Here is a 72,089-nt window from a genome sequence, read left to right on the forward strand (position 1 = left end):
GATGTAGTCCAAACGGGTCGCTTTTTGTAGGTGAATTCTGTTAAAATATCTCGCTTGGCAATGAACTTTGAGCTTTAGAATTTTACAGATATCATTTATACTCTAACAACAACATTACACACTAACAACGCTAGCATCACAGGACAAATCGGCAATAGATGGCATCACTTCATCAAAAATTGCTGAAAAAGAGTCTTTGGTAGTATGAATAATACGCAGAGAAAGGCGGCCACGAGATGAGACTATAGGTGCAGCATCAGAATATGATAGAGTAAACATAACAGACTTATGTTTGGAAAACCCATTTTCACAGACTTATAAATCAGAAATACTAAGTCTATGCAAAAGCCCTAAGTCAAGTGTATGGCCATCCTTATGAGTAAGAGCATTAACCCCAATATAAATGTCAAAGGTGTTCAGTAAATGGGTAAACGCCTTAGCTAAGTGATCATTCATGGAGCAAATATGAACATTAAAATCTCAGAGTATAAGAAGCTTGTCATATTTCAGAGTCACATCACCCAGGAACCATTAAAAAGTTTGTATTAGAATTTGGTGGTCGATAAATTACCGCTATGAAAAGAGGATCACCAAGATCTAAAACAAACAATTGAAGTTCAAAGCTGTTGTAATTACTCGCCACTGAGCAACAGGTAAAATTATCTTCATAGATAGATACAAGTCCGCCACTCCGACCAGTTATGCATGGGGAATTAAAAAAACAAACATTTAGATAGCAAAAGTTCAGAGAAAGTGCTCAAATCACCTCTCAGTACAAAATAAAAAATCCAAGTTCTGTGTAGAGAACAAGTCACTTAAAATGAAAGTTTTGTTAATCACGATCTGATGTTTATCAAAGCCATCCTTAAAATCAGAGGATTTAAGGCAGATATCTTGGATTGCTTTGCCCGGGGTAGAGGTTGAAGATGTTTCAAACCCATTCCTCCACGATTAAAACTATTTTGCCAAAACACGTCAAACATGTCAAACTACTGCCAAACATGTGTCAGTGGATCCTGCACACTGTAGTGAGAAGTCACAGAATCCAGCTTGGTTCTCCTCTGCCTCAATTCAGTGTGACCTTTCCCACCCTGGTGGGCCCTGAGCAGGCTCTGGTAATGGAACAGAAGTAGACACTCTCTGAGGATGGAGGCCATCGAGGTGGTCCATCCTCACATACTGTAACAGAGTTCGGGTCCTAGAGCCGGTACTTCACCTCTCCGAGGAAGGATGAAGGGTTGCGTCCTATTTTAGATCTGCTTCTTCTGAACTGCTCAGTCAGTGGACTGAAGTTCAGCACGCTCACACTCAACGGGATGTACCTCAGACCAAGTCTGAGGACTGGTATGTTATGGTCGATCTAAAAAAGATGCACATATCTCCATCCTTCCTCATCATAGGATGTTCCTGAGGTTTGCTTTGAGTGCAAAAGCCTACCAATACCGGTACAGTCCTGGAGTTCCTGCAGGCTCGATTCTCCACAGTGTTATCCCACTCCACCCTGAAGTTCTACGTGGTGGCCATTGTGGCCTACCACGCCCCTCTCTGTGGTCATTCAGTGGTAAGACACCCCCTAGCTGCATGTTTCCTCCGTGGTGAACTAAAGCCGAGGCCTCCGGCCAGAGAAGCTTATGCTTAGTGGTTGTTCAAGGTGCTATTCCATAGTCTCGACACCTCTGATCTCCCTTCTCCTTTGGGTGTCAAGGCTCATTCCTCCAGAAGTTGGCCTTCAGGATGACTGGCCCACCTACAGTACTCTAGCCACTCCTAGTTCCCTTTTTATCACCTTAGTTGTGCTCTTCCACACTAGGCAGGGATTTGTAAGTCTGGTGGCATGGGCATACTCATTTCCAAAGCATCCTCCGATGCAGCTCAAATTCCTGAAGAGGAACATTTCAGGTTATGCATGTGACCATGGTTCCTCGAGGAACGAAACACTCCATCTTGGGGACATACATCCTGCATCCATGTCAGCGCATGCTTCATTCCTCGAAGCTGACGCTAGTTCCACTTCATGTGCTTTTATAGATTCCCTTCCATTGGACTGATTACAGATGTGATTCAGAGTGTGGTCTTGCTAAAGGCATTCCCAAAGCATCCTCCACCCCATCGTTTTGATCCCTTGAGGAACCATGGTTACATGCTTAACCTGAGACATTTCCTGTCCTCGGACAATGGCGATGAGCGTTTTCCTCCATCGTTGGACATTCAACAGTTAAAGGGCAATAAGCAGATTACCTTGTCACTTCCCATCCCAGTTTTTCTGCCATGAGCAGTGGACCACTAGCTAGTGCTCTGGGAGATTTAAGGGGGTTAGTGAGATCTTCTTCGCCGGGCCACGCCCCATGGACCTTTCACCCCTTCCACAGCACTTGTGCTGTGTGGTTGCTGGGTGATTCTGCTGGGCTGTCTTTTGCAGCATCGGGGGATGGGCTATTGATCTCTATGGATGAAGATTCGGTGGGGCTGACCCCCTCAGGTGTTGTCGCCACTTCAGAATCAGACCCAGAGTTGATGACTGTGCTAGCCCGGGCAGTTGTAAACATCAGGTTGGAGGTGAATACACTGCCCAGCCCTGAGTGTTCATGGCTGGATGATTGGTTTCTCGATGTAGAGTGCGGCTCACAACCACGTTTTGCTCTGGTTCCAAGTGACGTTGTCCTGGATGGCCAGAAGCCAGAGCAAAATGGACAGAAGCCACTTGTTTCCTTCTTCTGTCCTCTCTACCCTCAATGGTTGGGTGGCTAGGGGGTGCATCGACATTCCCAAAGTGGAGAGAGCAATTATGGTGCACCTGTGCCCGCAAAACACGGCCACTTGGAGGAATAGTCCATGTCTCCTGTCCAAAGTCTGTAATCTGTTGGTGGCTATAGCTGCTAAAGCTTACAGTGCTGTGGGCCAAGCTGCATCTGCATGCCATGGCAATCCTGCAAATTCACCAAGCCAAGGCCTTAACAAATGCACAAGGGTAGTAACGACCCGAGGTTCATGCAGGAGCTGCGCACGGTGACTGACTCCGCCCTCCAACGATGGAAGTCACATTGGAGTCCCTCGGGAAGGCGATGTCCACTCTAGTGTTCCAGGAGTGCCATCTCTGGTTCAGCCTGGTCGAGATGAGAGATGTTGACAAAGTGCTCTTTCTTGACTCTCCCATCTCCCACGCTGTCGAGGGCTGTGTCCAGCCTTTCTCAACAGTACAACAGCAGACTGAGGCCATAGAGTGCATCTTGCCACGACAAGATCATCTAGCTGCCACTGTTCCATTGCAGGCCATTCCTTGTCACCGTGGACACCCTCCTGCATCCTCCACTCTGAATCCACCATACGCTGAAACTTTGTCGAGGCCAGCGCATCAATATCCACACAGGAGAATGGCTGCCCCTGTGTCACATCCAGCCACTAAATCCTCCAAGAAGACGACAAAGCGACCCTGACATGGGTAACCCGGAGATGTTGGAAACTGTTCTTCAGGATGTGGAGGAAACCATTCCGCACCTTCCCCCGGAGGAAGCCGGATCTCTGTGGCAGTCCTAAGTGACCTAACACCAGCAGCAGTAGACACTATAACTCAGGCTAGAGCTCCCTCTATGAGGCCTGCCTATGCTTTGAAGTGGAGTCGGTTCAGGAATTAGTGTTTCTTTCACTGAGAAAACCCCCGGAGATGCTCGATCTCTCTTTCTTCAAGAAATGTTGGAGCGTAGACTGTCACTCTCCAACTTGAAAGTGTATGTCGTTGCTATCGCAGCACATCATGATGCAGTGGATGGCCGGTCCCTGGGAAAGCATTACCTGACTGTAAGGTTCCTGAGGGATGCCAGAAGGTTGAATCCTCTTAGGTCACCCCGATACTGTTCTCCCCAATTTGTTCTGTCTGAAACTTTTTTTTTCTTTGCAATTTGAAGTGTGCTACAAACAGGTGAGTGGGCCTGTACAAACCAAGTAGACACTTTTCACACACACTGCTGTATGTACATAATCCCAAAAAAGACTATATGTGTTTGTACACAAGTTCATGCACCACAAATCATCTTGCACTGTTCCCCAGCCAGCTTTTTGACTCACAATATTTCTCTTTGTACATGTACAGTATTATGTGAAGCATTCATATTTTTTTTTAGTTTATAAACATTTCTATATAGTTTGTTTATAGTCAAAATATGTAAGTAGGTTTATTGTGTATAGGTTTATACTTTTTTACTTAATTGTTGTATGTCTGTATTTATGTAGCAGAATGGTCCTGTGAGGCACAACATTTCATTCCACTGTATGTCCACATATGTAGCGGAATGAAAAAAAAATGGATGTAGATTCAGTTCAGATAATTTTAGTACAGTGTTCTACCTTTGGCGGTAGCATAACCTTCGAGAACCTTTAACAGAACAGAAAGGTCATGAAAAAAACATTTGGTTATGGTATGAAAATAAATATTTAAATGCTCTGTTCTAAACACTGCGTGCACATCACACATTAAAGCTTTTTGCCATAATCCTTCCCTCTTGCTACAGCTGCATACCTACAGTCATTACTCTGAAACACTCCACTGATGCACTAAATTGGTGCTTTGGCAACAAAAAATATTTCTCATCACAGGGTTAGACCTTTTCAGACAGTAATTGGTGAGGTACAATATTGTGTTTTAGCTGGCCTGCATTCATCCCATCAGCCTCTGAGCTCCTGGACGCCGCTGCTGTACTCATTACATTCATTGTGATATATAATGTCAGCCTCTTTAACACGTTGTAGAGTGGAGCATGACGACAATCTCGTTGCACACAAGGGAGCAGTGTGTGTGGAAATCTTCCGAGAACAGGCAGGAAATTACTATGAATAGCTAGTTACAACATTTGAGACATTTTTGGCTGCAGAATAATAATGTTTAACCTTGTTGTGTGAACTTTTTTGCATGTCTCACTTCTTATTTTCACACGTTGGATCCAAATTACGCTCATTAGCTCAAAATTGATATCACACATGAATCATTATAAAGTTTCGGCTTCCTGTGGGTCTTTAAAATGTTTCCTACAAGTCAACAATTAAACGTCTGTTTTTATAACCCTCGCAATGCATGTGTTGGAAGTTTTTAGCGGTTCATTAAAGAATCGGTCATGGCAATGAGATTATTGACATGTTCCCTGTAGCTCTGTCACTTTGAAACCTTGTGAAAACGTTAATTTTTATTCCTCCTGAAATCAATGTCAAGGCTCCATCATGTTGCTCATTAGCGAACAAAGTCATTAGCTCTTCTTGAGAGGCTGTTGTTTTGTTTAATAGCTAAAGCTCTGTGACAGTTTTGAAATCAACTTGATGAGTCACCGCTCTATTCTGAGGAATTATGGAAAGTTGAAATGTAACTCAAAATATATTTAGTTATATATTGATGCATCCTGACAAGGCGACAATATCAGATGTGGACCAAAACACATAGAATGTTGCTAAATAGAATTGATTCTAGAATCACCATCAGTCAAGATGATTAAAAAAATAAGAACCGTCTTGTCTCCTTTACCGTGCTCTCTGCTTTTCTCTTCCTCAGACCCCCCCTTATTTATTTGCCCAGGTCTCATCCAATCGAGCGAGAGATCCCTCCATGAAAAGGGCAGGCTGCCAAGCCACAGCGACTGTGACAGAGCAATGCATTAGGACATTAAGACACCCACTCCCTTGCTAAAAATCAATCACACACTTCTGCATGCATTATGGGCAGTGAAGGGCACGCGGCAGATTGCTTGCTACCTCTACAGCTGCAGTCGGGCCCTACTTCCATGTCCTTTCTGTTCTTATCATGCACTTGTCGAAGTAAGGAGGGTTGGGACCTGAAGACACCAAAACGTCTGTTTCCCAAGTGAAGAAGAGGCTTACTGAACGCTTTGGCTTGAAGGTTGCTATCTTAAGGCTAGCAGGGCAGCATGGGTGTTTTTGGGAGATTAACCCAAAGCATTTGCAGACTGTGACACTGGGAACTATAAGGGCAGTTTTCATAAAATAAAATGGGAAAAATACAAATACTTCCCAGCCTAGCTTAGACCAGCAAACATTTCCAAACTGGTTCTTGCTGGTGGACCAGCATAGCTTAGTAAAACTTAGCTTAACAATCATGTTGTATTGTAAATTACTTTTGTTTTTATTTTTGAGGTCCCAAAGACACCAAATGATATCAATTTGAAAATATGATGGAAATTTGAATATTGTTTACTTTGCATTCAGTTTGTTTTTAATAAGATTATCCAACCTAATCAAAACATGAACACGTATTGTTGAAAGATTTTTACCACAAAGTAAAATGCCATTCATTTTTCATTTTTTTTTTTTTTTTAATTTTTGTTAATATTTTCTGTAAAGCTTTTATGTATAATAGACCTAACTTAAAGCTTTTATGTATAATGAATTATAAAAGTAGTTTTAATGTTGAAAAAAAGCAATATCATTCCTTGTAATTCATTAATACCAGTGAGAAAAATAACAGCAAATTTTCATTTAGAAAGTGAAGTGACATTCAGCCAAGTATGGTGACCCATACTCAGAATTTGTGCTCTGCATTTAACCCATCCGAAATGCACACACACAGAGCAGTGAACAAACACACACACTGTGAACACACACCCGGAGCAGTGGGCAGCCATTTATGCTGCGGCGCCCGGGGAGCAGTTGGGGGTTCGATGCCTTGCTCAAGGGCACCTAAGTCGTGGTATTGAAGGTGGAGAAAGAACTGTACATGCACTCCCCCCACCCACAATTCCTACCGGCCCGAGACTAGAACTCACAACCCTTCGATTGGGAGTCCAACCCTCTAACCATTAGGCCACGACTTCCCATTTTGGGTGAACTAGCCCATTAACAATAATTGCCACAAACCCACAAAAGAAGTGATTTCAGTATTTCAGGTTAAGCTTGGCAAAAAGTCTGTTGGCCATGTCAGAACACTAGAATCCTGTGCATTGTATTGTTAGTCTACTCTTATGAGCTGTGTTTGTGGTCTTAGTGGTCAGTTTGTCATTCTGATCATTGGTAGATCTCTGTATAGTGAAGAGTACAAACTGTAAGAGCAGTCTAGTGAGCAATTAACACATTTAGCTCAACTCAGTTAAATTCAGTCCCTCTGTTTTATTTTTTTATGTTTCAACTGTTCAGGGTGACCAGTGGCGAAAGAAGATGAGGGAAGATGATTGTATGTATGAATGTACCAGCAAGTGCATAATGTGAAGAAAGTGGATAAAATAGACAGCAAAATGACGATTTGTAGCAACACCTGATCTTGAGGCTGCTTATTTACATGTAGATTGGATCTGGGCCACCTTGCCATACATCATTTTATTTCTGCGTGGTGAGATTTATTTATATATATATATATATATATATATATATATATATATATATATATACATATATATATTTTCACTCCATTTATTCCTACTGATTTGTTAATCTCTGTCTCAACTCTTTCAGCCGGTTGAGATTTATTCTTTATGTTCCTTGTTTATGGATACAATTATGATACATTATTAATCATGTCCCTATAAAGTTACAGTACTTTCTAGTAATATCATACAGACTCAATTATGAATGGAGAGGAATTGTTCCTACTTCAGTTTATTATTCTATGTTTTAAAAACTTGAACTACTCAAAACTATTTAAAACACTATAATGGTGCACAAGTAGCATTAACATACAGAACATAATAGTCAGTGATGGCCTCGTCAATCAGTTAACATCTGGTTATGCTCAAGGAAAGAAAACAGATCTGTGAAAGAATAAATCTTCTCTAAAAAAAAAAAAAAAATATATATATATATATATATATATATATATATATATATATATATATATATATATATATATATATATATATATATATATATATATATATATATATATATAACTTAATTGACTTGCAAGATGTTTAACAAGAATAAAATTAATGCATATTGCTTATTCAAATAAAATAAAAATATGTATATTTCTCCCTTTCACACTGTAAGATATTTTCACCAAGGTTATTGACGCAATAAACAAACCATGTTGTCTGACAGCTGTTCTTGTGCATTGCAGGAGTTTTATTTTTCATGGTGTAAAGTGATTTCTCTGTGGAACTTCAGACCTTTAGTTTACTTTTCCGTAGAGGTAATTAGGCATTCTGTGTATGTGCTTTATTGTTGCTTAATTGATCAAAATGTAAATAATAATAATAATAATAATAATAATAATAATAATAATAATAATAATAATAATATTGTTACATGGATTCTAATCATGGTCAATTGTTCGTAATTTAAAGAAGCAAAGAAAGGTCATCATATCTGATTACAACATTCAGCTTCATTAACACTTAGTACCTAAAGGAAACAAGAAAATAGTCATTTAGCAGATGCTTCATTAAAATAAATTATATGCAATCATGGCCGGGCTTTATTCAGCCTTGAGTTAAAGACGTCACAAAATAATAATTTGATTTTGATTACAACTTTATCCTAGTGCATGTCAGACAAGGGATAGAAATATATATAAAAAAAAAAAAAAATGAAAATCACATGCTAATGCTAAGTCAAATGTTCATTTTTGGGTGATATATCCCTTTAAGTTCCTTTCTGTATTGCAAAATGGAAATAGTTCATGCTTTACCCATTGCTGCATTCAATCCTTAGATTATCAGCCGAGATTTACATGCCAACACAGTCTCACTCTCTACTCGTCAAATGTCTGACGCATGGTCAAGTGATCTGGCGTCACTTTTTTGACGCACTGGGTATACCTTTGGCGTTATTTTTCAACGTGCAGGTTAGTCCGATAGACTTCTATAGAACTCAGCAGCGTTTAAATTTGACGTCTTGGTTCAGCACACCGCAACTACACTGAATAAATAAAAATAAATAATAGGCTACAAAAAAAATTATATATGACAGAGATCGTTTTTATCTGGCCCTCCAACTTGTTTTTAAGGGTTTAAATATTCTCGCAATCTGATATCAAAGTGATCTCTGTGCCAAAGCTTAGCGCGTTCATCAGTGGTGAGTTTAACAACACTCAACTGCAGGTAAAACAGCACTCAGCGGTGAGTTTGACCAAAGCAACGCTCAACTGCAGGGAAAACGACATAAAAAGGTGAGTTTAACAACGCTCCAAGGCGCGTGCAAGTAAGCAGTTTAACCGTTTTCTTACAACCCATTTCGCTTATCGCTTATTGATAGTTCATCATCTCTATGAAATCACGTTCAAGAAGTCTCATTCAGCACACATCGCGATACTTGCCATCAGTTTCCATGTGCCACAGGGTCGGTGAGTAGATATAATTACCCAGACAGCAAGCCAACATTGAATAAACATTGTTTTTCCATCTGAATCATCATTATGGTTGATATTGAAATTTCAATGCAAAATAAATGTTGAATCAACATTATCATATCGATGAAAACCTGATGTTATTAATGTTGATGGCAACAATATTGGAACAACATTGATCCATAGTTATCTTTATGATTGATTAAGCATTGATATTTGGTTACCGGGTGATCCCTGAATGTGTTGAAAAGTAATTGATTTATAGTGGACAGAGAAAGGATGCGGTTGTTGAAAAGTCATCGAAATATAGTTGACCGGGAAATATGATAGAAAGTGCATCGAAATATAGTTGACCAGGAAATATGATAGAAAATGCATCGAAATATAGTTGACCGGGAAATATGATTGAAAATCCATCGATTTTTGGTTGACCGGGAGATCAACGGGTGGTATACCCAACGTACTGCACCGGACACAGCTCATTTCTGGACCCTTGGCACAAGTGTACAGGTAAGCTTGCTTAATGTTCGATATGAATCCAGACAGCACAGGCACGCGGTGTGTTTTTATACAGTCTATGGGCAGCTGAAGAGACTGGCTCATTTTCAAATAATGTTACCGTTAACTTGTTTAGACAACGGTCACGGTAAATTAATGTTAAAGCCTTGAGTTTCCAGCAGTATCTCGGAGGGAAAATGTAAAAGCGGTTTATTAAAGAGAAGTCCTGACTGCTTTTTCGTCGTGTTTTTCACTCTTTTACAGGCTGCCAGAAAGAATCCGTCTCTATAGTGAGTGATTATTGAATGAGGCTGTACATTATAAATGTAATGTTTTAACTCGAGATGTTTGTTTGTGTGAATGCTGTGTGTGCGCTGAGTTCTGCGCGAGCGGGGAGCAGAGTTGCCATGGAAACGGGGCGTCAACACAAAAACCGTTACTGGCAAGCAGTAATCTCCGTCTCTTGCTGCGGTTTACGCTGTTTTAGGTAAGTTTAGTCGCTAAAATCACACAAATATGATATACAAATGTTTCTGACAAGTTTCTTACTTGTTATTGACATGTTTCAATTAAATTTATTTTATAGAAATGGTTTAATGTCTTCGAAAAAGTCCGTTAGCGTCTTAGCAGTTTTCAGGTAACGTTAGGCTAATTTTGAGCTCTTGTTGATGAAACTCTGGGCTTTTCATCAAATCTTCGTGTGTGTATGAGATATTTTGATGGCTCTGTGAATGTTTTGCTGGTGATTTGTCAGTGTTTTTTTTTGGAAAAGGCTGATTTACTGAATCGATGACGTCACTTACACTGAGAGTGTAACGTTAATCGGCTGAAAACAAGTTCACATGAGTGTTTATATTTCATGATAAACAGATATTAATACAAATTGTTCTGTGATTTCAGGAGGACAGAAATAAACTATACAGAACAAAGTGAAACTCCAAGATTTTTGAAAAGAAAATTGGTGAAATATATTCTGAAAAAGGCATATTAATGTATTTCATGAGCTTCTTCAGTAAATCTGTATTTCTAAGTCAGTATCTCCCTTCAGAAATGTTGCTGAAGGGAGATACTGACTTAGAAATACAGGTGAACTCATGAAAATAAGCTCATGAAATACTCATGAAAGAAGCTCATGATATACATTAATATGCCTTTTTCAGAATATATTTCACCAATTTTAAGGAGTCCCTGACATCAAAACGTAAGTCACACTCAACCTAAAATTAAAAATATAGATTCTGTTATTTTAAGATTATATTATTAGTAGTAGAATTTGTATATTACATATGTTATTATTGTTGTTATATATATTATTCTGTCTTTTATCTGCATTTTACCTCTGCTTTATCTTGTTTCCTTCTAATGAACCTGGAACTGCAGAGTAAATATTGTTGTCTCTGTGTCAGATGGCTTGTTTTGTTCCTGGACTCTTCAGTGATGATGAGCAGAGTCTGAGTGAACCTGCTGTCAGACAGTGAGTACCCTGAGTACCCTGGGGTTTCAGTCAGGGCCTTCAGTAAACAACTGAATCAAACAAAATCCTTAATGGTTAATAGTTACTAGTTAATATATTATTAATCACTTATAAATCATTGAAATGTCAACATTGTACTGTTATCTCAATAAACATTATAAATAATATACAAAGCTTTCTGCACCCCCTAATCTATAAAGTGTAAACTACTCATCAGTTGTACTCATCGGCTTTCATTTGCTTTTGGATGTTTGCGTCACAAGTGATACAGCATTGTACTTGCACAACTATTGTACTTCATTTTAATACCCAAACCCAGACCTCTGACACGCCAGGCAAAAGTTCTACCACTGAAACATTTGAGCTGACAAACATATATATTGTAGCTTGATATTCACTATAGGAAGAAAGTGCAGCATAAAAAATAGCATATTTTAGCATTAAAATCCCTTTAACATGTATGGTGATCTGAGAGGCCGGGGGAGTCCAGTTAATGGGGTGTAATTCATTAGCTTTAATGAGAATTGTATATTTTATAGGCCTACATTAAAGTGTATTTCGTTTTTTATATTTTACATTTATTTCTTGAATGCTACTATTACATCAACTGTAGCTGAAAAGAATCAACCACTGTATATTTAATTTGTATATTATGTTGTTTATATTCTTTGTTTTTATATTTTTAATAACAGATTGGTTACCTGAGTACATATGTATAAAGTACAGTCACACTGTATGATTGTGAATTTTAATTGCTGTTTTTAACAGAAATTTTTGTCTTTTCTGTTCTTTTACAGATCACTATTGCACACCAAGTAAGCAAAACAATATTTTTGATTTCATTTTATTTTATTTCTGCAAACAACTTGCACCACTTGCAATTGGTTTTCCAGCCCAAAACCTCATCAAAAACTGAATGCAACGGTTTTTGTCTATGATTATTTTGTCAAAACATCTTTTGTCTATGGTAACTCTAATCTACATTAACTATTTAATTAGTATCCAGTTATTTATATTAAATTTGTGGTGTTAACAACTACTTCTGAACCAATAAAATAATAAACATAAACATTTTTGAGTCAATTGGCCTCATACATTTTCCTTATGAAAGAGGTCACTGCAAGCTAATCCTTTTTGCCTCCCTTTAATTCGAATACATCCATGAACAGGCAGTTTTGAAAAGTGCTTTGAATATAGGGGAAATATGATCTAGCCTACAACACGAGAACTTATTGCCTTATCCGATCATTGAAAAATCATAGGCCTAGGTTACTGAATTTGTTCAAATATATGTTCTGTTTAACTTAAATGCTAAATTTGTTTTGCATTGTGATTTTATCTTCTGTTTTAGATGCTCTTACTCAGCAGATGGGGACAGCTACCATCACCCAATTTTCACCCAAAAGTGGCTGCGCTATTCGCCAGACCGGGCAGGAGGGACTGGACGACAACTTATGCAGGCATCAGATGACAATGAAGTGTAAATATAGAGTAGAGGCTAATAAACAGGAATTTGATTTTAAATAGTGTGGTGTGTTCTGTGTTTTATACAAGATTTTAAATGTTCTATTAATTTTTAACATCCTGGCTGTAGATAAAGCAGGCTATTTAATTTATGGCATTACATTTAAAATTAACATTTAAAAATGATTGAAATTCCATTGAAATCACGTTGATCCTTAGTTCAGTTGAAATTTCAACATTGTTTCAATATTCCTGATAATTGAAATACCATTGAAATTCCGTTGATCTATGGACAGAATTTCAACATTGTTTCAATATTAAATCAGGGTGCAAAATGATGTTGGATCAACATCAGAGTTCGATGTTGATTCAATGACTTAATGTTGACAACGGGATGTTGATTCAGCATAGTTTCAATGACTGTTTGCTATCTGGGTACGCTCTTTTAATGCCTGTTATAAAATGTATTCTGTCTTTATTAATCAGATTAGCGCCATATTGTTTACTCGCTGTATTATATCAGTCATCCGCGGCTGTCTTTGAGTTTCATTGCGTTTAACTAAATGAACACACCTGCTAACTAGTGTGATTAAACCCTGTCGGTCACGTGACGTGCCATAGACTTTCAATATATTCATTTCATGTCAAAGATGTAAATTTGTAGTAAAATCATGGTAACCACGACACGTACAATAGCAACAAATTAAATTTGAAGTTAAAACCCAGGAACGGGACATTTACCATGTTTTTGCCACAGTAATTGTAGTTCTACTATGGTATATTAATAACCAATACAACAATACAATAATCATCAAACTAACTATGGTTGTACAACTGTAATGGTCGTTTTTGATGTGCTTTTATATGACAGATATCACACATTTACTGTACCATGCTTTTGATACCTTTTTATGTAAATCCAAAAAAAGTAAATAAATAAAAGGAAACATTTTTCCCTTCCTGCAGTTCATTCATATCAGTTTATATTTTAAATATTTTGCTCACAAAACATTATTAAAATTCTGTTTATAATTCTATTTTATTGTACCCCTCTCCCTTTCTTATTTTTATTATTATGTATTTTTTTTAGCTGAAAAGATGTAAAGGAAGCAGTCATCCCTGTGGTGTTTGTGGAGAGGTATTTTTTCAGAAATGGAGAAGGCAGAAAGCTGCGGAGGCAGACATTTGCAGCAGTAAGTCTGTGTTGTTTTTACCTTTTTATCAAACTGCTGTTATAAATTGCACAGCATTTGTTGTTTCTTAAACTTTTGCACTGTCCAAATACCCACACTTGCCATCTTTGCACTTGACCAATCGATTATTTATTTGACGTATTTCCTATGTTTAGGCCAAGTGTTCGAGTGAGCATGATGACCACAAGTGTGTGTCGAACTTTTCATGACCTGATGACAGTGGTTCCCAATCCTGATCCTGGAGAACCCCAGCACTGCACGGTTTTGGTGTCTCTCTTATCTGTCTTGGAGTCTTCACTGATGAGCTGATGAGTTGAATCAGGTGTGTTTGATCAGGGAGACATCTTAAATGTGCAGTGTTGGGCTTCTCCAGGACCAGGATTGGGAGCCACTGCCTTATGGGACACACTTAAGTGTTTACAGAGATTTTTAGTTTGATCATTCAACCTTGCATTTTAAAATAAATTAATTGAAAAATTATTTTCAATATCTAATTATTATTATTATTATTATTATTATTATTAATATTTTACATACATTGTAAAGGTTTCCGTGACCCCTTGTGAGATCTCGACAAAAGGTCTCACAATTTATTCCAAAAATTGATGCATGATGGGATACACTAAGCCTGGTATAGAGCTCCGGAGCGGTATTGGAGATAATGTGGGTTTAGTGTTCATTAAGGGCACTGCGCTTTGGCATTATTAAGACTTGCGCACTACTGATAACAGTCCTGTTAGCTTGTAATAATTTTTTTTAATATATATATGAATATAGCTGTATAATTACACACACACATACGCACAGTAATGTATAAGATGCATGTAATGTAGTAATATTTTTCTTTCTTTCTGTCTTACAGGATTGTTTGCAGATAATGCTGTTCAAGCTCAACAGCTCTTTTAAGAGCTAACCCTCACAAACCTTCCTAAAAACTAAAAGAGCTATTACTGAGTCTCAGCGAATTTTGCCATGATCAGCTCTTCCCAGGTACATTTGTTTAAAATATTTCTGAATCAACATTTACTCATCAAATGCTCTGGTCTGAATCTTATTTTAAATTAACTTAATTATATGTTTAATGAGCAATGTTAATTGCACACAGAGTAAGATTATCTTGTTTTTCAGAAGAGAAGGAAGACCAAGGAAATGATTTGCTCATGAGGAATGAAGACGGCCATCTTGAGCCCAAACAAAGACTGAAGTCCTCTGGTATGTGTGTGTTGAAGCAATGCTGTGCAATGCTGTGTTATGTGTTACAGCACTTTATGATTTTATCTCACAGGACTGTTCATCTCAGCCGTAATTTATTCTTTCTATGTTTTTATTCTTAATAAAAAAAAAATTATATACAGCTATTACAATTAAATCATGTAGGCAAAGTGTGACCCGAATATTTTTAAACTTTAAGTAAAAAAAAAAAAAAAAACACCAACTGTTTGTCTTAATAAAAGAATACAAGTTTTATGTAAGTGGTTTACATTATTTCATTGTTTCATAAATGTTGTATTATAAATTGTGGATTGATAGTTGATTGGTTTGAAGCCAGGCCTTACACTAAAACACATTTGTGAGAGAAGTCAGGAACTTTGAAGATAGATTAGAGAGGGGAAAAAAGACACATTTACTGCAACAATAGATGAATTATAGAGGCAAAAAATTCTGTCACATGCTAAGGGGTGTCTCATGAGCAAGTCCTTTGCCTTAATTCTTGCAGAATGAAATTTTTATTGCAGTATTTTAATTTGTACAGATGATCTCATCAGCCAAATGGGGGGTTTTGACCAAGTGATGCTCTTGAAAGGACTGAAAGAAGAGGATGTGGTAAATTGTCTTCAGAGAAAAAGCTTCTCAAAAGGTCTTAAAACAGCTTGAAGAATGGTAAGTGTACAGTACTACAAGGGTCATAGTTGCTCACCCTGCTAAAATCACACAGAACATAAGCTGAGCTCTCTGTCAATTAAACAACTTAATCTGTATTGTGTGTTTCACTTTGACCAGGTCTGGGATCTTAGGACTAAGAGATCCTCTGGCTGAGAAAAGGCTACACCACACCAGTGCTGGATATCAACCACAAACTGTTTCCAGACACGAGAGAAGAAGAACACGATGGGGAGATGAAACCAGTTTAGATGTGATGATGGGAATCATTATTTTCTGGAACAGTATCACATGTCTTAAATGTATCACATGATCTGTATCACAGTTGACTGGATGGATTATTTTTACTTTTAAGGACATTTCATCACTCATCTGTGTGAACTGATTAATTTATGATATTAATGAATTTTTGATCCTTTATTATTTTCCTTGAACTGTGTTTGTCTTGAAGCTACTTTATCAACTTCATAGTCTATGCTTCAATAAAATTAATATGGTGAATATTGTGTGTTGAAAATTCTTGGTAAATTCATAATTTTACTAGATACTGTAGGCTACTATGGGTTTATTCTACACTTGAAAAACTACATATTAATTACCAGGATTATTTTTTGCTTAAACATTAATGACACCTGGAACAACAATACACCAGAAAGTTAGTATTGTATATATTTAATCACAAATATACCTATATATCTATATAAAGGGATTTACTAGATGAATTATTTTGAAAAGCCATTTACTTTATAGTTACAAACACTTGAGGGATAACTGAGAATGTAGCAGGAATGATCAACATGGATCTTGTACTGCATTAAATCCAAGAGCACGCACATTACTGATGTTCAGCATCTGAGGACCCAGATAAGGGGATGAGGAGGACATTTTTACACTGATTGTTGCTAATTAGTTAATATATATAGTATTCTGAGTACTCCATGAATTATTCCTTGTGGAATAGTGAAGTATCACAATGTGTATAAATTGTCCTTGATTATTGCTTAACAGTGGGGAATAGATAATGGCATGTTGTTGCAGGTTTATCCATTATATTTATTACTGTTAACTTCAAAAATAAAATAAATAATCTATAATTTTTATTATTAAATCATTTCTTTCTAATTTTGCCATGTTTCATCAGATGGCCTCACCATGTCCTGTCAAAAGCTTTACTGCTCATGACATAAGAATAAGAAAAGGTTAGTCTGTGAAAACTGTCAGATATAAATGTGACTCAGCTCAGTTTGTTGTCCATTATGAGGAGAATACATACATGTAGGTTTTACTGCCCTTCTACCCCCAGGGGCCCAGTAGCACCCCCCGGAAGAGCCAAAAACTGTACATTTGAAATGGCTGTAAATCAGAGTCCAATTAATGAATCAAAGAGAAAACCAGAAGAATTTTTACTTATGCTATGCTGATAAAATAATGTCGGGCACAGTTTTCAGAAATAAATGGAAATGTTTCATAAAGCCATTTTAAATATTGCTCCCTCTAAAATACCAAATTTCACTCTGTCTTTCAATTATATCATAGAGGTTTACACAATGAAACTATTCATATATCCAGTTTTCCATTAAATATATTATTTCATTTCGTCAATAAAACGATTTAAACTACATTACCCACAAGCCTCCGTCGTTCTATATATGGAAAGGCGAAACTAGGGGCTGTTTTTTGTAGTTCATCGAAGTTATGATTAGGGTTAGGGTTAGGATCTCGCTAAAGAGGTAATTTTCCTCAACATAGCAACCCTTAATTGTTGACTTAATATATTACTAATGTGATAATAGTAGCAAAACGTTCTTTTGTAACACGATGCGCTGTTTAGTATGGGTTAAAGGATAGTCCAACCACAGACAACCCTGCGATGACAAGGGACATTGACAGCCAATGATATCAAAGCTGAGCAGCGGCGTCACGCTTCCTTATCCATTTATGACCGATGACTTTCGTTTTTCGGCTGAAGGGATAGATTGGTTAACAATCAATAACATTTGCTACCTATTAGATTGTGTTTTATTAACGTCTACACCTTCCTCCAACAATAATGCAAATGCGCTAATTATTGTTTTCAGCTTGACAAAAATTGGGCAATATTGATGAGCACATGGCCAGCATTCGCAGTTCTATCGAACCGATTCCTCTCATTAAATCTTTTTTTTTTTTTTCTAAGACAGGTGCATTTTCTAATCAAATGATTAGCTTGTAACATTTAAATTGCATGTTATGTTTTGTTTTAAATCTATAAAAATTATTCACTTTTGTTTTTCTGTGATTTGCCATTCTTTACCAATTGAAATCTAGCAATAAAAACAGAGTTAAAAAAACTGATTCAAAGACAAATTGCCCATATAACTGCACTGCATCCTCTGTCAATAAGTTGTTTTTGCCACTATGAAGAATAAAAATTCTTTGCAAATACTTTTATTTAAAAAAAAAAGTAAATACAGATAGTCTTTCAGAGAACACTGAAGAATTTATTTGACCAAAAAGTGATACAACACACTGTTTCAAACTCAGAAAATAAAGACCATGAAGACATGCATGTCAAGTGTGCAATATCATCTATAAACCTCCATCAGCACAGCATCAAATAAACACTGATTGTCCGAACAAAGGAAGAAAGATAACGTTCAGGAAAACAAACACCTGCTACATAAAAATGCAGAAATAAAACTGACAATAACATCATTCACTTCATGACTGGAACTAGGGGATGGCTGTGCATGAATACGTCCTTTACGAAAACTCCTGATGAGAACTGATGTTTGTTTTTTTATGATAAAAGCACCAGAAGTAAAGTTTACTGTATGAAGCTTGAAAAAGAGAACACAATGCTTTATCAATATAAAAATACTATTTTCAACCATTGTTTTGATCACTGGTTCTGTATACAATATATGGGTTGCTGGAAGGTCACAATGTATTCATTATAAGCTTAGAACTAAAACAAAACTGCACTGCAAAGTCTAAACACTAATCAAGGGAGCATTTCTGTGTGTGTTGGGAAGATAAAGAGTTAAAGAGGTGAGTCCTTGTGCATGATCGAGAAGAACATCATTATCTGCGAACAATCCTGAAAGACAGAAAGGAAGGAAATATTATTACATGCTACTTTTAGACCATAAAACCAGCCTCTGTAAAGATGCTGTATAATTATATATTAAATGCATCTATTATTAAAAGCTAGTCAATAATAGCAAGCTATATTCATATGAATTATAAAAAAATACATTACATGCTTAAAGGAATGTTATCAGTAGTGTAATTGATCTGCTCACGGAAACCTTTCCAATGTATGTGAAATATTATTAATAATAATAATAATAATAATAATAATAAGATACTGAGAATAATTTGGTAGTAAAACAAAGTGTTGCATGTTTTCTTGGTGTACAGAAAAGTATATTTATTTTGTACATCATTTGCAACTGCTTTTTTTTCACTTAATTAGAAGCCCACAAAATTAAATTGTCCTCTGTAATAGGGACTAATGAAAAGAGAATTAGAATTTATTTTAAAATGCAAAGTTGAATAATAATCAAAAAAAAAAAAAAAAAATCTCTGTAAACACTTAAGTGTGTCCCATAAGGCAGTGGCTCCCAATCCTGGTCTTGGAGAAGCCCAACACAGCACATTTGAGATGTCTCCCTGATCAAACACACCTGATTCAACTCATCAGCTCATCAGTGAAGACTCCAAGACCTCAAAAGTGTGTTTGTGAGATAAGAGAGACGCCAAAACCGTGCAGTGCTGGGGTTCTCCAGGACCAGGATTGGGAAACACAGTCATCAGGTGATGAAAAGTTCGACACACACTTGTGGTCATCATGCTCACTCGAACACTTGGCCTAAACATAGGAAATACGTCAAATAAATAATCGATTGGTCAAGTGCAAAGATGGCAAGTGTGGGTATTTGGACAGTGCAAAAGTTTAAGAAACAACAAATGCTGTGCAATTTATAACAGCAGTTTGATAAAAATGTAAAACCAACACAGACTTACTGCTGCAAATGTCTGCCTCCGCAGCTTTCTGCCTTCTCCATTTCTGAAGGAAAACCTCTCCACAAACACCACAGGGATGACTGCTTCCTTTACATCTTTTCAACAAAAAAAAAAAAATACATAAATAATAAAAATAAGAAAGGAGGAGGGGGGTAAAATAAAATAGAATTATAAACAGAATTTTAATAATGTTTTGTGAGCAAAATATTTAAAATATAAACTGATATGAATGAACTGCAGGAAGGGAAAAATGTGTCCTTTCATTTATTTACTTTTTTTGGATTTACATAAAAATGTATCAAAAGCATGGTACAGTAAATGTGTGATATCTGTCATATAAAAGCACATCAAAAACGACAATTACAGTTGTACAACCATAGTTAGTTTGATGATTATTTTATTGTTGTATTGATTATTAATATACCATAGTAGAACTACAGTTACTGAGGAAAAAACATGGTAAATGTCCCGTTCCTGGATTTTAACTTCAAATTTAATTTGTTGCTATTGTACATGCCGTGGTTACCATGATTTTACTACAAATTTACATCTTTGACATGAAATGAATATATTGAAAGTCTATGGCACGTCACGTGACCGACAGGGTTTAATCACACTAGTTAGCAGGTGTGTTCATTTAGTTAAACGCAATGAAACTCAAAGACAGCCGAGGATGACTGATATAATACAGCGAGTAAACAATATGGCGCTAATCTGATTAATAAAGACAGAATACATTTTATAACAGGCATTAAAAGAGCGTAATTATATCTACTCACCGACCCTGTGGCACATGGAAACTGATGGCAAGTATCGCGATGTGTGCTGAATGAGACTTCTTGAACGTGATTTCATAGAGATGATGAACTATGAATAAGCGATAAGCGAGAATGGTGTGTAAGAAAACGGTTAAACTGCTTACTTGCACGCGCCTTGGAGCGTTGTTAAACTCACCTTTTTATGCCGTTTTCCCTGCAGTTGAGTGTTGCTTTGGTCAAACTCACCGATGAATGCTGTTTTACCTGCAGTTGAGTGTTGTTAAACTCACCACTGATGAACGCGCTAAGCTTTGGCACAGAGATCACTTTAATATCAGATTGCGAGAATATTTAAACCTCAAAAACAAGTTGGAGGGCCAGATAAAAACGATCTCTGTCATATATATATATTTTTGTAGCCTATTAATTTATTCAGTGTAGTTGCGGTGTGCTGAACCAAGACGTCAAATTTAAACGCTGCTGAGTTCTATAGAAGTCTATCGGACTAACCTGCACGTTGAAAAATAACGCCAAAGGTATACCCAGTGCGTCAAAAAAGTGACGCCAGATCACTTGACCATGCGTCAGACATTTGACGAGTAGAGAGTGAGACTGTGTTGTACATGCACACCACACTAGTAAGCTGTTGCATGTAGCTTCAAGCAAAAGTAAAATTAATTATGATACAAAATCTAATTATAATAGCTTCCCAAACAGAACAAAGTTTGGTTATTTCCCCCTTTAAAAATGGTGACAAGGCAACACATATCATTGATACAGCTCTGTATGTACTGCCAGGATCGTGCTTGTAATGTTTGCAATAAAATTTGAAGTGGTATCTATATTCATATATTTTATATGAAATCCTGCAGAAGGAATATCGGCATGTGTTGAAAGCAGTTTAAGAAAATCCACATCATTGAAATGAATATTGCCTCCCACGGAATCTTTTTTTTTTTTTTTTTTTTTTTTTTTGTTGCTTTCTTTCCTCTGATAAAGCCTGAAACAAATAAACAGCTCGTAGTAGACTCACTTAAGTCATTCCTCTATTACTTTGGTCACTGAACTGAGACGGTTGCTTTGATTCCTGCTGCGGCAAGCAGAACCCTATTTTGGATAAAGCCATATGAAAGAAGGAGATGGTGAGAGAGAGAGACAAAATCGTATGGAGTGACGTGTTTTACCTGTCTTGGCACGTCTGCCATTACTTCATTTCTGTGGCATCAGGATGAAGAAAGCTGGGTTAGTGATAAAAGTAGGCTATATACTTTGGTGTGTGTGTGTGTGTGTGGAGAGACATTTTCTCTTGGATCACAAACCACTTACTGGCAAAGAGACAGGTTCAATCCAGAGTATATGTGACCCTATTGAGTGAATCAACCTCTGGTTGATCCAAAGCACAAATAATGTGAAAGTGTGACTTTTGTTGTGGTTGGTAAATGTTAAATCAGGTGTGTTTTTACTGCTCTCTTAATAATTCACTGGCTTTGTACAGTAAATACCATGTAATTATGCTACCTTAATATAATATTTAAATATCACTTAAATGATTATGTTAGTTAGACATGCGCATATCTTTAAGAGGAATACCTTAAAATGTTAATAATTTTAAGCAAACTTAATTTAGTTCATTTCAACCAAAATATCTGAGAATAAAGACATACGGTCAAGAACTACAATTACATTATTACTCATTACATATTAGTATTCTTATTATATTCATCAGCCGGGATCATTTAGAGCACTTTGAAGGTGCATTGAAACTCAGTTTTTAACCTTCAGTCCGTTGAGCACCATTGAAGTCCACTATATGGAGAGAAAAAAAACCTGGAATGTTTTCCTCAAAAAACATAATTTCTTTGCGATTGGAGAAAGAAAGACATTAATATTTTGGATGGTGGTGTGTAAATTATTAGGACATTTTTATTCTGAAAGTGGAGTAATCCGTAAAAAAATAAAAATAAATTATCATGTACTCTGTAGCATGCAAAATACATTTAGTTGTGTGTGTGTTGTATTCGCAGCTTGTAGGTCTCTGTCTAATCAGATAACAGCAAATATCTGTTCATTCGCAATCTTAGAAATGTGTCGATGAGTAGTGAGTGTCTGTCATGATACATTGGTGTACAAACTGCAGTGCTTTATCAATACTTTCTGTGATGGGCTATCGCATACCTTGGGTGTTTAATGTAATTGTGATGGGCGTTCTGTTTCTGACAGGCGCTGCATTCAGCAGACCAATCACAACAGACTGGGTCATCGGACCAATCACCCCAGATTAGAATCATGCGAGTGAGGGGTTTGGAAAAATGAATCGTAAGGTAAAAAACAAAAAAAAGCATAATATAAGACAATTAAAGTGTTTTTTGTCCATGCATGTTGTCGGGGACTCCCAAGACCAAAATATAACCCTTTCATAATCCATAATAAGGGCACTTAAAATGTTGCATAAAATGTATATTCATGACCCAATCCACGCCCTCCACTCACCATATGGTAGAAAGTATCCATCCTGAGAGGTTTGTGAACAATTTAGGATTGAATTGAAAGTGCCTTTTTAAATTTTGTATGAATTTGAAATTAGGGAGCAACAGGACGGAGAATTCCAATTAGACTTTTAATGTACAGACATGGTTTATGTTTACACCATTTTTACTCAATACAAGGGGTAGCTACATAATTTTTCATATTGGAAAAAAGGAAGAAACATGAATGAGCAACAGTTTGTAAACCATGGTTAATTAGCCTGAATGCGCTGAAAGTCATTTGTTTTTTTACCGACAGAAGATTTTTATTTTTATTTGACAGGAACAAACCACTGTGTGAGTTCAGAGGGGCAGCACAACCATTATGAAGTCCAGTTAGGTTACACACTAAACATCTTAAGTGTGTAATATATTAATACAGTGAACCAAAAACAGTGATTGCATTGTGAAACATCAAAATAATCTGAGTTTAAGAATGACAGACAGACAACTGAAGACACAGTGTTATTTGATTGTCTAAAAAATGGCTCCGCTTCCATAGTAAAAGCCAGTCATCACTTTAGATGATTGGTTTGTTGTTCCTCCTCCAGGAGCCAGAGCCGCAGTGCTAAGGATGATGTAGAGTATGTGGCCCAAACGGGGGAACCAGGTGCATTCTGGACTTTAATAGATAGATAAAAGCTTCCCTCGATGATGAGATTCAACTGGCACAAAAAAAGCAAAAATGGCAGCCGCCACTGGAGTATATGCCCACACGTAAAGCCGTACATTTGAATAATGGTCCTATGATATAACAGGCGTCCAGCGCTAAGTAGGTTTTGTGAGGAAAGCCTCCCTCATTTAAACGCTCTCGCCCACAATCGACCAATCAATTCTTCCCACTTAGCCTTGCAAAACTGGAAAATGATGGGCCATCCCATCACCTGTATGTGCAGCGGGAAACTCATAAAAAGAGCTGCTCCCCACTGCATGAGGTCTATGAATCATTTGCTGCACTGAGGCACAAAACTTTAGTGCTAAAAAGAGTATGTATCACATCCTCATCTGGAGGAAAATGATGTGATAGATTGATAGAAGGGCTTTTTCGGATAGAATGTTGTCTTTATCAAATTTCTTGGAAATACCTGGATAAGGCTGTTTGCTGCTGTAAAATGTAAAAAAAGTGGTTTTCAGTTGGTGGTTTGAAGGTATATTCTGGTAGAATTATCGACAGCAGTGAAAATGCATTGCTAATTTCCAAACATAAAGCAGAGCTGATCACATTAATGTGGATAATTAGCACTGAAAAATAAATAATTAGGACTGACCACTTACTCTTTTGTTATTTATGTCAAAGGCTGTATGCAGAGCTATGTGGCATTTATTCTTTTAATAATACTAAATGGTTACGAGAAAATATGATAATTAGCCCAGTGTTTATTCTATGTGTAAGCCTAGTAAATCACCCTTCTGCGTAGTAGTAAGACATACCACAGGAATAAATTTAAAATATGTCCACAGTGGTATTTATTTATTTTTTCTCTGTGAATTGTGCTCACAATTGATAAAAATTGATTGGATATTATTCTGATGTTGGCTAGAATTAACTGTGACATTGCAAAGTATTTTGTCTGCAATTTTTCTTAAAATAATAATGATAATAATAAAAACACATTTCACTTTAAAAAAATAAATAAAATAAAATAAAAACCCTGCAAAACAACAACAACTGTGAACTAGAATGAAAAGGAAAGAAACAAATATTTGATGATGATTACAAGTCACTGATGTGGGCAAAACTGTTCTGGGTGTTACTAAAGAATACCAGTTGAGAAACACTGCTTCATTATTTAGTGCTTGTTTTAATGGAATATCGAATAAAGAAAAGAAGTTGAAATTATATATTATTTTTGAAGTCATTTGAAAAAGCAATGACATTTTTATTATCGTATTCCAGCATCCCAGTTCAGAAAGTCTTGTAATTGACAGAACTAGACTTTGTTTTAAAACCTTGATGTAAACTATAATCACTTCTGTACCACAGTGCTTTGTAGTGATGTGCTTCTTGATATACAGTAGTTTTGTGTGTGTGTGTGTGTGTGTGTGTGTGTGTGTGTGTGTGTGTGTGTGTGTGTGTGTGTGTGTGTGTCTGTAGTTGCTTTTCAGAGTCCGCAGGTAAGGTGCAATAGTAAACCCTTTCCTGCGCATTCAATTCTGCGGCCAGAGACGATGACAACTATTAGGAGTGCTGGGAAGAGATCAGCTGAGCATGACTTTAATCTAATTCTTTGTCATTTCCTGTGAATGTCAGGAAGCAAAGATGATTTTCTCTGTGGACAGGGAAGAAAAGCGTGGAGGATGGGGCTGAGCTACTCAAGATGGTGGACCACCACAAACAATATAAATGATAATCATTCCCAAAGGTTATACATATACTGTACCTGTATAATGCACCATCACCACCTGTTCTCTCAGCCAGCGTAGGTGTGTATGTGTGCATGTGTGTATGAATGTGCCCTTTCAGAGTTTTATAAGATAAGACACACTGGGTTGAGTCGGCTTGCATTTTCCAAGTGAAACAAATGTGGACCCCACTATAGAAACTAATGTTACGTTTTATATGAGCATAAATATTTGTGTTAAAAAGCGAAAAGCGAAAATGTTTTTCCCTAAAAACTTTATTTCCAGGTTTAACAAAAACACACCAAAAATCCATATTTTGAACATGTTTTCAGACCTTTGCACCCTACTGTACATCCATCTTTGTTTTGGTAAAAAATACCCACTTTGATAAAAGGAATTATCACACAACAATTCATAGGTACTTCCACCATCTCTCCCAATATTCCAGTAGTTCATAACTGGGAATTTAGCCAAGGGTCTTTAATACAAAATGCTCGAGGCAACTCAAGGGAGACCTCTGAGCGGCTGAGCTGCTCTAAAATCCTTAAAGGTCACCCACACTTTAAAAGAATTTATTTGAATATCTTTTAGAGACGCTGGTGAGGAAGGAGGTCTGCAAGGGCTGGTATAATCTCTCCTTTCATCCCTCTGCTCTAAAAAACTGTCTGTAATAGGGAGCTGTGTGACTCCTATAGTAAAGACGAAGTGAAGTGGAGAAATTCTTAGGCAGTATCTTCTCATGAAAGTCATCCTGTTTATTCAGGCTATTTTTAGAATAATAATAAGAGGAAGAAGAAAGAAAGAAAGAAAGAAAGAAAGAAAGAAAGAAAGAAAGAAAGAAAGAAAGAAAGAAAGAAAGAAAGAAAGAAAAAGGGTTTTGGAAGTGAGTTGACAGAACAACAATTAGCAGTTGTTAGCACAAAAAGTTGCTTTGAAGGTGAGAAATCCTTCTGAAATGTCAAAATTCTGTTTACATACCTTATTAACTTCTCAAATCTTCATTGCAAATGTTAGACAGCAAGTGCTAGTAAAGAAACACCAGCTTCACACATTATACATTATATCCCATTAACCCCGTGAAAGCTTTTTAATAAAGGCTAAGACTGCTGGTTACACTTCTCAATGCACTGGGGGTCATTCCGGATCACTCCACCAAGCAATATTTCACTGGGAAGGCTCTATGAAGGTGTGTTTCTAGGCAATTATTTGCCTATTCATTTGTATTTTTATCCCAGCTGGTCAATAAAAAAACAAAGGTGCTTAATGAAACAAATAGGTTCCAACAAAAAAGTGATTGTTAATAAAACATTTAGGGCAAGCGTAAGGATTATCCACGCTGTGTTTTCACAGCCTCCCGAGAGCCCGCTGAATTTCGCACAACGGCACTTGTCCCCAAAAGGGGTCTCACAATCAATATGCAGGAGCATGCGGTTTGGAGAGCCCGAAGGAACATGAAGCATGTGTATAAAATCAGCTCGGAAGATCAATCCACGACTCTCCACCCTGAAGATGAAAATACAAGCAAATTAAATAAATAAACAGCCTCTGAAACCCAAATACTACCGCTCAGAAAGTTTGAATCAGTGATAAGCATCTTATCTGTGTCTTTTAAAGTTCTTCAGTTAAATGCTAATACAGTGACACATTTCTCTCTCTGCACAGAGACACTGGTTCGCAGCAGATGGCTCTTATGATTTGGATTCCTTTATTAAAAAGTGAATCGCAATTTACTTTCTTCTACTGTGTCATCAACACTGTTTGCGTTTAATCATGAGCCATAAATCGCAAGTGTGGCAAATAAAATTAACAGGAGAACTGTGAAATGTCACGCCGGCCCAGTCGTTAGGGTTAATGAGCGTCTTTTAGTGGAACCTTGTGAACGTCACACTGATCTGCGGGACACCGAGACCCTTTCCCCCCTGTCCCCTGACATTTCCATCCCTTCGAATGCAAAGCGGTGAAAACCTTGCCCAGTCTGGCTGGGGAGGCTGTTAACCTTTCCCAACGCCTTATTCGGACCATCAAGGCCAGTTCTCTTCATTATCTTTTCCTTTTAAATTGTCAGATGATGTCCTTTCAGACTGAAGCCTCTGGCTGTAATGTCACCACATGGTCAATCACTAATCACCGTGTGCCCCGGGTTGACAGCCGCATACCGTACAGCTTGGTAGATGGTTATGGATGGGGCAGAGCATTACTCTGTCATGTGAGAGACAGCAGTATTGGGATATGATGATGAAGATGGGTTTCAAAACTTTACAACGTCTGCTGACCCTGAGGTTAGCAACATGGAGGTCCATGGCCAGGTGGCTAGCATGAGTGACAGACCTCATACATATAAATGATTATGGCCAGGGTCTTTCTTTCTCTCTCTCTCTTTTAATAAGAAACACATTATTTTGCTTTGAATAGTAATGGTCACTTCCAGAAGCAAATTTAAAGCATTTTTATATTTTTGGTTCATTAGGGCTTTCAGAGGATTCAAATATTTAATGTAATTATTGAGATCATAGGTCATTTGTAGAAAGAAAAGGGCTTTTATTCATTTTTATTTATTTGCAGTATATATCGTGTGATCCTGGACCACAAAACCAGACTTAAGCCGCAAGAGTATATTTGTAGCAATAGCCGAAAATACATTATTTAGGTCAAAATTACATATTTTTTTATGCCAAAAAAAACATTAAGAAATTAAGTAAAGATGATACTCCATGTAAATATTCACCGTAAATATATTCGATTTTTTTATTTCTTTTTTTTTGCGATAAAAAATCTTTAGCTACAAGAGGCAAGTCAGCTCCATTACCTAGTTACCCTTGTTGAGTCTTGTATTTAAAATGTTGTCCATTCCCATGTTTCTTTGTCCAGTGACTTCTATACAAGTGCTATGTATGTGTTCCTGCCTGCCCTGTGTTACCCTGATTGTGGATTAATAGAGACTGTTATTTGTGAAATCTTAGTTCTCCTCTCCTACACAATAGTATTGTGACAATGACTGCGGTTCAGGTTCACATATGTATATGAAAAGTTTATTTGTAAAAACTAAACGACACTTAAATTTAAAAAATAAATTTACTTAAAGAGTGTCGTGCATTATTCTCCACATATAGCACGATCTGATGTTTTGTCAAAATAGCTGGTATTGTCCACTTTCCTTGCAACCTTGCAAAAGCAGCACGTTACAATGGTGAAGATAATTATTATTTTTTTTTATTATTTATTGTGTAAGTATTGCGTGTATTCACAACCATATGATCACAACAACAACATTTGCCAGGCATGATGAAGTTTCCTGTTTTTTTTTATAATTAAAGCTGCATTTGGGAACTTTTGACGCTCTAGCGGTTAATAAACAGAACTGCTTGCGTCTTGCGGAAGAACATTGTAGCCGGAGCTACTTCTCTCTGTTTATGTCAATGAAGAATCACAAAGGTACTGGGTTACTCCGCCGCGGTACCCCCGAAGCAATCTAAAATAGTCTGAATATAAACACTTATTATAGGTGTACCCTAGTGATTCAGGACAAGCTAAAAACACGGTTTGGAAAATGGATTCATGGTGTACTCGCTTATTACGTTCATTTTTCTACATTTTGAACACAAAAAAAGTTATGGTTCACAGATTATCCGTCTCATATTCTACTGTCAGGACATAATGACAGGTTTAATAAATATGTAAAAAATATTTTTTTACAAAAGTTCCCTACAGCACCTTTAATTAAAACAACCCAACTGCAGTTTGATTTATATTACTTAGAATATTACTTATGTAACATGATTTCTGAAAATAAATGAAAATGTAGTTATGTTTTTGCAAATAAACTCTTCGTATAGTCTTTTGACTTTTTAATCTAAAGGTTGGAAGGTGATTTAACAGATTGCATAGTTCAGTAGAGCTACATCTGTCTATATATATACACCCCTTCAACTTAAATGCACTGTAAGAACACACAAAAGAAATGACACTGTCTGTCATATTAATCAATATTTCGAGTGAAAGTGGAGTACTTCATTGGATGACAGCCATTTGAGTCTTTGTCAACATGAATTCTAATTCACCAACCAATGGAAATGATTCCATTATTTACCTCATGCCTCTCTAAACCTGTTATTTTCTTTCCTTTAGATAAAAGTAAAATTTTTAAAGAGCAGAGTATTTTTTTCTCCACAGTCAGAGTTCATGGTGACCACAGCTGTTATACTCCCAAAAAATCACCTCACAAGTGTCATAAAACGGTTTGGAATATCACAAAAGTAAATATTTCTGTATATCTGTGATGACCATAGCAGATCCCAGAAGCACATTATAAACTGTGATTTTATTTGTTAAGGAGCTAGAATTAAGGACTTTTTATTTTTATTATTTTTCATTTATTTGTTAAATTTCCAGGTAGAAACAACCTGAGTTAATAATGTAACTGATAACCAAAGTTATATAATGTAAGCATGATATCAAATTTCTCATAAAGTGATACTGTATATGATTTGAGTCATATCCTCCACTCATAGAATCATCTGAATTTGTTGCACTGCATCCCTTATGATCCATGTAAAATAGATATATGTATCATCAATACAAACGTCTTTTTGTAGAGGAACTGCACCATTTCTTTGGGATGTGTGCAATATGCGTAAACAAGCTGACTCTTCCGAATGCATTAAACCTTAAAAGAATTGAATGCGAACGGAGCAGGTTAATGAACTGCTGTTTTTTGAGAGGAACATGTCGCCTCTGAATAGGCCGTCCGTCATTGTGAGTTATGGATAGCAGTGCATCACAGCGGCACGACAAAACCCAGGCATGGGCAACTCCCCTCTTTTATTTAATGCACTTTTTATAACCTGCATAAATAAGGAACCTGTTTAAGAGTGCACTGCGGGCAGAGCATGTGGCTAAGTGCTTTCCCTACTGCTTGCACCCTCTCTAGATGCTCATCACACAAGGGCAAAGGAGCACAGCTACTATTTAGTAATGCAAAGAAATAAGCCTAAACCACATTGAAATTTAGGGCACAAACAGTCTCTTCAAGGTGTACTACTAGTGGTTATCAACTTATTAATAAGCAGCAAATTAGGAGTTTATTAAGGCAAAAGTGCACACACAAAGTGTGTGTGTGTGTGTGTACATACAATACAATATTAATGTAACTTGCCATTTCTTTGTAATTATTAGTAACATATTGTCAGGAGGAAATGGGCAGGATTCAGATGCGGGTTTACGCAAGGCTTTATTTAAAGCAGAGGAGGCAGATCAGATGAGTCACGTTCACAGGATTACTCGTAGTGACTGGGAGAATAGTCGAAGCAGATGAATCAAACCGATGAGTAACGTTCCACAGTTATTTGTACGACCACTGAGACCGGAGGGATGACACTGAAGCTTCCAAGAGCTCTGCGCTGGGGAACAGGGGGCAGAGAAAACAGCTAAACACACTGGAGCCTGAGGACAAGACACGACAAAGGTGAGTGCCAAGAATAACTAGAAGATCGGAGCTATTGTTACGAGTAACAACAGTCTGACAATAGACAGAGAAACACGGGGACTGATAAGGGGATAAAATTAGAGGAACATAGAAAACAGGTGGTGAGTAATTAGGGTTCACAACACTGAAACAAGGAGGGCGGGGAAAACTCGAACAGGTAGACGCGGTGAGCTGACAAGAGACCCAAACACACACACAAAAGGCAGGTGATTAGCCCCGAGACCCGACAGTACCCCCCTCCCAGGAGCGTCACCTGACGCTCTAGGAAGGGGCCTACCTCGATGCCGCCGGAAGTCCTCAATCAACGAGCGGTCCAGAATGTCCCGGGACGGCACCCAGCACCTCTCCTCTGGACCATACCCCTCCCAGTCCACAAGATACTGAAACCCCCTGCCGCGGCGCCGCTCATCGAGTAATCTCTTAACCGTATAGGTAGGAGATCCATCCACAAGACGAGGGGGCGGGGGGGTGGGCCGACTACAAGCAGGATTAAGGGGGGAAGAGAACACCGGCTTGACCCTGGAAACATGAAACACCGGATGAACCCGACCAAAAGTGGGAGGGAGCTTGAGCCTGATCGCCACCGGACTAACCACCTTGGTGATGCGGAATGGCCCAATGAATCTGGGTGCCAGCTTACGAGAAGGCGCCCGGAGAGGCAGATCCTTGGTAGAAAGCCAAACCCGCTGACCACACACATAGGCAGGAGGAGAGGACCGGCGACGATCAGCTGCGGTCTTGGTTCGGCCAGAGGCTTGGACCAGAATCCTCCTGACTTTCTCCCAGGTGCGACGGCAGCGCTGGACGAAAGCCAGGGCGGATGGAACCGCTGCGTCGGGTTCCTGTGACGGGAACAGAGGTGGGTTATAACCAACAGAACACTCAAAGGGGGACATACCTGACGCGGCCACCGGAAGCGTGTTATGAGCGTACTCTGCCCAGGAGAGCTGCTTGCACCAGGAACTCGGATTGTTGGACGCTAGACAGCGGAGCATTCTTCCTAGATCCTGGTTGGCCCGCTCACACTGCCCATTGGTCTGGGGATGAAACCCTGAAGACAGACTAGCAGAGGCCCCAATCTGTCTACAAAATTCCCTCCAGAACCGGGAGACAAACTGGGGACCCCTATCAGAAACCACATCCACCGGAAACCCATGGAGACGGAAGACGTGGTCCACCACCAGTTGGGCGGTCTCCCGGGCGGAGGGCAGCTTGGGCAGGGGGATGAAGTGAACCGCTTTGGAAAAGCGATCCACCACTGTGAGAACAACAGTGTTACCCTTCGACGGAGGAAGCCCTGAGACGAAATCAAGGGCAATGTGTGACCAAGGGCGGGAAGGGATAGGGAGAGGGTTTAGCAGACCATCAGGAGGGCGATTGACCGGCTTACTTTGGGCACATGTGGGGCAGGCCAACACAAACTGTCTAACATCTGCGGCCATAGTAGGCCACCAGAAACGCTGTCGGATGGCAGACAACGTCCTCCGAATCCCTGGATGGCAGACTAACCTGGATGAGTGACCCCACTCAAGGACCTCAGAGCGCAGCGCAGCCGGCACCGGCAACCTGCCCGCCGGACACTCCCCTGGCACTTGCACCCCTCGACCGGCCTCCTCAACTCGCTGCTCGATACCCCATGAAAGAGCCCCGACCACCACCCCCTCAGGAAGGATGGCCTCGGCCGCAACCTCCCCCCCGGAGCACCGAACAGACGAGAGAGGGCATCGGGTTTGGTGTTCTTAGATCCCGGCCGGTACGAGAGGGTGAAGTTGAACCTGGCAAAGAAGAGTGCCCAACGGGCCTGGCGCGAGCTCAGCCTCTTGGCTGAACGGATGTATTCCAGGTTCTTGTGATCCGTCCAGACCAAGAAGGGCTGCACTGACCCCTCCAACCAGTGACGCCACTCACCCAAAGCCAATCGTACCGCCAACAGTTCTCTATTGCCGATGTCATAGTTACGTTCTGCAGGGCTGAGACGACGAGAGAAGAATGCACAAGGGTGGAGCTTCCCATCGTGGAGGGAACGCTGAGATAGAACTGCGCCAACCCCGACGTCCGAAGCATCAACCTCAACAATGAACTGGGCCTCAGGATCTGGAACCAACAGAACAGGTGCAGAGACAAAACGGGACTTTAAAATGTCAAAGGCTACCTGCGCTTCCCGGTTCCATCTGAAGGACACCTTAGTTGAAGTTAGGGCTGTGAGCGGTGCAGCAATCTGACCAAAATTTCTGATGAATCGCCGGTAGAAGTTGGCGAAACCCAGGAATCGCTGCAGAGCCTTCCGGGAGTCAGGAACCGGCCACTGGGCAACAGCTTCAATCTTAGCGGGATCTGGCTTGATCCCCTCCGTAGAAATAATGTGGCCAAGGAACGTAACAGACTCAGCGTGGAATTCGCACTTCTCCGCCTTGACAAACAACTGATTCTCTAACAACCGCTGGAGAACCCGTCTGACATGCTGGGTGTGTAATTGGAGAGAAGAGGAGAAAATCAAGATATCATCCAAATACGCGAAGACAAATTGATTGATCATGTCACCCAACACGCTATTGACGAGTCCCTGGAAAACGGCTGGAGCATTGGTAAGACCAAACGGAAGAACCAAGTACTCGTAGTGTCCCGAAGGGGTGTTAAATGCCGTCTTCCACTCATCCCCCTCCCGAATGCGCACCAAGTGGTAGGCGTTGCGCAGGTCTAACTTGGTGAAGACCCGAGCTCCCTGTAATAATTCAAAAGCAGAAGACATTAAAGGTAGGGGGTACCTGTTCTTAATAGTAATGTCATTCAAACCTCTGTAATCAATACAGGGGCGCAGGGAGCCGTCCTTCTTCTGAACAAAGAAAAAACCTGCACCAGCGGGAGAGGAGGAATGGCGGATGAGCCCAGCTTGGAGTGACTCACGTATATACTTGTCCATGGCCTCTCTCTCAGGACCCGAAAGGGAGTATAACCGACCCTTAGGCGGAGAAGCGCCCGGGAGAAGATCAATGGCACAGTCGTAGGGGCGATGCGGGGGTAGCGAGGTGGCCCGGGCCTTACTGAAGACCGCCTGAAGATCATGGTACTCCGCGGGGACACCGGACAGGTCAGAGGGATCCTCCTGAGGAACACAAGACACAGAGACAGGAGGAAAAACAGCACCCAAACATGACACGTGACAAGACTGACTCCAGGCTAAAACGGCATTGTTGACCCAGTCAATGTGTGGGTTGTGTTTATGTAACCACGGATGCCCCAGGATTAAAGGAGCCTTAGGGGAATCAATAATAAACAGTTCAATCAGCTCGCTATGGCTATCAGCAATATGAAGGCTTATCTTGGGGGTGATGTGAGTGATGGTGGTGAGGGGACGGCCAGCTAAAGACCATGCTGATACGGGACTAACCAGAGGAATAAGCGGTATTTTCCAACGTTGAGCAGAAGCAGCATCGAGGAAGTTCCCCTCAGCCCCTGAATCCACAAGGGCGAGCCCAGTGTGAGACCGACTCTGGAAAGAGAGTTGGAACGGCAGCTGAGTCCGTGCTGCGGGAGAGCTTGAATTAAGAACCGTGCCCACCAGGACTCTCCGCCTCACTGGTGGACCCTGGCTTTTAACGGACAGTGAAGGGCGAAGTGTCCTCCCCTGCCGCAGTATAGACACGCCCCCGATGACAGACGCTCCTGCTTCTGTTGTGGTGTAAGCCGTAAACGACCCAACTGCATGGGCTCCTCCTCCGAGGGCTGTCGGCCGGCAGAACTGGCTGAACTGGCTGAAGAGGACTCTAGGTGGCGCCACGGGGCGGGCGCTTGCCGTTGTTTGCGGCGGCGGCTGAGACGGCCCTCAATACGGAGCGAGAGATTAATGAGATTATCCAATTCCCGCGGGAGCTCTATGGCCGCGAGTTCATCAGAAATTTGAAAATCCAACCCCTCAAGAAAACGAGCGCGCAGCGCGCTCTCATTCCAGCCACACGCCGCCGCTAAAGTCTGGAACTGGATGGCGTAATCCGTGACAGAGCTCCTCCCCTGAGTCAAACGCGACAACTGGGCCGCCGCCTCGTCTCCCTGAGCTGAGCGATCAAATAACTTTGCCATCTCTCGACTAAAATCAGTGAAGGTAGCACAACAGGGAGCCCGCGATCTCCATACGGCAATTCCCCATTCGCGGGCACGGCCCGAAAGAAGTGTAAGGACGTACGCTACCTTGGCTTCCTCATTTGCGTAACGCCGGGGCTGCAGAGAAAACACCAGCGAGCACTGGGAGAGAAACGCTTGACAGGCGTTAGGATCGCCATCATAGACCGGCGGATTGTTGGCATGAGGTTCGGACTCGTGGGCCATACCGGTGTGAAGAACGGACCCCCGGTTTGTTGCCTCTCGCTGAAGGTCGTCCACCCGTGTGAGGAGCTCGGAGACTCGGGCACTGAGAGCGTCCACATCCTGCGCGGTGGTGTTGAGCTGGGTGGCATGCTGTCCTAACAAAACTCCCTGCTGCACGAGAGCCGAGCGGAGTGGATCAGATCCCGCTGAATCCATGATCTGGTCAGACTGTTCTGTCAGGAGGAAATGGGCAGGATTCAGATGCGGGTTTACGCAAGGCTTTATTTAAAGCAGAGGAGGCAGATCAGATGAGTCACGTTCACAGGATTACTCGTAGTGACTGGGAGAATAGTCGAAGCAGATGAATCAAACCGATGAGTAACGTTCCACAGTTATTTGTACGACCACTGAGACCGGAGGGATGACACTGAAGCTTCCAAGAGCTCTGCGCTGGGGAACAGGGGGCAGAGAAAACAGCTAAACACACTGGAGCCTGAGGACAAGACACGACAAAGGTGAGTGCCAAGAATAACTAGAAGATCGGAGCTATTGTTACGAGTAACAACAGTCTGACAATAGACAGAGAAACACGGGGACTGATAAGGGGATAAAATTAGAGGAACATATAAAACAGGTGGTGAGTAATTAGGGTTCACAACACTGAAACAAGGAGGGCGGGGAAAACTCGAACAGGTAGACGCGGTGAGCTGACAAGAGACCCAAACACACACACAAAAGGCAGGTGATTAGCCCCGAGACCCGACACATATAGGCAATTTCTGAGTGATTGTTGTAGTGTAATTATTTATTTTATTTTATTTTTGTATATATATATATATATTTTTTATTATTATTATTTTTTACATTTTAGCATGGTTTCCCCCTCACTGCTGTCCATGAATTATATGCAGTTCATCCAACTAAAATAAATTCAAATGAGTGCAACATTTAATGCCATTTTGGTCAATTTAATGGTTTTAATTATTATTATTATTATTATTATTATTATTATTATTATTATTATTATTATTATTATTATTATTGTTGTTGTTGTTGTTGTTGTTGTTGTTGTTTTTGTGTTTGATGTTGTTGTTGTTTTTTCATTTTATGGACCAGGGTTGACGAACACTGAATTGTCCTGAATATTAAATGTTGAATTAAATTTAATTGTAATTCAGTGAACTCCACTTCATATAATTTCAGTTCAGCTGTAGGGTATTGAATTAAAAGGAAGTTAATCCTGAATTTTGCTATCCTGAACTCTGGTTGCCACCCACCAGATTGGATCTGCTACTCTCTTTTATTTTCAGCAGCAATCTGAGGTTGCTATTTGAACATATCAGCTAAATCACCTTCACAGGGTTCTAATGGGACATTGTCTTACGCTGAGCACCAGGACACACTCTTACGGCTGTCTTATTATAGCTCTGTAGGCGCATTCCTGGCCAAGACAAGGGCTAAATCAGGAGAGGACGACAGCTCAAGAGTATCAGATCTCTAAAGTGACTCATCCGACCTACGCAAAGAGTCTCAGAAGGTGGGAAAAGAAGTCAATGAGCTTTGGCACCATGCCCTTCACCCTTTCTCTCATATGTGTCTGTCTTTCTCACACACTCTGTGTCTGTCCTTTCTTTCTCTCACTCTCTCTCAGCTCTTTCCTTGCTTTGGTCACTGAGGCCCATGTCAGCCATTAATCTCACTTGGGCGGTAATGGCGTCTCCTTGTTTTACTAGCCACAGTATGAAAAAGTAATGACTCGCTTCCCATCCGTTGTTTGGTCTTGTTGGTTAGGTTTCGTGGGCGTGCGTCTACTGAGAAAGAAAGACAGAGGGGTCTATAATGTGAAACTCACTAGTTTGTTTCCTCCCGGGATCTCTAATAAAGCATTTACACTTAACAAATGTACCTGAGCGCTAAACATCCGCCACATGCTGAATCTATAATTGCTCTGTGCTGTTGATACTATTTTTTACACTTCAACTATTACACATAATTACCTTCCCCTCCTCTTCATACACAAATTCAATGAAGATACAGAATCATTATCATCCTATTAATATAGAAAACCACTTCTATGATTGTATGAGCATGAGACATTTAGTTACACAGTGCACAACATAGTTAAATATCCGTTAAAGGTCTTGTTTAATGGAATTGGTGCAATGTATGACATACTGAACAGTACATTTCCAGTGGTTAAGATGGTTAACAGACGTTTTCTTGTTGAAATATAGAAAAGGAACAAGATATGAGGCTTAAGAAAGGATTGATTCATACCCAGAGGTGGAACAAAAAGAGACCTAAGTCAACAAACCATTTGTTTTCTTATATTGAACATGCACATCGGCTTTGTTCCAAAACCTATAGAATGCCAGCTTGCTGTCTACTGCCTTCTAGGGCAGCATCCTAACTGAAATGAAACATGTAATTAGATAGATTTGGAAGCAACTCTCTGGAACACACACATACAGTAGTCTGAGACTTGAATTGCTGTTGCTGTTCCAATCAAATTGGCCATTTGCATGTTGAAATGACAAAAAAAAAAATGCACACAAAAGTTAGCAAATAGTCATTATTATAGAGAATTTGAATATATACTATTACTAATTACTATAAAGCAGTATAATAATTTTGTTACAGCCTTACATTCGTAGTGTTTAAATGTATAAATGTAAAAAAAAAGAAAAAAAAAAAAAGTAGGATTTGGACTTAGTGGTCTAGTTTCTGATTTCTGAGGCTAATGTTGTACTGTATATTCTCATAGAGGTAAAATTAAAAAGTAAGAATATTGCTTCTTTCAGCTTTGATATAGCTTTGCTTCAAACCATTTGAGTGTGAAAAGTATAAAGAATTCAACACATTTTTAATGTTGTTGTGTCAGGGCAAATTCATGGCCTGAGTAGATCCCCTTTGAGTACTTCAGCAGTCAGCTGGGAACATACCAGACTTTTCATTGTTACCTTTTAAGTTTAAAGTCATGAATTACCTTCTGCATCATTTCTCCAGTCACATAACATCTAAAATATAGAATATATATATATATATATATATATATATATATATATATATATATATATATATATATATATATATATATATATATATATATATATATATATATATATTAGTGGTGGGACATTATCGCCGTTAACGTGCTGCATTAACGCAAAACTCTTATAAGGCGATAAAAAAAAAATATCGCCGTTAATCTATTCTCAAAGTTGGGTTGGGAGCTGGGTCTAGGTTAGCTATGATGACTTTCACCTTGATATTTTATATAACCGACTGGTTGAGGACAGCCTAACGGACAGCGACACTGAACCGAGCTCTCTTCTGCGAAGTTCTCCTCAAAGTCTAATTTAGCTACTGGCTGCTGTACTGTTAATCCAAGAAAATGAAAGAAAATCACTCACTGCTCTTGACTACTTTGTAGTTTTAACAGTCAAACTAAAAATTATTCAGACACCAGATATATTTTTTGATATATATATATATATATATATATATATATATATATATATATATAGCAAAACTGTAATAATGTGAGAAATGTTGAAGGTGTCTAAATAAATGTAGGTTTCATTGTATATTTCATTTTTACATTGAAGACTATCCAGTGCTTTTTTACATTTAATTATTTAGTTTCTGTAACTTGACACCAACAAACTTGAAAAAACCTTAAACATTGTGTAAATAGCACAAATAAATAAAAATAAATGAACATACAAATTAGACAATTTCAAACAGGGCCCACTGGTACAACCTTCACCGGGTCCCCGCTTGTGCAATGTGGAATTAGTTTACAGCTTTTTCAAGCATGAAGTTTCAAGTTTGTGATGCATTTTGGAAACAGGAGATGTACATTTCTAATGCACAATCTAGCCTGATAAATCCCTTCTCAAAGACTTACTGTTTGTCAATTTTATTTGGGTAACACGCATATTCTGAATGCTGTCTGCAGAATTCGAATGAGACATTTTAATCTAGATTAATCTAGATTAATTTCAAGATCACAGTGAGATTAATCTAGATTTAAAAAATTAATATATGCCCACTTCTAATATATGTATACAGGTGCTGGTCATATAATTAGAATATCATCAAAAAAGTTGATTTATTTCACTAATTCCAATATATACGTATTAATATATATATATATATATATATATATATATATATATATATATATATATATTAGGGGTGTAACGGTTCACAAAATTCACGGTTCGGTTCGATACGATACACTGATGTCACGGTTCGGTTCGGTTCGGTTCGATACGTTTTAGATACAGCAAAATGTAAAAACATCTCAACTTTTCAGAATGCCGCAAGCGCACCGCGGGTCATGTGACAAGAACCAACCAATCAGCTTCATCCTTTCCCGTAACAAGGTTGAGAGCTCAGCCAAGATGAAGGAACAGCTGATCATAGTTGTATATGGATTGCAATTTTGAAATAAATTTAGTAGCAGAGCTACTGCAAGCGATTTTTAGAGCTGCAAATCCATTTATCCTTCGCTGAAATTTCCGCGTCTCATGGAGAGAGCACGTCATTGTTGCTTAGCAAAGACAGACGCCTCATGAGCGCTTCTGCCCGAGCGCTTTGGAAAGGAGGAGAAAGACGTGCTTAGCGTTTTCCACGCGTTTTTAGGAGCGATATGTGAACGGCCCCTAAGGCGCTCGCTCACTCAGCACGCGCTGAAGGCTCGTTGCAAAATGTCTAATGCATTTAACAGACCAGAAATATAAGATCCTAAAATAACCAACAGGTCTGGTGTTTGGGTTGGATTCCCTGTAAGCTATAGTGTCTAAATGCTGCAGGGATAGTTTGCTGCGTGCATGTTTCTCCTTTTTTTCGTCTTTTCCCAGATAGTACTGACGCATATATCCCAGATATTCCCGCTGGTGTTTTTTTTTTTTTTTTTTTTTTTTTTTGTATTCCCGCTGGTGTACCCTGTCATGTTGCAGATGCGACATACCGTTGTTTTTTTATCCACCACTCTCTTGCCATCACCATTATAGCTTAAAGGGAATCCAAAGTGCACCCAAACACCAGACCTGTTGGTTATTGGGGGATCTTCTCATTTCTAGTCTGTTAAATGCATTGGCTATTTTGCAACGAGCCTTCAGCGTGTACTGAGTGAGCGAGCGCCTGCTGAGTAGCCTAACATAAACATATAAGATGGTGTTTTTTTCTTCTTCGGGAGTGTCAGGGGCGTTGCCTGTTACGTTGTTTGGGTTATTGGGCTACCTTGTTGAACGCATATCATTATATTTCTATCTCTCTCTTTTTTTTTTTTTTTTCCAAATATAATTAATTACTCCAACGAACCGTTCGGTATACATAATGCGTACCGCGTACCGAACCGAAAGCGTCGTACCGAACGGTTCAATACGAATACGCGTATCGTTACACCCCTAATATATATATATATATATATATATATATATATATATATATATATATATATATATATATATATATATATATATATATATATATATATATATTATCAAAAGCCTCTTATGTTCAGCAAGGCTACATTTAAGTCTCTAAAGACTCTTACAGGTTTAATCTATCCTTTTTGAATAAAAAAAATACTTCATTAAAAAAGGCTTATTGACTCAAGAAGATAATAAAAAATAATAATCTTGTTTTGACATTTTGAAATTATATTATCTTCTCTACTCTTTCTCTGTATTGACAAGGCTGCTGAACATGTGTAATTATACGTGTGTCTTATAAATGACCAGTAATAATGACAAGCAGAAAAGTTTTCTTTCTGAGTCCCAGCAATCATGCATTGCAGCCCAGGGAGGCGGCCCATCTTCCCTCTCACTGTTATTCAATAAAACCCCCCTGACAGGTATGATCGAGAGCCACTCAGTGCGGGAGCGGGACCCTCAAATATAAGGCGGAGGTATAAAATACGAGCACCCTGACAGCTTGCTTGCCAATCCAAATAAAAATAAATAAATAAAAAAAGCTGGAGTGCGTCGTAGCCCGCGACGGTGTGACCGTATTTCATGCTGGCTGCAAAACCGCTCTGCACATCTTCCATCCGCCGTTGACAGGGCTGGTAAATCTGGCCTCGTTTGGCCCGGTGTGTAAACAGTTATTCATCTTGTGGCAGAAGCAAGGGACAGACCTTGACTCATCTTCTGCACTGAAGGCATATCACAGATTTGTGGTAAACCAAATATATTTGGTTGCTCACATTTCACTAAATATCGAAAAAGCAGTCAGGATATCAGAAATGCTGTCCTGATTATGAAAATGCATTTAGGAAAGTCTGGCATAATATTAAAGTTACCAACTTATGTTGTGTTTTTTGGTGGACTGATGCCTCAATTAGTTGTTGACTAAATTGGCAGCTTATTTTTTATGCTCAAACTTGATTTTTCTATTTTTATTTTATGGAAATTCATGCTGGTCTTTTCAGTCTTGTCCAAACCTTCTTGCAGATCCACCACTGAACTTTCAGAAGGGGTGACCAGGGCCGCAGCTGGCCAGATGGATGCCCTAAGCAGGATTGTATTGTATATATATATTACCCTTTTTTTCTTTATTAATCTCTAAACAATGTAATGGCATCATAAATTCAAAATTCACAAAGCTTTTTATTTCTGGTTCTCAGGAGGATAGGGGTGAAAATTGTACTATAATTAAATATAAAAGTAAATAAATAAATTGTATTATTTACAAATTACAATTGTAGCTCTAGACAGTTACCTATGGCTATGCCTTTATTAATACAGTTGTCTAACTGATTTTTTAGTGTCAAGCATTCATAAATCATACAAAAGAAAATTAAGTAGTTTTAATATGAAAAAAAAAACATGGTTTATTTTTGTAAGGGTTGTGATCTCCACATGTATTTTGTTGAGGAAATTATAGAGGCTGTGTCCTCTATAGCAAAAAAGCTGGCCAGAAATCAAGTATTAAGTCAAGTGAATATTTGAATTAAATGTTTGGCCAACAAGGATATGGTTAGTCTACATTATGTATTTTAACAGCCTTATTAACCAATCATTTTTGCCTCATTGTTTTTATATAATGCATTTTAAGTCATTTTATAGGCTATTTTTGGCTTAAGTCTGTTTTTATAACCACAAAAAATATAATATTAATAATAATAATAATAATAATGATGATGATGATGATGATGATGATGATGAATAAATAAATAAATAAATAAATAAATAAATAAATAAATAAATAAATAAATAAATAATCTTAGGCCTATCTTTGTACTTCTTTGTAAATTATTATTTAAAGTAACAAATTGGTTAATTTGCGCTTTTTTTTTCTTTTTTTTTTTTGAGCAATTGGGGTGGTGCCCCCCCTGGGAATTGGTGCCCTATGCAGACTGCGTACTCTGCGTGTAGGGAGCTGTGGTACTGATTCTGACACCCCAAACCACAATTAAACAGCGGACCGATTAGCACTAATGATCACTAACTGTGCGTGTATTGATTGGAGGGAGCTTGTAGCAGAAAATCTAACAGTGTGACTACAGCAAATAAAGACGACTTCTCCAATTTTCAGCTGTAGGTAGATTCTATAAACATCTGCTAACATCTGTTATACATTTTTGTGTGTTTGTGTGTGTTTGTAAATTCATACAAACCCAGTGTAGCATGAACCACAATCCACACCCACATGTTGTCCATAAACAACGTTCAGGGTTCAGAAATGTGTGCAGGATTTGTTAAGTAGAGCAAAGCTAAGCTCTCATTTTTAGCTAAATCTAAATGAGCCTCCCTCCTGTGACTCTCATTAAAAACGTTTTCATTTGTTCATTTGGTTGACACTTTTAAGCAAAGCAATTTACAGTGTTTTAAAGTTGTTTTGTTTATTTTACTTTTTTTTATATAAGTCATTCCTCTTATACAGTGTCTTTTTAATTCAGTATTAAAAAAATAAATAAATAATAATAATAATAATAATAATAATAATAATAATAATAATAAATACTTGTGTCCTTAAGGAAGTATTTCATTAAAAAAGGGTATTAGCAGACTTTCAGAAATATCAATGCTATCTTACGATGGCTAATACCACTTAAATGATTCAATCAGATCAATTGCCAATACATATTAATGCTTGCATTGTTGTTTTCAGACAAAAAGTATGACACTTCCTTGAGGATGATATCATAAGCAACATGCATTGATAGTTAAAAAAAACTAAAAAACTAAAGGGCTGTTCACATTAAGTATGAAATCTATAAAGTTAAGTAGCATAACATCTATAAGCGTGTGCATCATGCCATCTGCCGCTTTAAAGTCCTAAGCTCTATAAACTCAATTAGATTGGCTGTCAGTGTTTGTTTTTGTTATTGTTGTTCAAATTGATTCCATTCATATTATTGTTCTGTGATGTTATTGTTATATTTGTAGTGTGGATTCCCTATAACTTCCATATTAGATTAATAATAAATAAATAAATAAATAAATAGTTATATGCAAACAGGATTGAATATTTTGTTCATAGAAAAAAAATGCACACTTTGTTATAAACATTTTATTTATTTATTTATTTATTTAATGTTATTCCAGCACCCTAGAACAATCATTTAGTTTTTTTTATTGTGATTAATCGGAAACCTGGCTGTCTGGTCTTCATTAGAAAAAAAAAAAAAAAATCTTTATTTGAGTGTGTTCTGTGCAGAAGTGAGATGCTTAGTGTGACACTGGAGATCAGGCACAGAAATCTCATGACTATGAGAAGACACAAGGCGTGATGATAACACTCGTCAACAAGGTAACATCTACATGATTGACAGTCATGAAAATGTCACCACCACTCAAATGATTCATGTAAAATCATTTTGTGTTTGAAAGAGACAGATAGAGTTAGACGGAAAGGGAATTTAGGTAAAATATGTGGGTGGAAAATGAGGAATGAGTTTCTCACTGGGAGAGGAAAAAGAGATTAGATAATAGGGTAAGAAGGCAAGAGAAAAAATGCGGAAGATTGAGAGAAGTGAAGAGTGAGGAAAATGAGCTTGTGTGAGATAAATGAAGAATGGATGAGAATGAGAAGGAGAGAAACTATGGCACACTCAAGGACAAATGCACAGCCGGGAAACTGAGCAGCTTATACAAATGATTAGCTTTCATGAGTGTCACTTTAAACGTAGTGGCAGGACGGCAAAAAAAAAAAAAAAAAAAAAGGCATGTCATTTCCAGGAACCTAAAAAAAAAAAAATATGATATTTCAATTATGCTGCTCTTCAAAGTGCTTTTTCAGCTGTGCCTCTCCATAAAAGACCTTTTCATTGTGGCATGAAAATGAATTAACACTTTAAATTTTACTCAACTATAACAAATTAAATTTAATTAATTCTCGTTGCTTGTGTACTGGCGTGCATGTGCATTTGTGTGGTCAATTAGACATCAGTTTATTGCATATTTTATGCCAGCAATTCTGGGATTTTTTTTTTTTCTCTCTTACCTTTCATTCCTTTTAGGCAGCCCTAATGTTGTTGCCATGGCACTAAGCCTCCAGTGCCGTCGATTTTGCAGCGTTAACATGAAAGAGCATTTTTTGATAGCTGTTTTCCAAACTGGGATGGCATTTGACTCCCTCTCCTTGGGTCCGGTTCAGATCCAGCACTGTGACTAATTAAGGCTGATGCCTGTTTCTCACCTCAGAGAAGACGTGCTTTATTATAGCTACTCAAAATTTGTATATACTTTCTTTTCTCTGCATTGATATAAGATTAAAAGCCAATAGAGAAGCTGAAGCTTGTTTTGTTTCCAAAGCAGAAAGTCTCAAAGACCGGGTGATTTATGCTTGTGCCCCAAAGCTGTAATATATCGTGATGACTTTGTTGATGAAAAAGAGATGAAACAAACAAATGAATGAATAAAATATAAATCAGCTCGAGTGCAGTGAGTAATGAGCTGTGAGTAATGAACTTTTCAGCCTTCAGTTAACAGGAGATTTGCCTCTGAAGCAGACTGAGGTTTTTAAAAGAAACTAGTCTTTGCACAATAAACTTCATGTGCATTGTTGTTTATAGTATTATATGTGTATATTAATAATGTTTACATATTTTATTTGAGCTTATTCGTTGTCTTTCTGTCTTTCCTAAGATTATTTTCAATGTCTATTTGCAATGCTTTCTTTAAATGCTTGTTGATGTCAACTTGTAGAGTGTGCACACACACAAACAAGCGCAACTGTTATTTTTCTTACAAATTAATTGCAAACATTATTTTTATATACAGAGGGAAATGGTATTGATATATAGCCAATATGTCCTAACTTTTCTGTGATAGTATACTGCAAATAGTAAGTTGCCACATCCAAGCGAGTCTTTAGCTTAGTTTTTTGAGCGGCACACCAATCGTTTCTCTTTTAGTTCACTATTTCTGACATATTGTGAGGGAATAGGTTTCCTCCCTTAATGGTTCCTATATATAATAAAAAGGAAAGCCTTTTTGTTTTTTGGCAATGGTGATTTATAACCATTCAGCACAACTATAGCATTATGACAAGCAGGTCTGGTGTACATCTGGCCTGGGACTGGATGATGGAGGGGTGGGGGTGGAGAGGTACAAGCATCACTGATGCTGATTGGAGCAGGTACAGCAGCAGCAGCCGGTCACTTTCTGTATGGACATGGCAAAATTAGAATTTTATACAGTAGGGGCACTGATGAGCAATTAGGCAAATGAAGCTAATCTGGAGTTATAAAAACATGAGTTGAGAATGATAAATACAGATCTAGATCAAGTACAGCACCAAACAATATTTTTGAATTAGAATCAATAATCAGTCTGTATGGGTGTAAGTGTCCAGATTCTTTTTGGAGCCACTGTTTGCATAATGATGTTGTTGGTAATCCATCCATCCATAAATGCTGTTGTTTGTCTAGCTGTATATTCTGTGTACATTATTTAACAACAAACTAAATTTGGCAGTTTTTGTGCATGCTGGTCAAAGGCAGTGTGAGTGAGTAGTTTGTGTGTGTGCATGCATGTGTTCAAAGTAGTGAATGTGCCTGAAGGAGGCCCACGCTGGACCACTGAGCAGAGCATTGAACTCCTGTCGTTCTCATCATGTTCTGCCAAAAATCTGACAAAGTTTAGCTTACTCATACAGAACTTCACCGACAGAGCACTGAGAAATTCCACTGAGATAATAACAGTTTAAATAGTCACACACAACAATACACTCTAAGAGAGTGTTTTTTTTTTTGTTGTTGTTGTTATTGTTGTTGTTTTTTTTTTTTCTATATTCCTCTATTAAGCATAAGCTTATGTATTTTATTGAAGATCTGTTTTTTGGTTCATATGTATGTGTGTGTGTTTGTGTGTGTGTGTAAAATCCACTTAATCCAAAGTAGTAAAATAAATATAAATTTGTCCTAGTGGTTACTTAATTTGATGTAGCTACAAGAAAACTAACATTGTAAATGTAATATTTTATTCAGCATGTTAGACACATATGATGAATAATAGAAATGACTTAGGTATGATCCCCCAACCCCTCATCTTCAGTCTTTGCAAAGGAAGTCATTAAAGTGCTAAAGGTAACTCTAGAATAGTGTTTTCAGGTTATATGAGTCAGTCAGGTTTTCTAAAAAGCACGTCAAATGACTGCATCACATCCACTGTGACCTTCCTGTACATATCTTTAAGATTACTGTGACTGTCTGCTATTTAAAGACATTACATGATTTAGCTCTGAGCACCTGAACTGTTTCTCAGCACTGAAACGTTGTGCTCATCTTTTATTTCAATGAGTTTAAAGACAGATTAAAGATTTTTCATGTATTCAGGTCTCATCAATCATTTCTGAACTGAAAAGAGAGATTTTTAAGAATAGGACAGATAAAAAATAGACTGCACTACTGTTGAAATGAAGAAAACCATTATGATTTTACATGCAATAAGTGTGTTTGAAGGTTAGTCTTAAAGCAGAAAAAAAATAGCTTTTTTAATTCTAAAGAGTCACATAAAATGATTTGGGAAAGTTTTTAGATAGATATTTTAGCACAAATTTTGAGTATTTTTAGAGAAAGGTTCATCCATCAATAAGTCAATCAATCATACTGACAAGCAATTCATTGACTTTCATAGATACACAAATGCAGCTTATGTATTTAGAGTCCAGGTTTTTTTTTTTTTTTTTTTTTTTTTTTACAATATGCAAACCTCCTTACCCTGTTTATTATTCCACTCGGGCATGTCCTTGCTTTTCTTAAACAAAGCTTGCACTTGTGAATTACAAGTACATGTGGATTTTCGATTTTGAGTTACATCTCTTTTAAATCTAAGCATGTGGGCTTACTTTTGAAAGCATGTTCTTGCTTTTAGGATTCAAAAGGGAAGTAGTCATGACAAATAAAGGCTTTTTATGTATTGGCTGAACTTTGAAGACTTCTTTGGATGGTTTCATTTGTTATAGCCTGTGACTCTCAAAAGAAACCTGACCTCCCTTTTAAGCATGCTACAAAAAAAAGGAGACAAAAAACATTAGTTCCAAAATTTTAATGATGTTTATGTGAACAGGATTTCATATCTGATGTTTAATTCCAGTGAGGATGCTCCCCCTTAGAATACAGCTGTCTCTGTGAGTAGTGGACAGCAAGGCAGCTCATAGGTTTTGGGATGGAAACAGAGAATGTAATTACCTTTTTGGTAAGGAAATCATAGACACACACATTCCTGTAGTTCCATGTCAGTTTAACACTGTCTGCACACTGTTGTACAAAGGGAGAAGGTCCTCATTAAATTACCACACAGTGCTGCCGAAAGCTGGAAAGCAGGCGTTTCTAGTGATCCCATCAGTTTCAACTCTCCACTCTACCCTTGAGAGAGAAGCCTGAGGTTTGACTGAGGTGTGACAGTAGCATCACCTGGGAGCTGTCCCTTGGGTGATGCCAGAAGGATGTAATGTGTTTTTTGCCAGGGTGAAAAATGGCATTGTCTCTTTTCAATTTGGGAGCCCTATCCCTGGTAAGACGACTTATGCCGGCTGTGAGAAATGAGTCCGGCTGGTGTGTCTGGCCTTTGGAGGAACATCAAGCCAGAGAAACTAGTGAGCTGAAGACATCTGCTCCACCTCTATTATAGACTTCCTTAAATGTAAAAAATGTTCTGGATCAATCTTGCATCAGTTTTCTCTGGTTTGTTGAGAAAAGTTATAAAATCAAAGCAACATGATACATATATTTAATAAATATATGTATCATGTTGCTTTGAATCATGTTGCCTTGATTTATCACTGTTAAAAAAAGCTGAAGCTGTAGCTGCCAATCATTTACCAATTATTATTATTATTTATTTTTTTACTGTACATATATATATATATATATATATATATATATATAGAGAGAGAGAGAGAGAGAGAGAGAGAGAGAGAGAGAGAGAGAGAGAATATAATAGAATAGAATATATATTATTCTTGCTGAATAAAAGTTGTTAAATCAAAAAATATATAATAATTACACACACACACACACACACACACACACACACACACACACACACACACACACACACACACATATATATATATATATATATATATATATATATATATATATATATGCAACCATGGAAAGTCTTATATCTACATAATCTTGCAGTGTTTGCTTGTTTTCAAGCCGTTTAACACTGTACAGTTGGATATTATGACGAATGAGGGTTTTCTGTTTGCCAATATTGCAGCTCTTTGGATGACTCGGAACTCTGCATTTGTAACTTTTCTTCACAGTGTTGAAGCAAGAGATATTAGTCATAACGTTTACAGAAATGTCACTCTGGCCATCTGTTTGTCCTTAAAGTCATTCATTCTACTCCTGCTGAAGGTAGATAAATTGCACTATACAGCTGTCAGTGCCACTAGCTTCATGTTAGCATTTTTTTTTTTTTTTTTTTTTTTTTGGAAAGTAAATAATGAGCTTTTGTAATTTATTGTGCTTTGAGGCACTTTGAGGGAAAACAAGTTCCTCTCAGCATAATGACATCTCTTTGACAAACTGTCAAAAATTGCCAACTGTTATTTTTTCATGCATCATTACAGTATGCAAACAAAAACACTCATTATTATTATTATTAATAGTTTATGTCGAATTAAAGAGCTTTTGTCGCATAAATCAATAGTTATTTTGCAGTGAAGTGGCAGTCTAATTGAATGATTCACTATTTAATTAGTTAATTGACGTCAGCTATCACAAACAAGCATCTACTGTGATTAAAAGTGCATCTGGGTAATAGCGGATGTTACAGGAAAGTGACAGCATTGAAATGAAGGTAAATTGTGATGAGCCAATAACAGCACAGGTGCTCTGGACTCATTTGATACACTTGATGTCAGTCAGAATAACATGGTGACCATGCTTCAAATTTGTTTCTTATAAAAAAATAAAAAAATTAAAAAATAAATACAAATATTTTAGTTTGAGAAGTTTTAGTATTTCAACTCATCTTAATCCATTATTTATTTATTTTTCACAATAAAATATATACAGTTGAAGTCTAAAGTTAACATAGGCCTACACCTAGATTCAATATTTTTTAAATTATTTTACCAAAATAAGAGGGATTATGCAAAATGTTTTTGTATTATTATTATTATTGTTGTTGTTGTTGTTGTTGTTGTTGTAGTTGTTGTTGTTTTTATTTCATATTGACCTGGGGCCTGTACCATGAAGCTGGATTAGGTGGCTAGCCAGCTATGTTTCAGCTTAGTTTCCACCAACCCTGGGTTTTAGGTACTATGAAAGTAACTAGGCTTTAATCGGTGTTCGTTGCCATGGTTATGTTCTGGATTCAAGATCTCAGACTGACGGTGGACCAATCAGATGAGTGAAGTGACACATGTCTGACACAAATTAACTCCTTTGGCTTTAATGATAATAACGGAATCATTTTATGATTTATATGATTATTGTGATTCATATTATTAGTATAATTTATCTTTTACACACATGCAATTTTAGTTATTGTAACAGTTAACAGTTATTATAAATTCTTTTAAATGAATATCAATGTATGCAGATCATTTACTATAAATAAGCTGTAGTATCAAAATATTGCATTATTTTAAAAATTACAAATCTGACCTTACATGTTCAAGTCTCTATCACTATATATTTTCAAATGTATAAACTAAGTTAACAAGTTCCACTTGTGACTACACTGATAGAGCAAAATATATATTATTAGTCCTCCTTCATTTTTCATATGACATTTAAATTTGTCATATTCTTCAATCTCTTAACCTTTAGCAAAACCTTTAACCTTTAGTTTTGAATCTCGCTGGGTCTCTTGCGAGAAGTAAATCAAACTTGTTTTGTGTTGCAAGGGTCGTGATTGGCTGTTTGCCAGTGATGTCACACATTCATGTGCACGCGCTCCACAAACTCAGGATCAAAGCCTGAATTAAAAAGAAAGTTGATGAACAGCATCATGGTACCAACAAAGCCGGATTGGAGAGGTTTGGTTTTGTCAACTCAAAACTAATCCTGTAACTCTGAATTTGTTCAGCTACCATCATGGTACAGGCCCCTGAATAAGATATTTAACATAAAAGATGTTTACATATATAGTCCACATGAGAACATAAATGTTGAATTTATAAAAATACTTTTAAAGTTTACATCCCCTTGATTCTTTATGCTGTGTTGTTACCTGAATGATCCACAGCTGTGATTTTTATTATTAACATATATATATATATATATATATATATATATATATATATATATATATATATATATATATATATATATATATATATATATATATATATATATAGTTCCATTGAGTCCATTGTTTGTCATGAACAGTTTAACTGCCTGCTGTTCTTCAGAAAAAAAATTATTTGGTTTGCAAAAGCATCAGAAAAATTCTGATTTCCATTCAAAAAAAATATATTTTCCATTCAAATGTCTTTGTCTGAATATATATATTCTGAGTAAATACAAGTAATTTGTACAAGTTTGTGTAAGCAACATTGCTAAACATTTAATTTAGCAATTTAGCATTGCTAAACATTGCTTATAACAATATAATTTAGATGTTGTTTTGGAGGCTCTTGAAAAGTATGACATTGATTGATATTCATAAAAACCATTAGTCAAACACTTTACATTTACACAACGCGTTGCTGTCAGTGAAGTGTGATCACATTTACAACAAATAACAATGATTGGATCATGGCAGATTTTTAGGATAAATATTTAACCTGAAGCTGCAGTTTTGGGAATTATTGTAGAAGGCCTTGAAGAAATTATGCTTGGCAGGTTGAGAGTACCATCTAAGTTCTGATCATTCATTCATGTTTAGAAAGATCTTGTTTTGTCATCTGTCTACCAGTCTGCTTCAGTGACAACAGAATATCGTCATGCACGCTCCATAGTGTCAGAAACCATATCATCTGGCACATAGTACATAGCGTCAGATGCATCTAAGTTTTCTGTCTGTTCTGCTATCATCCAAGAACTGAAATGGACATGAAAACAGTCTAGAAAAATGATATTTATTTGAATATCCAGCATTCTGGCTCACTGGAAAGTGTTTATAAAGTTCAAAGTAACTCCACCACAAGCCTCTGAATATGCATTTGATGAGGTGTAGGAATATTCCAACATCACAACAGTTTCACCCAAAATCAAAATATATATAAAAATTGCAGGCCTCCTGAGGTTAAGTATGTTGAGCTGTACTCTATTCAGGGTTTTCTTCACTTGCAGGTGCATTCTAGTATTTCTCACGCTGTGTCACAATTTAAAGTTGTCACTTATCACTCTGTTTGACTGAACACATGTACATAAACAGATAAGCAGTTCTACAGCAGCTAACAATACGCTACAGTTGAGCCCCCTGGCAGACACTTTCTGAATAAAATGCTATGTTTATGTGTGCTTACACAGGTGGAACATGATTTAAATTCACAGCATTGCATTTTTAACTTGGTTTTTAAATGAGGGATGCTGCAGTTACAGAACCATATCTGTTGTATAGCCCTATTTTTAAATAGGTATTTAATTGTACATGCCAAATGACTATATTTAAAAATTTAGACTGTGATTTGCCATCAAACAATGGATTATACTGTTTATCAGTTTTCCATATATTAAGTTTATGTCTATTTTTGTGATGCATTTTTTCAATTTTATTAATTTAGAGGTTTCTTCTATTTTAAAGGGTCAGTTCTGTGCATTTTCAAAAACAGTTGGAGGAAACAGATAAAATGCACTGTAAGTCAGAAAAAAAATGTTTGTGCCTTTTATCTGGAAATGAAACAGACTTGGGTCAGCTTTTATCAAATTGTAAAACGGTTTTGACACATTGGACCCAGGAGTCTGCCCTTTTTAGAGATGAAGCGTTCTTCACCGCTCTGGTTATTGGGCGGTCCATGGGTGAGGGTCATCAGTCATTAGTCCATAAGAGGAAAAGAGGAAGGCGGTCGATATGGCTTTCTGACTTCCTGTATGAAAGGTGGCGAGGCTGTGAGTATTGGATGAAATGTTGGCATAGTAATTCCAGACGTCATCTTTCAAAATATTATGAAAGTTCTATCCATCACCGCACGCCTTCAGTCTTACCTAAGATTCAGCACAGACTGAGAGACTGAAATGAGGTTTCCTGAAGGATAAAACGGTATTATCTATATCCACTAACCACCTGACCCTTGTGTAGGAGCCATTATTCATTTCCTTCCTCTCCTTTCTGTTCTCCAAGCATAAACGAAGGCTCTTTTGGAGCAGAACACTTTACTAAAGCACCACAGCGCTATTATTGGAACAGACTCTTTTATTCCAACCCTTTCAGACTCATTATTCCTCAAACTAACAGAACACCCACCGCTTCCACTTTCCTCTCCTCTAACTTCCTGTTCTTTTCACCAGCAACACTCTTGAGACGTGGGGGACTTTGAAGGTGTCTCATGGGATAAGCTTGATTTGGAGGGAACGGGACTGGTGGATTATAACTCTTTGATCAGTGTTTCCTCTTTCTCCTATTCCTGTGAATACACACGCACACTTCTTCACACTAGTTTAGATACTTTGCTGTGAATGTCCTCTGAAGGGGCAAAGAATTGCTGAACGAATGTATATTTCATATATTTTGAGACTTGGAAAATTGTTAAGTTCCTTACGAGAAAAAATAAAAATAAAAAAAAAAAAAAATATATATATATTATATTTATATATATATATATATATATATATATATATATAAATTTGTATGCAGGTTAAAAATAAATAAACAACATATAATTACACTAACTTTGTAAAGTTTGGGGATTGTTATTTTTATTTTATTAATTTTTTTATCTAATACAGTAAAAGCAGTCATTTTGTAAATTATTATTATTAAGTGAAGTGACATTCAGCCAAGTATGGTGACCCATACTCAGAATTTATGCTCTGCATTTAACCCATCCAAAATGCACACACACAGAGCAGTGAACACACACACACACACACACACACTGTGATCACACACCCGGAGCAGTGGGCAGCCATTTATGCTGCGGCGCCCGGGGAGCAGTTAGGGGTTCGATGCCTTGCTCAAGGGCACCTAAGTCATGGTATTGAAGGTGGAGAGAGAACTGTACATGCACTCCCCCCACCCACAATTCCGTCCGGCCCGAGACTAGAACCCACAACCCTTCGATTGGGAGTCCAACCCTCTAACCATTAGGCCTTCCCTCAACTTACTTAATATTATTATTTAACATTAAACTTTTGTATTTTTATATATTTTAAAATATCATTTATTTCTGAGATAGCCATTACTCTTGTGGTCCAGAATCCTTTCTGATTTTTATTAATGTTCAAAATAGTTGTGCAGTTTAATATTTTCTTTGATGAATAAATATGTATTCTTTTGAACTGATTTTATTTTACTCATATTTGTACTTTTTTAGATCCCATTTAAAGTTGTTGAATTACATTTTTAAAGATATCTAATCAAGCCAATTTATAAATTATTATTGCAAATTTCACAATAATAGTGCCTTATCAGTTGCTATTTATTTATTTATTCACTTATTTATTTATTCAGAAATTATGTTTTTTTATAATCAAAAATGTATTATCGACACATTAGCAATCTAATTAATAGTTAAACTTTAAAATACAATCAATTAAGATTATATATATATATATATATATATATATATATATATATATATATATATATATATATATATATATATATATATATATATATATAGTGTACATCTGGAGGAGAGTTGTATCAATGAAAGTGTATAACCACAACAGCTCTGGAGAAGAAGAAGCAGTTTACTTGGACTGGCCTCATATATTGCACAGTTCTTGCAGAAATGGGGAGTGTATGAAACATGAATACTTGGGTCTTTCAGGAGTTTTAATCTAAAGTTTCAGGTTTCTCTCCATTAATCCCACTGTAGGAGAGAAAGAGAAAGAAAAAAAAGATATTAAAGAGATCTCAAGTGTGTTTACTTTCCTTCATGTGGAAAATCTATAGTCCTGCCAGAGAAGACACACCTCTCACGACGTGGTAATTTCCTCACATTAGTGAGCTAATATTAAGTCCAAAGACCCAGTGGAGAGGTAATCAAGAGCTTCCTCATCCTCACTCTCTCTTCACTCTTTCAGTCTCTGTTCTTCTAGAATTGCTCTTAATGTGAGTGAAGTGATTATATATAAATGCATGCTAACAGCTTGCTTATATATATATATATAGAGAGAGAGAGAGAAAGAGTAAAATAAATAAATAAATTATATATATATATATATATATATATATATATATATATATATATATATATATATATATATATATATATATATATATATATATATATATATATATATATATATATATATATATGTATATAATTTATTTATTTATTTTACTCTTTCTCTTTGGTGCTCCCACCCTTTTCTTTGTGTCCTTTCCGTGCCACAGTGTCAGAGTCGGCATGGGCAATACAGAGGTGACATTTCAGGCAGACAGATTAGGCCCCACTCCAATTAATTTCTCCTCCCTTCCCACCGTTAAATACACAATCAGGCAAAGGCAAAATGTCAGCAAAACAAACGAGCAACTGCCACATGACTGACAATTACCGCAAAGCGGCTCAGAAATGCCAATATGTTGAAAGCGCCACTGCCTCCTGAGATGAATGAAGGGGCAGACATCCTTGTTTGGGGCTGTGGAGCGTGTGTGTGCGGTTTTGCCAAGTTCAAGCAATTACGCAGCACTGATCTTTTTGGTCTCTATCCTTGGGATGTGCTGTGTAGAGCATCTTTGCTAGCGGGAGAAAAGCTAAGAGTGTCTTTTTTGTTCCATCAAACATCACTTGAACATCTCTATCTACTCCTGTCAATATGACATGTCACATTAATGCAGGTATTCTCTTTAATGTTGTCTGTCTTACTTCACAACTAACTCAGCTTCTTCAGTAATGCCAGAGATCGTGATCTTCAGTTAATAGAACTCGATTTCTGCTGTCAATTCACCAAAATAGATAAATTTGCTTAAAAAAAAAATATTATAATAATTACTACATATTTGGCCAACCAATATGTAGGTGATTATGTATACCTAAAAAAAAAAAAAATCATAAGTATAATTATGGAATTTTAAAGTAAAAAAAACATATTTATTTGATAAAATCATGCTTTATAAAGTAATTTAAATTAATAGTTCTTGTATAAAATCAGAATTTCAAAAAAAAATTAAATAATTGATTGAAAATATAAAGCATTATGCAAAGATTTATATTATGTACTGTAATTATATTATATTAGAGTTTAAAGGATTATACATTTATTAGAGGAAATACATACTTTTTTGCTGAAAAAAAGTGTATCATCCACTATTTTAAAATGATGGCTGAAACGCAAGGAAAGAGAGAATTATGTATTCATCAAGAACAGAATAATTAAAAGTTTTGGCACAGAAGTTTTGTTTCCTCACTATTTTACCCAAATCCTTCTCATTGGTAGGTTTCTTCTGTGACAGATGCCTGCTCTGCTTGGAGGTGTTTTAAAGGTGACGATGTCACCAGAGATGGAGAGATGAACATCTGCAGTGGAGCTCCCTCCCTGTGTAGAGGTAAAACAGAACAAACCCACGATCAACACAACCACAGTTTCAAGCTGTTTCTCTTGGAAAACAATTCAACCGGAACGGCAGAACAGCATCTCTCCCTGCCAGGCCATCTGTTGCACCCTTAAAGCCTACAGCATGCCCTTAAATGAGAAACACACAGAGACAGAGATGGAAAAATATCCCCCAGAACGAGTTCAAACATAGGGGATGGTGCTACCACATGACATCAGTGAAGAGTAGATGGAAATAGAACTAGAGAGGGGCACTGGGAGTGAAATATAGCAGTTCTTATTTATTTATTTACTTTTCAGCTCTATTATTTGAACATACTATCTTACATATTTTATTTAGCTTATCAAAAATAAGAATGGTGCATATCTCTCTTCACACCAAGTGCTCTCAGTTCACAGAGCTTGTAGTTTCCCAACTTAGTGTGATGCATAAATTTTAAAAGATATTGCTAGAATCATTTACTTACTGTATGTTTTCATTCAGCATTTAATTTTATTCATTTTTTTTTTATAGTGAGATTTTGGACAATAACAGCAAACAAAAATATTTATACTTGGTGCCTGTATTTCTTGTTGTAAATGCATTAAAGTAGAATGCATTAGTTTTGTCTGCATACTGGATATATATATATATATATATATATATATATATATATATATATATATATATATATATATATATATATATATATATATATATATATATATATATATATATATATATATATATTAATTTATATGGTCAGAAATCCTTTGAAGCAACAGATAACATTTCAACAGACCAATCAGAACCCATTTTAGAGATGATTTTTAGTAATAATATCAGAAATATACAAAATTGTAAATAAAATAATATAAAAACATAAATAATATAAAATTTTATATTTATTTGTCAATAATATTTTAACTTAATAATGTAAATAACATAAACATAATTTGCAAACTGTTGGAGATCACTGTACAAGATGTACATATGTGTATATAAGTAACTGTGTAATAGTTAATATATAATATATAAGTAAAGAAGTAATAGTTCACTCACATATTACTCTGGCGTTTCTTTGCCAGGGTTTCACCTTTCAAAGCCGACCTGCATTAACATCTGTTTTCAGCTCTGATAACAGCGCCGGCCTTTTCAAAGCCCAGAAATATCAAGTCACTCAAAACACATTGTTTATGACAGACGAGTCTCCAGGCTATGATATGAAAAGTTATAAATAAGTATTTCCCCAGTCAGATGAAAAATCAAAGATTGAGGCATCTCATAAACACAATGGGCGTCCCTCACTATGTATACTCATATTTTTTATACTATATCCAGGTTGTGATGTAGAGAAGCATCTAAAGAAGACTCTCTCTCTCACACATGCATCTATTCACTCTCTCTTTCTCTTTGTCTGCTTTGGCTTCTTCCCTTCTCTAACTAAAGCCTTTTACATTTGCCTATAGGTGACAGATAGACAAGGTGGATGGGAAATCTCACCGGGGCTTGTGAGAGATACTGAACAAGGAAGAAGAGAGACAGGAACTGTATGAAGTCTTATATGAGATCATTTTTGAGACAAATTTCCTTTGATTTTTTTTTTTTAATAAATAAAATAAAAAATAAAAAACCTGTATGTCGGAATTTGCTTCAGAAACATAGACCAGTTGAGAAGCTATACTCTAGCCCTCTGTTGTTACCTCCTTGATGTCTGAATTAGAGATGGACAGTTCGGACAAGTCATGAACAGCCTGACATAGCTGTCTGCTCAAATGAGAGACAGGATTCTCATACTCTGTCTTCAGGCATCAGGGCTTATTAGACCTGTGGAGTTTAGAAAGCATGTGAAATATGCAACTCACCCCACTGCCTCCAGGAACATAAACACGCAGATCATTGACACAGTCTGATTCACATTTTGTATGCAGAATTTTTTATAGAGCTGATTTCTTTTTGGACTGATCTGGGGTAAGATGAGAAATGAAGTGAGAAACATACATCTGAATGTTAATCGGCCATAATCAATATCGTTGTGGTTAATGGTTATTGATGAGGAGAAGAACGTGTTATACCAATTTATTCACTTCATTAGTGATCTATGAAATACTGTCAGGGTTGCTTAGTTTGAAGGCTACTGGACAAATTGAAGGTCTGATATTCACATAAAATAAATGCTCTTCAGTGAATGCAGGGTGCCGTCAGAATGAGAGTCCAACAGGTGATAAAAACATCACAATAATCCACATGACTTCAGTCTATCAATTAACATCTTGTGAAGCGACAAGCCGCGTGTTTGTAAGAAACAAATCCATCGTTAAGATATTTTTACTTTAAACTGTCCCTTTTGGCAAAAATACAAGCCTCTATCCAAGTCAAAAGTCGAGGAAGATACAGTGATGATAAATAATGTAGTGCTACATTTCTCCAAATGACGAAGAAACAAACTACAGAATTATGTCGGCAGACACAGATAACACTTACACTCCATTTTTCCACCTCAAGTTCCCAGATACCTTAAGCTTGGCTGTCTTGTCACGGCTTATTTGATGAAGATTACCCTGTCAGTGTAATTCAGTGCCATTACAGCCAGGGCACACCTATAAGAGCACTTAAAAAGCCAGACGACTCATCATAGACTAATTCCGTCAGACAGAAGGGCTTTCTCACAGCCTTCCTTCACAAACCCGAGATCAAACGGAGAAGCCAGGGGCTGCAGCTGCTGTTGCTCATGATTTCTCTTTTCTTCCCCATTTTTCGCCCTCTCCAACCACCACAGTACTTTGTTCTCAAGAGAAAGTGATAGTCACCGATGGAAGTAGTTCTCAGATTTTCTAAAGCATCTGGAGAATGTCAAAAGAGGAGGTGCTGTCAAAGTGAATTATGGGATAAGGCTGCTATTCTTTCTGACTTTTGGTGTCTAATGTGACACCTGGAGTTTCATATGTAGCAAATATTCGAAAACTTTTCACAAATGGATCCTTAACTTCATTTGGTGTGCTTTGCGACGCAAAATCTGCCTTGTAGAAGCCATTAAAGGCAAAGTATTTGGGTAATATATCTTTCCTAATGTAATCTGTCACTTTTACTCTCGGGATGTTATGACTGACAATAGCAATTGTAAAGATCAGCTGGGTTTTGACTATCAGGAGAATGTGTTTTTGAGAGCAGTGCTGGTATATAAGTTGGTTTATTCAAAATCGAAGCGAAAACATCTGATTAGCCATAATAAATCTCTATAAACTTTAAATTGTGAAAGACCTCTCTTTGCAGCTTTGATTATCTACCTGTCAAGCCCTTTTGCACTGCAAAATGTCGCTAAATAGCATTATGGGTAATGGAATTCCACTGATTAAACACAGGGTAAAATTATGATGAACTCACCGTGTGAAAATGGGATGGGGGAAAAATGATGCTCATTCTGAACTCCCGTCTGCGATTTGTTTAGTACTCTGAGTTAAATGTGCATTTATGGCCACTCATTCGTTTGTTTGGAGGAGATAACGATGCCTGTGGTTAATTTAGGAGATGCACTGAGATTTAATTTACCTTATGGGATAGTGAAAGCAATTAAACTGGGAAACATTTTATGTTGCAATTACTATAATTTCATGTTATTGCTCACACAAATTGGCAGATATTATAGCAGCACTCATTTGTACTCTGAATTGAGAGTCTTTGGTTATATAGTCTTGCCTTTTGTTTAAGCAATTGGAAGAGCTGCAAGACAATATATATATAACACAAAATCTCAATCCAGTAATCAGATCTCAGAGATTATTGTTTTGTTTTGTTTTTCTGTAAGAGTGTTAATGGCCATGCTCTCGGCCTGATATGAGTTTACCAGCAGAGCACAGATTCCCTTAAATAGTCAATAAAACACATGCTTTCTTCACAGCCTTCATCTGACTGCCTTTCTCAATGGATTGTGTTTATGAGAATGCTCTGAGAGACATCTGGAGTTCCTATTGATAGACAAATAGTGACGCAGATGTACTTTTATTGATCTCCCCTGAGGAAATGTTAGAAATAAGCATGGAGGCTTTTAGCCACTTAAAATTGTCATCGCACGTTTGTCAACAAATAAATCTATGAGCAAATAAATGGTCAGGAGTCTGGGTTTTGTGAAATGGATAACAGGCAACAAACTGTCTGTCTGTTTTGAAGACTTTGCCAGTATTCAGTGTTAACTCCATGTAAATTCAGATATTGCACATTGTTTAGGGGAATACATCCTCCTGGTTTAATAATCCACGGCTATTGAACCTTACAGTTACAGGGTGTAACAACGATGGTGTCTAATTAGAATGTAGCATTGGAGAGATATTGAGCGTTAAATGTGTCCTTACCAGATGAAGTGTTGTTTACTCACAGCTGGTCATGCATTTAAAATCATTATCATAATAATGTGCAGTGAACATTGTGTGGTCTGGGAAGCTGCTATGTGCTGTTTATAATACTGCATACATTGGGAATTAAATGCAACTGTTTTAGATTTTCTATTAATTACAGCAATTGCACACAAGGCAGTCAACATTGTACAATCTGAGAGCATCAGTTCTTAAAAGACAATATTCCTCTCAGTGTCTATGGTGCCCTTGATTAAATTTAATGAGCATTGCTTGTTAATGTAGCAGTACAGCTTAGATGTTCAGAACCTTGGTCAGCGGCAAGGACATTCAGCACCATGGACAAGGCCAATTTATCCACATCTGCTAGGCAAAATAACAATTGAACAGGAGCCTGTTTCATAAAACAAGTTTACCAAATAAGCCAGACTTATTTCAGATAATCTGATGTATATTGAACATGGCTTATTGGGGAAGTTGTAGCCTAATGGTTAGAGAGTTTGACTCCTAACCCTAAGGTTGTGGGATCGAGTCTTGGGTTGGCAATACCATGACTGTAGTGCCCCTGAGTAAGGCACTGAACCCCCAACTGCTCCCCGGGTGTCGCAGCATAAATTGCTGTCCACTGATTCAGGTGTGTGTTCACTGCTGTGTGCGTGCACTTTGGATGGGTTAAATGCAAAGCATGATTTATGAGTATCACTGAGGGTCACCATATTTGGCTGTATGTCACGTCACTTTCACTTTTTTTATTTGGTTTTTATGAAGCAGGCCACAGATCTTTAAATTATTATTCTTATTATTCAACTTATGATGATGATGATGATGATGATGATTATCACATTTAAAACATGTTATAAATTGTAATATACTATATAACTACAAAATAATAATAATAATAATAATAATAACAATAATAATTAAGAAGAAGAAGAATGAGAAGAAGAAGAAGACTAAGAAGAAGAAACTCACTTTTAATTTATTATTATTATTATTTTTAATGTTCTTTTAAAATGTTTAATTTATTTTATGGTCCAACTCTTTACCCCTTGCCTCCAAAAATATACGTCTATCGTATCCAAACTTGAGTGGTGACAATTAGGCATTCACCGTCTTGAATCAAACAAGGTTGGTTTCTGAATTGTGAGTGGATTACTAACAGAAGTAAAGCCATACTAAAGACTTAATGCAGCAATGCGAATAACAATGAATCTCTCAGCGAGAGGCTTTTAAATAGGTGATGGGAAGAAGTTTGCACTTTGAAGTTTAAGTTTTGGATGGCAAAGGATGTCAGGCTAAAGTTAATGAGCAGGATTTAGTTGCATGCTAAAACCGCTGAAGTGAAACTACATGATTAGTTGAGACGTACAATTAAAGCAGCCCCAAAATAACCATGTGGGAGAAGATGAATGTTTTTGAATGGGACAGTTGAAACGCATTAATATTGCATGCATAAATAGCCCATTAGAGTGGGCTTTAAAGAAATCAGATTCTTTGCCTTCTTGCAAATCCATTTAAAAGTAAGGTCAAAAGGAAGTCACGGATGTAATGAACTGATAATTGTTCTCAGCAGGTACATTTAGAAGCCTCGTCAGGACACGGTTACTCTACATTGCAAATGTACCATAAATCCCAGCAGTTTAAAAGAGAAAATGGTAATAAAATAAATGATCATTTGAAATAGGTGTTGAATAACCACCCTGGTGATTGGGGGTTGCACACAGTCAGTCAGCGGAAAGCAAAGGGCATCTCTTAGGAGACTGGAAATTACTTTTGTTCAATTAAATCTCTATGGAAATTATGCTCTGAGCTATTAACCATGGCTTTTTTGTTGTTCATCTGCTGAATGGAGCCATGCAACCCATGAACTGTCAGCAAATATATAGAAGTGAAGCAGCACAGACTGAAAACAGTCTGAAAATTCAGACCAGCTGAATGTAAATATATGTGAGAGGAAACCGTAATTAATGTTTGTCACGTGTATTTCTGTTGTTAAGATATAAAGGGTTAGTTTACCCAAAAATTTAAATTCTGTCATCATTTACTCATCCCCAAGTTGTTAGAAACCTATATAAGTTTATTTCTTCTGTTGAACATAAACGATGATATTTTGAGGAATGTTGGTAATCAAACAGTTGGTCCTCATTGACTTCCAATGATTAAATCATGACAGAATATCCATTTTGGGGTGAACTATCTCTGTTTCTCAACCAATCGGCAGCATCCCTGAATATATCCAGAGTAAATTCTCGGCCTGGTGCCCATTTCAGAGAGGACAGCAGACTATTATATTAAAAAAATATATATATATTTTTTTTTTATAACTGGAGGAGGACCGAAGGAAGAGGTCTAAAGATGGATTTTTGGCACCTCCGGCCCTCTTCTCTGTTTTCTCACACCATTTGGCTCTGTTACAAGTCTGGCATCCTTTTACTCTGCCAGATCGCTTTTAATTGCTGGCCCAAGTGGTGCAGTTATTTGGATAATCTTGTTCTCTTTGAAGAAAAACAAGTGTCATGTTGTCTCTTGGACTGTCTCACTGTTCAAGGTCATTCAGAGGACACCATTACAATGAAGCGTGATTCTTATAAACACAAGTGCATTTACATGGGATGGCATGAACATCAGAAGTATCATGCCTCATTTATAATTTGAAACATTCAAGTGCATCGCACCATGGTCTATCCCATAAGTGAAACCTGAGTGTTAGAAATGTAACAATTAATTGAAGTAGACAATGGGTTTTTAAAGTAGTTTACTTTCATTGGAATGCCATACTCATATCCATGCAGTGAATTGTTGTAGACGTGTATATATTTTTATGAATGAATGCATTTAAATATATATTATATAATATATATTTCAATTGTATTACTTCAGTAATAATAACTAAAGTAGTTATTTCTTCATTTACTATTTGGCTGAGTGAATCCATCATGTTTATGTGCATATCTATTTTAACTTGGTACAAAATGCACCAAAACAACTTTGCTTCTAGGAAGACAGACAGAAAACCAGTGAACAGACAAAGGATGGTCCATGGCCGTGCTTTCTGAAACTGACACAATGGCTGAGTCAGAAATCAGTTCTCCCTAAAGACCCTGCTCATGAAAAGCAGAGTTAGTCTGTGACCACTCTCTATCGATCTTTAGCTATAATTGTACAACTCTATAATGAATAAGAGAAATACCCAAACTTTTAATTCACTGTGGTCCCCACAGTTTTCCTCACTCCTCCCCTCCTATTGACTTTCTCTCTCAATAACCGGTAGTCCTTGAGTCTAAAAATAGTGTCAAATTATAGTTATTTGGCTGGTTTGACTTCTGAAATAATAGCTCCAGTCAATCAATGTCCCTGCCGCCACATGCTGCCTTAAAGCTGGAAAAGGTAAAGTTATTTGGGGACAGCGGCACGGTAAGGAGTCATACTTACACATCCCTGTTGGCAGAGATTGCCCCGCCTGCCATTGATTTTGAATGTTTTCCAGGGTTAGTTTGTGGGGATGTTTGAACCAGCTTAGAGCAGATGCCGTTGGCCGCAGCGAGGTGTAATTACGCCGCTCGCCTCCTGTAGAGCCACACAGATGCTCATTTGTTTTAAAACGCCATTAAGAGCACAGATGACATACGGAGGGCTATTTTAGGTAAAAGGATGAAGACAACAGCATGCAAGCAGCCGTAAAGTAAGTCATCCCTGCATGGGACAGACGGCAGACAGTGAGGAATTGAGCTTAGCTGATCAGAGAACCAGCGAGACTCGCTCTGGCAGCCAGGAAGATTCATTCAAATGTATTAGCCTTAGAGTCGTTTGCATTTTGGAGCCCTTCCAAAGTTAAAATATCGCCACTCTGGAGCCAAACGTGCAGCCCTGCTGGGCAAGGGTCATTTGGAATCAATTAAAAAATGTACTTTATGGAAGGAAAGTCAACGATCAAGCGTGATTAGAATTATTACATTTGCTTTGTTTGTTTTTGAAGAGCACCGCACATCATTAATTAATGAGGGAAGGCACAGCACGTGGTCTTTGGATGAAAAACAGCATTGCTCATACAAACTGGCCAATCAGCAAACATTAAGTGGATTTTCAGGGGTAAATGGTTGCAACGGTCAGGAGTAATCAGGGGAACGTTTGAATATTCAACCCCTGGGCCCGACATCTAATTCCTTCTCTGGTTGGCACCTCTCATGAGAGGCAATGTGACAAAATAGCAGTGAGCGGGGAAGAGGGAATTTGCATTTTAATGTGCCTGTCGGAATCACTTTGGTGGGGAACATTGGTAGGCAGGGATTTGGCAACCCCAAGGGTCAACAGCAAACAAGCAGGATAAGCAGCCCACTGGAAACAGAAACCAAGAGAGGTGGAGTTACGCTGCTTTGAATCCAAAGGAGCAAGGAATGTTGAAATGACACCCGAGAACAATAACACAATGACGGTTGGGAGACGAATCCATTTGGCTGTTATTAGGAGCTACAAATAAACAGCTAAGCGAAGAAGGCTATAATTGAAATATCAAAAAAGTCCAATATTCATCATCTGTCATCAAGTAAATAGCCCCTTGTGCCATATTCTTCATGTCATGTTTATAATATAGTGTGACAGGCATCTCATATAGAGTATGGAATCTAAAATACAAATGCTGATTGGATCAGCTCGAGTTTCATATGTCTTGTGTTTCTCATATGAATATAAATAGCTTGGTTCCAAAATCTAGTGAACTGCCTCCCTAGACAGCATTTTAAGGCATAATATGCTCACTCTTAATGCAAAAGCTCTTCCAAAAAATGCAATCTTGTTCTGCCTCTTAAGATATCTTAATTTGGCCAGATTCAAATAGTAATATGGGATTGCTGGAGAGCAATCCCAAAATGCACTGCAATCATGCAGAAATAAGCCCAGCGAATGAGGGAGAAATGTTGGTTGTTAGTATAATTAATTTGATATGGAAAAGCATTGATAAATCTAGTCAAAAAAAAAAAAAACAAAAAAAAACTTTTTCTTTCTTTTTTTCCTAGAAAATTTGGAAATGCCATTTATAATTATGCAATTTTAATTACTGTGTCTATTCATGTTTTGTCAAAATAGAGCCTGGAATGCTTAAATATACTGATATCAAAATATTTTCAGGCAATATTATTTTAATGAAAAAATAACTTTCAGAAGTTTAGGGTCAGTATTTTATTTTTATTTTTTTTAAATGCTTGTATCTATTTGATTTAAAAAAAAAAAGAAGAACAGTAGTAGTTTTGAATATTTTTTAAATTTAATTTATTTCTATCATGTAAAAGGCTGAATTTTCAACAGCATTCAGAAATCATTCTAATATGCTGATTTGATTCTTATTATATTTTTGTGGTTACTGTTGTTTTAATTATTTTATAAATCCCTAAAGTTTTTTGTAACAAATAAAGTAATTAATGTCACTTTAGATATATTTAATGCTTGCTAATTTATTTATAAATGAATAAATAAATAAATTCTTACAGTAAACTTTTGGAAAATTGTGTATTAGTTGAAGTTGAATGTTTCATCATGCATGCCCCTTTCCCTTTATGTTTTTAGATTTTAAATTACCTTGGTGTCATCTGACACTCATAGTTAGTCTGGTAAGCCTTAATATATAATCTCAATGTAAATTTCCATTGGGCCATTGTTTATCATGTGTACCATGAAACAGAACAGCATGCCTATGTAGAGCGCTTCACATGTGTATTTTAGTTGCCTTAGAAGGCAGCTGTGGACAGTATAATGAAGCAGCTCACTAAGTTTTGGAACAGCTCTAATGTTGGAGGGCAAACTGACAGTAAAGCAAACGTGCACACACACACCCCCTATTAGCGCTGCGGGACACAAGGGCACAGACACACTGGAGGCAAGCAAGGAACTGAAGATGCCCCTAAAGACATTGTGAAACGATAAACGTCGAAACGCTGCCCCCCTTCACTTTCACAGTCTTTTCTACTTCACTTTGTTTTCTTCTCTCCAGACCTCCCCACCATTTAACCTTGTTAGCATCCTCAATACGTCTGACCTTAGCTTCCGTCTGTTATTACAGTTACATGGCTAAATCCATGTTTAATTCGATTGGGCCATCATCGGTGTGCTCACAAATCCCATTCCCAGTTAATAAAACCCGTCTCATTGTGTCGGACCCCAAACAGATTTTGCCATAAATCCAATTTCAACCCACTATTCTCCACTCAGACTCACACTCAACCTTGATTTGCTTTCTTTCTCCATCTTTTCTCTGAAGTTACGTGACATAATTCCATTACGCTTAACACGGAACCAAAAACGGAAGACCGAAAGATAATCGGCAACATGAAGAATACTGGGATTCTGTTGTCTCGTTATTTCCACATTATTTCTCCTGATCTCTTCACAGCCTTTATCCTGTATACGGAAGATTTTATTTGTAGAGAGAGACTGGAAAAGTGGATAGACGGAGCAGCTGTCTCCCCGTAGCGGAAATAGAGGCTCTCTGGACTCTGGGTATACAGAATTAAATTGGGAGGAGATGAGGCCTTGTTTTGCTTTGCATTGAGGGAAACTCATTTCCTCCGGGAAACGTTGGACTGTTTGAGTGCCATGCATGAGGGATTAACAGATCCTTTCGGCCTTCAGAGTCGCATAGCTTCCTTTTTTTAAATCTAAATTTGACATCTCCCCATCTGCAATACACAACTACATCTCTTGTTTATGTATCGGCGTAATCTGCTGTGGAAGTGTGACCCGGTGTCCTTCTGATGAAGTGGGGCCGTTTGCAATAACAGGATGAATAGTGGAGCAATTGTCTTAAAATTGCCTCCGGCAGCCCAAATGCATCTCTCTTACTCTTGCTTTCAGTCTGGTGCCTCTTCCTTTTTTATTTGTATGTTTATGTTTGCTCTCGAAAAAAGTTGTTCCATTAATAATCCAGAGCTGATGGCTACTGTGAGCGGATGCTGTGACAACATGCTGTTGTTGATTTTAATTAAAGCTGAACGTTTTATTCATTTCTGATAATTTTTTAATGCTCTATAGACATAAAAGAAGATGCTTTAATAAGAGTTCTAAGCCTTGAACTAAACCAAACAACTAAAATGAATCTTTTTGATTTAAAGGAGAAAAGAGAAAGAAAATGACTTACTCCTGCAAGCTACGTATTTGCAAAGCTTCATGGGGGTGGGTGGTCACTGCTGAACACTTTTGGGGTGGTTTTTTGTTTCCATGGTAACAGTTACTTTTCTGATTGGTGTATCTTAGGATAATGGCAGTGTAGTTCTTCACCCCAGTTAAATCTAGAAATTGTAAAAAAAAATAAAATAAAAAAAAAGAACTCCTTCCTTTTTTTTCTTTATTTAATGCATTGTGACTTCGATAGAGATAAATATTATAGTTTATTTTTTTATTTTACAATTTTTTTTTTTTATATAGTTATAGGTTTGTTATATGTTTATTATATATATATTTGTTTTAACAAAAAAGATGGTAACATTTTTTGTCTGTATTTTTTATGTTTAGAAGTTAATATTTCTATGAACAAAGATGCATTAAATTAATTTAAAGTGACAGAATAAAAATATTTTTATATTCCTCTTGATTCTTTCGTGAACAGAAGATTATAAAAAAACAGTTTTCATTCATTCATTCGTTCCTTCTTTCATTCATTCGTTCATCCATTCATTCACAATTTGAATATATAAGGAATAATGGCTACTGAGAATTTAGCTTTGGAATAATTCCAGGAAAAAAAAAAAATCATTTTAAATGCATTAAAACAGAAAACCTAATATATGTGATAATATTTCACAATGTTACTTTTTATGAATGTGCTCATAAACAAATGAGCATAAGCATAAAACAAACTTGCTGACCTCAAACTTTTGAACAGTATGCGACCCTGGACAACAAAACCTAGCCTGGTAATACCAAACTCTGCTACTTCACTTTGCTTCGTAGTACAGAAGCGAAATGAAATTGAGCGGAAGTAGGAATTCTAACGTAGTCAGGCTACACGAAACCAGCCATAAGGGTACATTTCTTGAAATTGAGATTTATACATTATTTTGTTTTGATAAGACAATATTTGGCTGAGATATTTGAAAATCTGGAATCTGAGAGTGCATAATAATAATAATAATAATAATAATAATAATAATAATAATAATAATAATAATAAATAATAATTCTAATAATACTCAGAAAATAACCTTTAAAGTTGTCAAAATGAAGTTCTTAGCAAATGCATATAACTGATAAAAAATTAGGTTTATTAGGTTATTTATGGTAGGAAATTTACAAAATATGTTCATTGAAGATGATCTTTTCATAATATCCTAATGATTTATTTGCAAAAAAAAAAAAAAAAAAAAAAATTGATCATTTAGAAACTATACAATGTTTTTATTATTATTTTGATGATGATGATGATGATTATTATTATTATTATTATTATTAGTATTATTAGTATTATTGCTATTGCTAAAAATATACTTCAGCAACGACTGGTTTTGTGGTCCAAGGTCACATATACTGTATAATAATGGCAGTGTGTTCTAACAGAAAGGACCTTGTGTCCTTTCCCTGGCATTAAACAGCATCTGTCATTTAAAAGAGATAGAGAAAAAAAAAATCTTCTGGGGCATAATTTAATATTTATGACTTCTGATACAATTAAGAATTGCATAAATATTCCCTCTGTGTCTCTCTGAGTGAGGTAATATGATTTACTTCTGGAACATTGGAGGAAAAAAACTCATTTTGAAGATCACTTTGTAATTGGGGTGGAGGAAATGAAGATTCCAAGTGCAGGAAAACAAATTACCTTGTTACATGATGATTCACTGAGAAAGAATTTGAAATTGGTGTCTGTCCAGCCACCTGCCAGAAAGGCTGTAATTTATATGACAATGTGAGTACCTGAGCTGTCTTTTCCATATCTAAAGGTTGGCAGAACTAAGACTAATCACATAGAAGCATCTGTGCTGAAAAACTGACGTGGGACCTCTATTTGAAGTCGCCACAGCAGTCCAAATTTACCTGCCTGTTTGCAGAACTTGAAATTGCTTCCTTTTCTTCTCTTCCACTCTGTTTTGGCCACTTTTACTCTTTCTAACTGTCTGACTCTACCTATCATTTTCTTTTTTCCCCGACCCACTCCATTTCATTGCTATTGCTGGATCTTCTTACACTTACTTCTTCTTTCTTTTGACGAGTTGCACGTGGTTACTCAAGTGCTGCCAAAATGCCATCAAACTCTGATGACATCAAGAGATTGATGTTTTTCCAACTGCAAATAAACATGGATATATGTTAAAGAACAATGTTAAAAACAGTCATTAAATACGTGCCACAGCCTGGCAAGCTCTCCTCTCATTATGCATTTGCCTCATTCCAAGTGATTACAGGAGTATCATTTCTTTGATTTCTGAGAAATCTTAGCATGTAGGAACAGTGCAAATTTAAAATGGACATTTTGGAGAACGATGCAACCCACGTTCTCTACTTTCTGAGAACACTCCTGTAATTAGTTCAGCCTGGCATTCTTGAGGATGCTCTGACATCCAAGCCGTGCAAATGTGACATAAGAGTGTGGCAGTTCATTTAAAGTCCTCTCAGCACAGACAAGCACTCACAAGACTGTAGCTCACTGTGTCGTTTAAAAAGGTCACTGCAAAATAACTAAGCATGGGTTATAGACGTAGAGTACAGTAACTGGAATCGTTTACACTGAGCGGTGTATTCATACACTGCATTTAAAAATACATCAGTTGTTGTTGCCAGAACGTATATCTATTGTTAATACCAAAACTCTTATATAAAGTTAATGCCTACACTCTTAAAAAATAAAGGTTCTTTACTGGCATTGGTGGTTCAATGAAGATGTCAAAATGGACATTTTCTATTCCACAAAAGTTCATTTATAATGGAAGGTTCTTTAGATATTTCAAATGTTTTTCACACTAAGAAAAATATAGTTATATTAAGGACCAAAGCTCATCAGAAGTAGCTTTTCCACAAGCTGAGGTAAGTACTAATATACAGAAGCTGATATCATATCATATCATATCATATGAATAAAAAACACCATCATGGTAACACACATGGCACTAAAACAGTACAACAAACATTAATTTAACAACATAATATGTAGCATAATATGTAACATAAAACACTGATGACACTATATTATTACAGTGTTAATGTCATTTTGTTTTCTCAATGTAATTTGTATTTATTTATTATATAAGGGAATTTACCATTAACCAATTACTGTTAAAATTACTAGTATTATTTTTTTTTAGCAAACAGGCTGAATAAATATATATACACACACACACATAACCCCTCTCACCCGGGTCCTCTCTGACGCTCCTCGCACTCGCTATGCGGGGCTTGAACATGGGAGGCGGATGCACTAACAAGGAGGCTAAATGGCTACAGCCATCAGCGTCTGTCACTAGTGCGTCTCTTGAGATCGGGGAGTGAGGTTTACCTGCACAGCACTACTCACTGGCCTCCATTACACTCACCCCCCTAAACCTCACTCCCGTACAGGTCACGGCACCAATGTAACCCCTCTCACCCGGGTCCTCTCTGACGCTCCTCGCACTCGCTCCAAGCGGGGCTCGAACCCGGGTCTCCGGCATGGGAGGTGGACACACTAACAAGGAGGCTAAATGGCTATAGCCATTAGTGTCTGTCGCTAGTGCGTCTCTTGAGATAGGGGAGTGAGGTTTACCTGCACAGCACTACTCGCTGGCCTCCGTTACACACACATGCAATGCATTATCATAATCAGCCTGTTTGAATATCTTTTTTCTGGATATGCAAACCCACAAACACAGACACACACACACACACACATGCACAAACACGCAAAAAAAAAAAAATATATGTGTGAACATATCCCGAAAGGAGATCAGCCAAAAAAAGGCACAATTTGGTTAACATCCCTAAACATCACAGTCATTTTTTACAGTATAGTAACACTTTGCCTGACTTACAAATACCATGTTAAGAAGGTCAGATGCACTGACCACACCCACTGCCAAAACCAATCATTTCACTGTCCAGACTAGTGTATGTCAGCAATTATATGCATAAAAGCCATAACAGTTTCCCGCTCAACTTTTTTAATGGGATTTAAGTCATTGAAAAAGTGATTACTTTTCCATTTATTGCATTTTTTTTTCTCACCTGCGAGAAAACAGTCTTGTTAAATGCGCCGTGGCACACTTGTAGCAAAACGTAATAGCTTTTTACTCCAGATTGTGTATATGCACTCATTTGCACTCACAGTAAGCGATCGTCTGCAATGATCAATCCAGACATGTCTGCTCCATCAGTGCTGACCACATAAGTTAATAAAGTCCGACTGGCCTGAGTGATGGAGGGTATTAGACGTGTTTGGGAGAGCCTGGCCGGTAACACAAACACTGGAGGGACTCGCCGCAGAGCATCTATACGCAGGACCATCTGCTGAACGCCA

The 72,089-nt window shown here is 37.2% G+C and overlaps 1 protein-coding gene and 1 long non-coding RNA gene across 2 annotated transcripts; one reads left to right on the top strand and one right to left on the bottom strand.

The window, feature by feature from the left end:
• Positions 1-9,302: 9,302 nt before the first annotated feature.
• On the top strand, positions 9,303-12,772 carry LOC113074389 (uncharacterized). The gene is made up of 5 exons (XR_003280637.1): positions 9,303-10,259; positions 10,933-10,973; positions 11,179-11,246; positions 12,044-12,061; positions 12,598-12,772. It is a non-coding gene; the product is annotated as an uncharacterized LOC113074389 (long non-coding RNA).
• Positions 12,773-25,870: 13,098 nt separating this feature from the next.
• Positions 25,871-35,418, bottom strand: LOC113074396 (uncharacterized). The gene is made up of 5 exons (XM_026247229.1): positions 35,086-35,418; positions 33,805-33,945; positions 32,414-33,622; positions 31,492-32,273; positions 25,871-25,961 (listed from the first exon to the last, which is right to left on the bottom strand). Exons 1-5 carry the CDS (start codon positions 35,416-35,418, stop codon positions 25,871-25,873), a joined length of 2,556 nt encoding a protein of 851 aa, XP_026103014.1.
• Between the last annotated feature and the right edge of the window lie 36,671 nt (positions 35,419-72,089).

Source organism: Carassius auratus, unplaced genomic scaffold, assembly GCF_003368295.1.
Source record: "Carassius auratus strain Wakin unplaced genomic scaffold, ASM336829v1 scaf_tig00014496, whole genome shotgun sequence".
Taxonomy (NCBI): domain Eukaryota; kingdom Metazoa; phylum Chordata; class Actinopteri; order Cypriniformes; family Cyprinidae; genus Carassius; species Carassius auratus.

Excerpts from the sequence above, each read along its gene's own strand:
- LOC113074396 (XM_026247229.1), bottom strand. The coding sequence starts at position 35,418 with ATGGATTCAGCGGGATCTGATCCACTCCGCTCGGCTCTCGTGCAGCAG. Across the intron at positions 33,623-33,804 it reads GGCCATGGACAAGTATATAC|GGAGCTCGGGTCTTCACCAA; the intron begins GTGAGTCACTCC and ends GAATTATTACAG. Across the intron at positions 25,962-31,491 it reads TTCCGCATCACCAAGGTGGT|GATTTTAGAGCAGCTCAGCC; the intron begins TAGTCCGGTGGC and ends GTGACCTTTAAG.